At 44.1% G+C, this 62528-nt stretch overlaps 1 protein-coding gene across 1 annotated transcript; it reads left to right on the top strand.

Moving 5' to 3' along the window:
- IFNAR1 (interferon alpha and beta receptor subunit 1) lies at positions 28839 to 57888 on the top strand. Its single transcript, XM_018046572.1, has 11 exons — positions 28839 to 29091; positions 34986 to 35106; positions 41833 to 42014; positions 44282 to 44439; positions 44546 to 44687; positions 46216 to 46330; positions 49423 to 49622; positions 49729 to 49886; positions 52186 to 52336; positions 52831 to 52976; positions 54202 to 57888. The coding sequence occupies exons 1-11, from the start codon at positions 29022 to 29024 to the stop codon at positions 54439 to 54441; spliced, it is 1683 nt and encodes a 560-aa protein (XP_017902061.1). The 5' UTR covers positions 28839 to 29021; the 3' UTR covers positions 54442 to 57888.

The raw sequence follows: 62528 nt of genomic DNA, 5'->3' as shown, positions 1-62528 counted from the left end.
GACCTTGCAAAAGTGTACACTGGAGTTTCATTTAGTACATTCACAGTGTGGAGCAATCACCACCCATATCAAGTTCCAAACCACTTTCATCACCCATCCCTATTAAGTAATCACTCCCCATTCTCCCTCCCCCCAGTCGGCAACCTGTCTCTACAGAATGGCTTAGTCTGACTGGAATGTGTATAAATGGGGTTTCACAATATGTGCCCTTTTATGTCTGGCTTCTTTCGCTTAATGTGAAGAATAATAGTCATATACACACATGCACACATTTGCTCATTCACCCATTGATGAATATCTGGGTAGTTTCAGGCAATGTTTTTTGCAGGGGATCTGTAAAGATAAAGCTAAGACAGGAATTTAGTGCTTTCTAAGTAATGAAAGAATCGCGACCACAGTGACGAATTAAAATAACACAACACTGATTTAGCAGGTCAGTTAGTTTTGGCATAGAGTGGTAGGTTAAGTATGACTAGTGTGTTTATTTACCATATTTGGAGCAAATTCCATTTCCAAAAACAAACACTTCATGTCTTTGTCATCAAATACATTATATTTCTCCAGAAAGCCTCATTTCCTTTTTCATCTTAACCCTTGATAAACTTGAGAAGATTTGGTGTGGGAGAACCGATTCACGGGTATGCATGGCTGAGTCCCTTTGTTGTCCACCTGAAACTATTGCAACATCATTAATCAGCCCTAGGCAATACAGAATGAAACATTTAAAAAAATGAAATAGCCTCTAACTTTTTTTGTATCTTGCTCTTCAACAGAGCAGTTGAAGCTTACAGTGTTTCTTATTACAAAAAATCATAGCATATTTCCTGATGAGGGCCCTTCAGAGACAATTTCTGCTTAAGCCACACTGGTGGTGCGACAAGCAGCTACATCTCTGCTGCTTCCAACTCAGGGAGTTCTCTTGGCTCCCCAGCCCACCCCTGGGACCACTTTCCTGTCCAGCGTCGGTTCCTTGCTCCGCGCCTCCCTCCTCAGAGCCCCCAGCCCCGGTCTCCTTGCTCCTCCTCTCCAAGCTGCCCGCACTGCCTGGGTCCCCACGGTGCATAGGTAAGCTCTGCTGGCGGCATTCTTGCTTGCTGGCCGCACTCGCCACGGCCTCGCAGCAGAGGTCTTCCCTCTCCTCTCTCCACTCCATTCCTGGTACCAATTTTCCACCTTCCGGAAACACTGCGGTCCACAAGCTCCTTAAGGGACTTTGTTCTTTATTCTGGGAAGTACAATACAAATGCTTCAGGCTTAGGAAGATCAAAGCTTTTCCTTCAAAGCCAGTCACTTTGCGACCCCATGGACTGCAGCCTACCAGGCTCCTCCGTCCATGAGATATTCTAGGCAAGAGTACTGGAGTGGCTTGCCATTGCCTTCTCCATTATGCAGGCAAAGAGTGTCCTAAAAGACTGGAAACTTTGTACCTTTGACAGAAACTGAACTGCCTTTGCAATATATTTGGCTATATTCATTATCATATCTGAGAATAATGAGAATTCCAATGGCATTTAAAATTCAACGCAGTAGCCTAATATTTTACTGGGACTAAAGAACTGCTAAAGCTGAAACTCCAATACTTTGGCCACCTCATGCGAAGAGTTGACTCATTGGAGAAGACTCTGATGCTGGGAGGGATTGGGGGCAGGAGGAGAAGGGGACGACAGAGGATGAGATGGCTGGATGGCATCACGGACTCGATGGACATGAGTCTGAGTGAACTCTGGGAGTTGGTGATGGACAGGGAGGCCTGGGGTGCTGCGATTCATGGGGTCGCAAAGAGTCAGACACGACTGAGCGACTGAACCTAACTGAACTGAAAGAACTGCTAGTGGAAGAGGCTAGCCTGATATAGTAGAAAATTCTGAATATCCTATCATCCCTAATAAGAAACTTTGAATCCACTAGATGTTGGGTTGGCCAAAAAGTTCGTTCAGATTTCCCATCACATCTTACGGGGGGGAAAAAAACAACAAGCAAACTCTTTGCCCAACCCAATACAATACAATCACAGGAAAACTACAAAAATTGTGTTAGAAAATTCCATGAAGAGAACAGAGGCTAAAAAAATATAATCACCTTAGCTAGGCTGAGAAGAGCCTCACAGTTTCTTAAAGCAATGATTCTCCAAGTGTGCTCGTTGGACAGCAGCAATCACCTGAAAAACCTCCCAGAAATGCAAGCTCTGTGGTCCCAGCCTGACAGTACTGGATCAAAAGCTCTAGGGGTGAGACTTATAATTAACTCTGTGTCCTGACAAGCCCACGGGGGACTCTGAGGCACACAAAAGGTGGAGGGCCACTCCCTTAAATGATGCATCAATTGCTAATTTATTATGAAATTTGCAGAATTCTGTATTGTTGTGACTTCTTATTTTGCAGGACTCAAAAAGTACCCACTGTGGTGGAGATAAGTGGATTTGAAACTCCAACATCAGCAGAAAAGATTCTTTATGACAGCTGAGGTCTGTCCTCCGGCCCGTCTGGCAGGTTTGTGTTCTTTGTGGTTTAACAGTCTTAGAGACAGATCTGCTGCATTCTGAGTACAGGCAGTCTTCCTCCCATTAGCAGGGGTAAATGGAAGCACAAGAGTAGAAATCTGTCCCTCCTGACCAGACTGTCTCAATGAATCTCCAGAGAGAAAGGAGTGGGGCTTTGGGTAGAAGTAGAAATGGAGAAGGTGTCAGCTTTTGGTTCACATTACGATCTATCTCAGTTGGATTCACCCCAGAAGAAGATCCTAAGGTGATGACTGACAGCATGTCGTTTTCCTGGCAGGTGCAAAGACAAGAGAAGAGAGAACATGGCACAGGGGAATGAAGGTTTCCAACGAGCCAGCTTTCAAGGTGGATGAGCAAATCTAAATCCCGTGGAGAAGCCCAAGAAAATGGCGTAGAACACATTCCTCAGAAGCATCCTGTCTAAGGGGTGAGGGAGCTGGGGTATTTATACCCGCCATGTATCATTCCTGACAACCTCTAGGCTGGATCCAACAAAGGTGTAGATGCGCTTCCCAATAGCAGATGCTGGCTGATATACACACGCAGGTAAAGGGATCCCGAAGGGTCACGGTTTACCAACAGCATCCGTACATGCCAGGCCAGGCAATAACGTCTGGTCCCAACTCTAAGATGGAAAAACAGGACTCGGTCCCTGCTTAGGATGGAGTGCTATTTTAGTTTATTCCTGAAGCAGCAAATAAGCATTGCAAATGATCAAAATAAAAAACAGGTGGGCACACATGGCTCTCAGTGGCTTCCCTTATGAATCACTTTCATAATTCTGTGGTCTCAGCAGTTGCACTGAGAACAGCCTACTGTTGCGGATTCATAACCTTTTATTACCTCCAACCCAGACACAACATATTCTGTTAAACAAGACATCAGTTATGATGCTTAAGAACCATTTTTGGTGCATTTTGAAAGAAAAAAACAACTTTTGATCAGTTAAATATATGCCCAAAGATTACCAGACAATGAGAAAAGCTAGTGGCATAAAAGAAAAGTATAAAGATACGCAAATAGAGCAAATTGACTTGACAAAACAGACTATTGGAACAGAAAAGAATGTCACAAAAACCCAAGTTCAAAAGATTCGAGATACTTGTGGATCCATAAAACAAGAACAAGGTGCTACTTTAAAAAAAAATCAGAATAATAAAGTGCTTTTAAAGTTAAACACACAATTGCAGAAATAAAAATTCCGTTAGAAGTCAAATAAGTCCTCCAAAATCAAGCACACAAGTACAAAGAAATTTAAAACAGATAGAATGAGCAGATTGAGAGACACTGAGGGTCAATGAAGAAAGTAAAATGTCTTAATAAGAAGAAAACAGAGAAAAAGAGAGGATAAAGTAGCTGAAAAACAGTACAATGGTGGGACTTCTGGTTCTGGATATTTATCAAGACACAGTCAGGACAGCGATCCTTGAGAGAAGAGAAACAACTGAGATAAGCTCTGTGATTGCCCAGGCTGATTTTCCAGAGAGAATTGCCAGGCATCAGCAAAGAGAGGAGGAAGAGGAACCCAGAGCCCCTGTGGGTTGAGGAGATGGAACAAGGAGCCCACAAAGACTGAGGCAGCTAGATTTCACAGGGCAGGATAACAAGGAGGAGAATTCTGACAGAGAGAAAGCTCGAGATACCTGCAAAGGGGTTCCCTCAAATGTTTGCTTAAGTGCTGATCAGAGCATGTGTTATGAGAAAACTTGAGGCTATGGGAAGACCCACCCAAAGAAACAGTGAGGTCAATACCTAGGGCTCACACAGAGTAGGGATAGTTCTCCCACCACAGCGGAAAACCTGATGACTCATGGGACATCAGGCAGTCAGGCAAATTTAGGACATACTGAACACTTCTCCGCTCCCACCTAACAAAACCAAGCCTCAAAACAACCAAGCTCTTCCAAAATGCCTTAACTGCATCTCAGAAGAAAACTCAAGCATACTTACAGGAACACAGAAATTTCAAGCACAAAACAATATAAAATTTACAATATATGTCATCTGATCAAAAATTACCAGGCATGCAAAGGAGCAGGAAAATATAACCCATAATGAAGAAGAAAATCAATTTTTAAAAAAGCATGAATAGAATTCATAGGTTGGAACGTTAAAACTGTTCAAGAAAGTAGAAGGAAGCATTCTTATGTTTTTAAAAAAAAGAGATATGAAAGCTATAAAAATTCAGACTCCTGATGATGAAAAATACAATGTCTGAGATGAAAAATATACTAAATAAATATTAACAGCATATTAGACTCTGCAGGAAAAAAAGATCGGTGAACTTGATGACATAGCAACAGAAACTATCTAAAATGAGACAGAGAGAGAGAAAAGATTGGGGGAAAAGTGAAAAGAATATCAGTACACTCTGGCACAACTCCAAGCAACCTAATACATGTGTGTTTAGAAAGAGGGGGCAGTAAAGAAAAAAAAATCTTTGAAAAACATCATGCCAAATAATTTCCCAGGCTTGACGAAAATTACAAATACACAAAGATCTAGAAATTCAACAAGTCTATTTCCTTAAGCCAAAGAGAGATACAGTTTTCAAATCGCAAGGGCCCAATGAATGATGTCAAGCAATCAAAGTGTCCATGTAGTCCATTAGGGCAAGAGCCAAACTGAAAGTAACAAGCAAGCCTTTATTCATTTAATTCTACTCAGCCTGCCAGAGAGGCACCATGGAGGCTCTCATGTGTTCCCTTTCCCCACAGCACTGCTCAGGCCAGTCTGGTTCCCGACCCAGTGATTGAACCCAGGTCCGTGGCAGGCGGATTCTCTAACATCTAAGCCACGAGGGAGGTCCCAGATACAGAGCAGACAGGAGAAATGTCTCACTGCCAAGGACCCCTGAACAAAGGAGGTCAGGGAGGGAGAGAAGGTCTGGGAGAGAAAAGTTACTGAATCAAAGCAGAGGAAAGGTGACTTCCCAGGTGGTCCAGGGGCTAAGCCTCCACGCTCCCAATGCAGGGGCCCCAGATTCAATGCCTGGTCAGGGAACTAGATCCCGCATGTTGCCACTCAGAGTTCCAGTGCTGCAACTTAAGATCACACGTGTCACAACTAAAAAGACCCCACGTGCCGTAACTAAAGAACCTGCATACTGACACAAAGGTCAAAGATCCGTGTGCCAAAACTGAGACCCAGCACAGCCAAATCAATCAAACAAACAAAGTAGACAAACAGACACCCTAGGATGTAGGTATGCCTTTAAACTCAGCCAGCCTTGCTGGAGGTAGGGGGCTGGTGTATGGAACTCAGCTTCCCTTTACTGAGGACCCCCGCCAGGCAAAGCTTTATTCTTGACTGTGGTCTGGACTGAAAAGTCACACGTAGGATTTTGGCCCAGAAGCAGAATCCTCAAATGGGACGCAGAACGACTGAGAAATATTTCTGACATGCTGCTGGGTATCAAATCTGGAAATCAGGAGAGAGATCTAAGCTAATGACAATTTGGGAAGCTATCCGTGTATATGACACTAAACTCATGGAGGGGAAGAGATGAGGGGAGATCGTTTAAAATGAGTAGAAAGAGGGCCCAGGTCAAAGCAGTCGAGGACATCAATATTAAGTAAAAAGCAGTGGTGTGAGTTTGCAATGGAGATTTAGAGTGGCCAGAGGTATGGAAGAAACAGCAAAAAAGTGTGAAAGGAAATGAGGCCTGAGAAGAAGGGAAGAGGGAAAGATAGGCAATGCTATTGAGAAGTCAGATAAGATAAAGCCTGGAAAGTCTTAATAGGTTGGAAGAAACTAGCTGGTGATCTTGCTGAGAACAAGGTGAGCACAATGGTAGGAAAGGAAAGCCAGACTTGGTATGTGGAGGAATACATGGGAAGTAAGAAAACAAAGAGAGTGTGGATAAATGTATTCAGTTCAGCCACTCAGTCCAGCCTGACTCTTTGCGACCATGCACTGCAGCACACCAGGCGTTCCCTGTCCATCACCGACTCCCAGAGCCTGCTCAGACTCATGTCCATCCAGTCGGCGGTGCCATCCAACCATCTCATCCTCTGTCATCCCCTTCTCCTCTCACCTTCAATCTTTCCCAGCATCAGGGTCTTTTCCAATGAGTCAGTTCTTCACATCAGGTGGCCAAAGTATTGGAGTTTCAGCTTTAGCATCAGTCCTTCCAATGAACACCCAGGACTGATCTCCTTTAGAATGGACTGGTTGGATCTTCTTGCAGTCCAAGGGGCTCTCAAGAGTCTTCTCCAACACCACAGTTCAAAAGCATCAATTCTTCAGTGCTCAGCTTTCTTCATGGTCCAACTCTCACATCCATACATGACTCCTGGAAAAACCATAGCCTTGATTAGATGGACCTTTGTTGGTAAAGTAATGTCTCTGCTTTTGAATATGCTGTCTAGGTTGGTCATAAGTTTTCTTCCAAGGAGCAAGTGTCTTTTAGTTTTTCTGGCTGCAGTCACTATCTGCAGTGATTTTTGAGTCCAAGAAAATAAAGCCTGTCACTGTTTCCATCGTTTTCCCCATCTATTTGCCATGAAGTGATGGGATCAGATGCCACGATCTTTGGTTTTTGAACGCTGAGTTTTAAGCCAGCTTTTTTATTCTCCTCTTTCACTTACATGAAGAGGCTATTCAATTATTCTTCATTTTCTGCCATAAGGGTGGTGTCATCTGCATATCTGAGGTTATTGATATTTCTCCCAGAAATCTTGATTCTAGCTTGTGCTTCATCCAGCCCAGCGTTTCTCATGATGCACTCTGCATAGAAGTTAAATGAGCAGGGTGAAAATATACAGCTTTGACTTGCTCTTTTCCCAATTTGGAACCAGTCCATGATTCCATGTCTGGTTCTAACTGTTGCTTCCTGACCTGCATACAGATTACTCAGGAGGCAGGTAAAAGTGAAAGTGAAAATGAAGTCACTCAGTTGTGTCCAACTCTTTGCGACCCCGTGGACTGTAGCCCACCAGGCTCCTCTGTCCATGGGATTCTCCAGGCAAAAATACTGGAGTGGGTTGCCATTTCCTTCCCCAGGGGAATCCAGGGATCAAACCTAGGTCTCCCGCATTGCAGGCAGACGCTTTAACCTCTGAGCCACCAGGCAAGGCCCAGAGGCAGGAAAGGTAGTCCTGTATTCCCATCTCTTGAAGAATTTCCCACAGTTTGTTGTGATCCACACAGTCACAGGCTTTGGCATAGTCAATAAAGCAGAAATAGATGTCTTTCTGGAAATCTCTTGCTTTTTTTGATGATCCAACGGATGCTGGCAATTTGATCTCTGGTTCCTCTGCCTTTCCTAAATCCAGCTTGCACATCTGGAAGTTCTCGGTTCACATACTATTGAAGTCTAGCTTGGAGAATTTTGAACATCACTTAGTGCCGGGGTCCAGCCCCGGTGGATCCAGGGAATTCGAAGGGTGGACGGCGTTGGCGGTGGAAAGACTTGTTTGTTTATTAATATAAGATTAGATTAAGAAACTATAGTGTAGTAAGAAGACTAAGTGGAGGAAGAGGGCTGAATAGCTTGGTTTACGCGGAAGGCCAATAAAATTCCAGACAAGGAATTTGCACCATCTACGTTGGGCCACCGGCGCCCGCTTGAATATCTAAGGGTGCCTCGCCTTAAGCTCCCTTTCGTGCGGGTCTTAACAGCCAAGGCAAGTAAGTAGACCTGGCGAGCCTCCGCGTCCCAGGTGGGTATTCAGCCTGAAGTTAAAGTAAAGAGCAGAGAGAAGGAAAGGGAGAGAAGAAGAAAGAGAGAAAAAGACATGGGGGGAGCCAGAGTCCCAAGAAACCAGGCCGAGAGACTAGTTCGAGAAACTAGCCCGAGAAACTGGCCCCCGGCCCCCGGTCCCTGGCCCCCTCCTTTATTGTTCAGAAGGCCTTTTATACTTTTGATAAAACACGGAGATCAATGGGTAATACAAAATTATGTAGCATTCGCAACCCAGATTCTTTCCGTATATCATTTTGTATACAAAAGGTCTCAGGTGATTTACATTATCTTCTGGCCAAGAGGCTTGTTAACACTTTTTGGCTCTCTTCCTTAATGAATGTTAATTTTGTTTCCCCTGAAGTGTTTTTCTTTAATCTGCATCTCCTTAAAGCATTAAAGTTACATCTCTATAGAACAAAGGTGCAGTGGGATATAACAAAGAAGGTACTTAACTCAAAGATCTAATGTTGCTAATACCAGGTCTACTACTTGTTTTTTTATATACCAACTATATCTAAAAATAAAGGATATGAAAATTTGGCAGCAAGCATTGACTCAACAAATGAAACCTTTAATCAGTCCTATTCTAAAGATTTTGACTCTTCGGAAGCCCCTACATTCCTAGGATGTTTTAAGCTTCCTGTGCCTCCTGCGGTCAGGAGGCCTCAAACAATCACAGAGTCCTGCAGGCAGGCTAGAAAGCCATCGGAGGGGTTTTTTGGATTGAAACACTCTTTCAAATGCAGAAGACTAAAGCCCTGAATTGACTTTTTCCAGAAAATGTCAGAAGATCCAGAAAATGTCAGAAGAGTGGAAAAGCAGAGCACAAAAGCCGGCAGATTTTTGTTGGGGTACATGCTTAGGAATTTCCAGAGGGGTCCCTGAAGTCTGAGCACGCCTTGCGTATGTCAGCTTCCTTCCTCATGACCTTGTCACGGGCGGGATTCCTCACACTGGCTCCCAGCAACTTAGCTTGCATGTGAGATGAGTGCAATTGTGCAGTAGTCTGAACATTCTTTGGCATTGCCTTTCTTTGGGATTAGAATGAAAACTGACCTTTTCCAGTCCTGTGGCCACTGCTGACTTTCCCAAATTTGCTGGCATATTGAGTGCAACACTTTCACAGTATCATCTTTTAGGATTTGAAATAGCTCTACTGGAATTCCATCACCTCCACTAGCTTTGTTCATAGTGGTGTTTCGTAAGGCCCACTTGACTTTGAATTCCAGGATGTCTGGCTCTGACTGAGTGATCACACCATTGTGGTTATCTGGGTCATGAAGATATTTTTTTGTATAGTTCTTCTGTATATTCTTGCCACCCCTTCTTAATATCTTCTGCTTCTGTTAGGTCCATATCATTTCTGTCCTTTATTGTGCCCATCTTTGCATGAAATATACCCTTGGTATCTCTAATTTTCTTGAAGAGATCTCTAGTCTTTCCCATTCTATTGTTTTCCTCTATTTCTTTGCATTGATCACTGAGGAAGGCTTTCTTATCTCTCCTTGCTATTCTTTGGAACTCTGCATTCAGATGGGTATAGCTTTCCTTTTCTCGTTTGCCTTTAGCTTCTCTTCTTTTCTCAGCTATTTGGATGGTCTCCTCAGACAGCCATTTTGCTTTTTTGCGTTTCTTATTCTTGGGGATGCTCTTGACCCCTGCCTCCTGTACAATGTCACGAACCTCTGTCCATAGTTTTTAAGGCATTCTGTCAATCAAATGTAATCCTTTATATCTATTTGTCACTTCCACTGTAAAATTTAAGGGATTTGATTTAGGTCATACCTGATTGAAAACCCAGTAGTTTTGCCTACTTTCTTCAATGTAAGTCTGAATTTTGCAATAAGGAGTTCATGATCTGAGCCACAATCAGCTCCCAGTCTTGTTTTTGCTTTATAGAGCTTCTCCATCTTCAGCTGTAAATAATGTAATCAATCTGATTTTAGTGTTAACTATCTGGTGATGTCCATGTGTAGAGACTTCTCTTGTGTTGTTGGAAGAGGGTATTTGCTATGACCAGAGCATTCTCTTGACAAAACTCTGTTAGCCTTTGTCCTGCTTCTGTCCAATTTGCCTGTTACTCCAAGTGTCTCTTGACTTCCTACTTTTGCATTCCAGTCCCCTATGATGAAAATGACATCTTTTGGGGGTGTTAGTTCTAGAAGGTCTTGTAGATCATCATAGAACCATTCAACTTCAGCTTCTTCAGCATTAGTGGTTGGGGCATAGACTTGGATTACTGTGATATTGAATGGTTTGCCTTGAAAACAAACAGAGATTATTCTGTCATTTTTGAGATTGCATCCAAGCACTGTATTTCTGACTTTTTGTTGACTATGAAGGCTACTCCATTCCTTCTAAGTGATTCTTGCCCACAATAGTAGATACAATTAAATAGTAGATACAGTTAAATTCACCCATTCCATTCCATTTTAGCTCACTGATTCCTAAAATATTGATATTCACTCTTGCCATCTCCTGTTTGACCACTTCCAATTTACCTTGATTCATGGGCCTAATGTTCCAGGTTTCTATGCAGTATCATTTTTTACAGCATCAGACTTTACTTCTATCACCAGTCACATCCACAACTGAGTGTTGTTTTCGTTTTGGCTCAGCCTCTTCATTCTTCTCTGAGCTACTTCTCTAGTCTTCTCCAGTAGCCTATCAGGCACCTTCCCATCTGGGGAATTCATCTTTCGGTGTCATATCTTTTTGCCTTTTCATACTGTTCATGGGAAGCTAAACCTGGCTGTAAATGACAGGAAAGAAAAACAACTTCTGGAGAGATAAAGGATATATAGTTTTTGAAGATGGAAGAGACTTGGGAATGTTTTATTGTTGGTATTGCTGCTAAGTCACTTCAGTCGTGTCCGACTCTGTGCAACCCCATAGACAGCAGCCCACCAGGCTCCGCCGTCCCTGGGATTCTCCAGGCAAGAACACTGGAGTGGGTTGCCATTATTGTTGATGAGAAGGAGTCAAAGAGAGAAAATGGAAGTCATGGCTCTGTTGCTGTTCAGCCGTTACGTCGTGTCTGACTCTTTGCGACCTCATGGATGTTAGCATATTAGGCTCCTCTGTCCTCCACTCTCTCCTGGAGTTTGCTCAAATTCATGTCCACTGAGTCAGTGATGCTCTCTAACCATCTCATCCGCTCAAATAAGCCCCAAATTACTTCCTTTTTTACTAGAAACTCAGCCTGATTTAAATTTATTTGAGGAAGATAAATCTTGAAAATATATCCAAGTTAGTCTCTGGGCCATACATGCAAATAAAGTTGGATTAATACTCAGTGCAGACATGGAAAGATGCTCAACATTGCTAAATATTAGGGAAAATGCAAATTAAAGTTATAATGAGGTTTTTGACCTCACACGAGTCAGAATTGCCATCATTTAAAGCTCTTCAAATAACAAATGCTAGAGATTATGTTTTTGCTTTAGCTCCATCCCTTCATTCTTTCTGGAGTTATTTCTCCACTGATCTCCAGAAGCATATTGGGCACCTACCGACCTGGGGAGTTCCTCTTTTGGTATCCTATCATTTTGCCTTTTCATGTTGTTCATGGGGTTCTCAAGGCAAGAATACAGAAGTGGTTTGCCATTCCCTTCTCCAGTGGACCACATTCTGTCAGACCTCTCCACCATGACCCGCCTGTCTTGGGTAGCCCCACAGGGTATGGCTTAGTTTCATTGAGTTAGACAAGGCTGTGGTCCTAGTGTGATTAGATTGACTCGTTTTCTGTGAGTATGGTTTCAGTGTGTCTGCCCTCTGATGCCCTCTTGCAACACCTACCGTCTTACTTGGGTTTCTCTTACCTTGGACTTGGGATATCTCTTCATGGCTGCTCCAGCAAAGTGCAGCTGCTGCTCCTTACCTTGGGCAAGGGATATCTCCTCACTGCCACCCCTCCCGACCTTGAACGTGGAATAGCTCCTTTAGGCTCTCTGGCGCCCGCACAGCCACAGCTCCTTGGCTGTGGAGTTGCTCCTCCCGGCCGTGCTCTGCGCGCAGTTGCAGCCGTCCAGTTCTGGATGTGACTGGTCATAGAAGCAAGGTCCGATGCTGTAAAGAGCAATATTGCATAGGAACCTGGAATGTCAGGTGCATGAATCAAGGCAAATTGGAAGTGGTCAAACAGGAGATGGCAAGAGTGAACATCGGCATTCTAGGAATCAGCGAACTAAAATGGGCTGTAATGCGTGAATTTAACTCAGATGACCATTATATCTACTACTGCAGGCAGGAATCCCTTAGAAGAAATGGAGTAGCCATCATGGTCAACAAAAGTCTGAAATGCAGTGCTTGGATGCAATCTCAAAAACAACAGAATGATCTCTGTTCATTTTCAAGGCAAACAATTTAATATTACAGTGATCCAAATCTATGCCCCAACCAGTAACGCTGAAGAAGCTGAAGTTGAATGGTTCTATGAAGACCTACAAGACCTTTTATAACACATCAAAAAGATGTCCTTTTTATTAGAGGGGACTGGAATGCAAAAGTAGGAAGTCAAGAAACACCTGGAGTAACAGGCATATTTGGCCTTGGAATACAGAATGAAGCAGGGCAAAGGCTAATAGAGTTCTGCCAAGAGAGCACACTGGTCATAGCAAACACCCTCTTCCAACAACACAAGAGAAGTCTCTACACATGGACATCACCAGATGGTCAATACTGAAATCAGATTGATTATATTCTTTGCAGCCAAAGATGGAGAAGCTCTATATAGTCAACAAAAACAAGACCAGGAGCTGACTGTGGCTCAGATCATGAACTCCTTATTACCAAATTCAGACTCAAATTGAAGAAAGTAAGGGAAACCACTAGACCATTCAGGTATGACCTAAATCAAATCCCTTATGATTATACAGTGGAAGTGAGAAATAGATTTAAGGGACTAGATCTGATAGATAAAGTGCCTCCTGAACTATGGAGGGAGGTTCATGACATTGTACAAGAGACAGGGATCAAGACCATCCCCATGGAAAAGAAATGCAAAAAAGAAAAATGGTTGCTTGAGGAGGCCTTACAAATAGCTGTGAAAAGAAGAGAAGCAAAAAGCAAAGGAGAAAGGGAAGATATAAGCATCTGAATGCAGTGTTCCAAAGAATAGCAAGAAGAGATAAGAAACCCTTCTTCAGTGATCAATGCAAAGAAATAGAGGAAGAGAACAGAATGGGAAAGACTAGAGATCTCTTCAAGAAAATTAGAGATACCAAGGGAACATTTCATGCAAAGATGGGCTCGATAAAGGACAGAAATGGTATGGACCTCACAGAAGCAGAAGATATTAAGAAGAAATGGCAAGAATACACAGAAGAACTGTACAAAAAAGATCTTCATGACCAAGATAATCACGATGGTATGATCACTCACCTAGAGCCAGACATCCTGGAATGTGAAGTCAAGTGGGCCTTAGAAAGCATCACTACAAACAAAGTTAGTGGAGGTGGTGGAATTCCAGTTGAGCTGTTTTAAATCCTGAAAGATGATGCTGTGAAAGTGCTGCACTCAATATGCCAGCAAATTTGGAAAACTCAGCAGTGGGCACAGGACTGGAAAAGGTCCGTTTTCATTCCAATCCCAAAGAAAGGCAACACCAAAGAATGCTCAAACTACCGCACAATTGCACTCATCTCACATGATAGTAAAGTAATGCTCAAAATTCTCCAAGCCAGGCTTCAGCAATACATGAACCGTGAAATTCCATATGTTCAAGCTGGTTTTAGAAAAGGCAGAGGAACCAGAGATCAAATTGCCAATATCTGCTGGATCATGGAATAATCAAGAGAGTTCCAAAAAAACATCTACTTCTGCTTGATTGACTATGCCAATCATAGTCAATGACTATGACTGTGTGGATCACAATAAACTGGAAAATTCTGAGAGAGATGGGAATACCAGACCACCTAACCTGCCTCTTGAGAAATCTGTATGCAGGTCAGGAAGCAACAGTTAGAACTGGACATGGAACAACAGACTGGTTCCAAATAGGAAAAGGAGTACATCAAGGCTGCTTATTTAACTTATGTCACCCTGCTTATTTAACTTCTATGCAGAGTACATCATGAGAAATGCTGGACTGGAAGAAACATAAGCTGGAATCAAGATTGGTGGGAGAAATATCAATAACCTCAGATATGCAGATGACACCACCCTTATGGCAGAAAGTGAAGAGGAACTAAAAAGCCCCTTGATGAAAGTGAAAGAGGAGAGTGAAAAAGTGGGCTTAAAGCTCAACATTCAGAAAACTAAGATGATGGCATCCGGTCCCATCACTCCATGGGAAATAGATGGGGAAACAGTGGAAACAGTGTCAGACTTTATTTTGAGGTGCTCCAAAATCACTGCAGATGGTGATTGCAGCCATGAAATTAAAAGACACTGACTCCTTGGAAGAAAAGTTATGACCAACCTAGATAGCATATTGAAGAGCTGAGACATTGCTTTGCCGACTAAGGTCTGTCTAGTCAAGGCTATGGTTTTTGCTGTGGTCATGTATGGATGCGAGAGTTGGACTGTGAAGAAAGCTGAGCACCAAAGAATTGATGCTTTTGAACGGTGGTGTTGGAGAAGACTCTTGAGAGTCCCTTGGACTGCAAGGAGATCCAACCAGTCCATTCTGAAGGAGATCAGCCCTGGGATTTCTTTGGAAGGAATGATGCTGAAGCTGAAACTCCGGTACATTGGCCACCTCATGCGAAGAGTTGACTCATTGGAAAAGACTCTGATGCTGGGAGGGATTGGGGGCAGGAGGAGAAGGGGATGACCAAGGATGAGATGGCTTGATGGCATCACGGACTCGATGGACTGAGTCTGAGTGAACTCCAGGAGTTGGTGATGGACAGGGAGGCCTAGCATCATGTGATTCATGGAGTCGCAAAGAGTTGGACATGACTGAGTGACTGAACTGAACTGAGAGATTATGTGGAGAAAAGAGAACTCTCCTACAGTACTGGTGGAGATTAAGTTGGTACAGTCAGCATGGAAAACGGTATGGGGTTTCCAGAAAACTAAAAATAGGAATATCATATGATCCAGCAATCCCACTCCTGGGCATATATCTAGGCAAAACTATTGGGCTGGTCACAAAGTTCATTTTTCACTAAGACTAATCTTATAGAAAAACCTGAACAAACTTTTTGGCTGTTGTTGGGAAAGATTGAAGGCAGGAGGAGGAGGGGACAACTGAGGATGAGAGGGCTGGATGGCATCAGTGACTCAATGGACATGAGTTTGAGCAAGCTCAGGAGTTGGTGATGGACAGGGAAACCTGGCATGCTGTAGTCCATGTGGTCTCAAAGAGTGGGACACGACTGAGCGAGTGAACTGAACTGAATATAATCCCAAAAGATTCATGCATCTCTATGTTTATACCTGTGAGGTAGAAATTACTAGGCAGTTAGTGTAGAACCCTGAGTCTTGTTTTCAGTAAGCGTCCTGCTCCATTGTCCTGAATTCCTGGAAAGTGTCTTTAGTCTGATAAATTATCAGCACTCAGATCCAGGGAAGGGCAGTAATTAAATTCTGTTCCACATGCTTAAGGGAAAAACAACTGGTGATCATTAACCTTAAGCCCATATATGGGGTTCATGGCAAAATGGCCAGAGGTCATGAAAAAGGGTGGTGACTTAATCCAAGGATCAAGAGAAGATGTGAAGTATCTTGACCTTTGAATTGATCGGTTAGGAATAATGTGATTTAAGGAAGGATATAAAAACTGCTGTAAGTCTCACCATGGGGGACCCTTTACCCCCTCTCAGTGTCTGTGCTGGGAGCTTTGCACTTTCCTCCTCTTTAGTAAATCCTATTCACTTGCTACTGTGAGTGTTTGCACGTTCATGGATTCCACTCTTTAGCTCCTCAGACAAGAACTCGGATTCCCGTCTCAATAGCATTATTCACAATAGCTAAGACATGAAAACTGCCTAAATGTCCACCAACAGAGGAATGGGTAAAGAAGATGTGGCATGTACATACAGTGGAACATTACTCAGCCATAAAAGATAGATACATAATGCCATCTGCAGCAACATGGATGGACCTGGAGATTATCGCACTAAGGGAACCAAGGGAACACTTACTCCTTGGAAGGAAAGTTATGACCAACCTAGATAGCATATTCAAAAGCAGAGACATTACTTTACCAACAAAGATCTGTCTAGTCAAGGCTATGGTTTTTCCAGTGGTCATGTATGGATGTGAGAGTTGGACCATGAAGAAAGCTGAGCACCGAAGAACTGATGCTTTGAACTGTGGTGTTGGAGAAGACTCTTGATAGTCCCTTGGACTGCAAGGAGATCCAATCCGTCCATCCTAAAGGAGATCAGTCCTGGGTAAGATCAGGTCCCCAAGTAAGTCAGAGGAACACAAATCTTGTATATCACTCATATGTGGAATACAATTTTTTAATTATGCAAATGAACTTGTTTACAAAAATAGAAACAGACTTACAGATGTAGAAAACAAACTTATGGCTACCAAACAAACTGATGGAGACATGGTGGGAAGGGATGAATCAGGAGCTTGGGATAAATGTGCACACACCACTGTACAAAAGATAGAAAGCTAACGGGTACAGGGAATCCTACTCAATATTCTGTGGTAGCCTATATGGGGAAAGAATACGAAAAAGAACGAATATATGTTTATGTATAACTGAATCACTTTTCCATACACCTGAAACTAACACATTGTTAATCAACTGTATTCCAATAAAACTTTTTTGAAAATTGTTCATCTGAAACATATAACATTCTACATAAACTATGCCTCAATTTTTTAAAAAAAAATTTAACAAATAAGTAAAAAGAAAGAAAGACTGTGCCACGCCCTTGGTTTCTCTTTTTTCTCTGGATGGCCCTTCTGGGACGCATTTGCAGATTCTTCTTTTCTTTTCTGCTTTTACACGCCTGTTCCTCAATTTTCGATCATTCTCATTCTACGTGCCTTCCCTCTTAGGGACCTCATACACATGCATGGGTTCATTTAATAAAATATAAGGCTGATGACTATGAAATCTATTTTTCCAACTCAGACTTCTATATACAGCCATTATCTGCTCTAACAGGTCTCAACATAAACTCACGTTTTCCACCTTTTTCTTTATTCCTTTTCTGTTTTATGTCTTGGTTATCGGCTCACCATCAAGTCATTCTTCAAGGTGGAAACTTAGGAGTCATCCTATTGACAGAAATAATCAATAAACAATCTATAATTGGAATGGAAAATAGTTTTATTTGAGCCAGACTGAGAACTGGACATGGAACAACAGACTGGTTCCAAATAGGAAAAGGAGTACATCAAGGCTGTATATTGTCACCCTGCTTATTTAACTTATATGCAAAGTACATCATGAGAAACACTGGGCTGGAGGAAGTACAAGCTGGAATCAAGATTGCCAGGAGATATATCAATAACCTCAGATATGCAGATGACACCACGCTTATGGCAGAAAGTGAAGAACTAAAGAGCCTCTTGATGAAAGTGAAAGAGCAGAGTGAAAAAGTTGGGTTAAAGCTCAACATTCAGAAAACGAAGATGATGGCATCCGGTCCCATCACTTCATGGGAAATAGATGGGGAAACAGTGGCTGACTTTAGTTTTGGGGGCTCCAAAATCACTGCAGATGGTGATTGCAGCCATGAAATTAAAAGACGCTTACTCCTTGGAAGCAAAGTTATGACCAACCTAGATAGCATATTAAAAAGCAGAGACATTACTTTACCAACAAACGTCCGTCTAGTCAAGGCTATGGTTTTTCCAGTAGTCATGTATGGATGTGAGAGTTGAACCATGAAGAAAGCTGAGCACCGAAGAACTGATGCTTTGAACTGTGGTGTTGGAGAAGACTCCTGATAGTCCCTTGGACTGCAAGGAGATCCAATCAGTCCATCCTAAAGGAGATCAGCCCTGGGTGTTCTTTAGAAGGACTGATGATGATGCTGAAACTCCAATACCTTGGCCACCTGATGCAAAGAGCTGACTCATTGGAAAAGACCCTGATGCAGGGAAAGATTGAGGGCAGGAGGAGAAGGGGAAGACAGAGGATGAGATGGTTGGATGGCATCACCGATTCGATGGACATGGGTTTGGGTAGAATCCGGGAGTTGGTGATGGACAGGGACGCCTGGTGCGCTGCGGGTTCATGGGATCACAAAGAGTTGGACACAACTGAGCAACTGAACTGAACTTACTGAGGACTATAGCCTGGGAGATGCAGATTCAAGAAGCACTTGAATTGTGCTCTGCTGGACGATAAGATAAGGGAGGCTTATAGAGTCAAAACCCGCAAAATTGTATGTTTGTCAAGAATTATAATCGGAACTAACAAGAAATATGGGTGCTTGTCAAGCAAGGATTGGTTGGGTCTGAAACAGCTGCCTGGTTACAAGAGAAGAACTTGAGACCAGAAGGCTCCAGCTGGCAGCTGCTGGCAGATAATTGTTTTGAGAATGGTCTGATGGGGTCTTCAAGTTAAGAAAATTCAAGTTCCCAGTAATGCTGGAACATGTCTGAAACCACATCCTCAGGGACTACCCAGTTCCATTTTCAATGCTTGAAGTACACCTACTCCATATTGAGTTTTTAATGCATTCTTCTCTTTAATGGTTAAAGCAGATGTACAATGCATGTTTAATAGGCCACAAAACAAGCTGTTCTGGTTAGCATAAAGTTAAATCATGTGTGAGTTAGAACGACTTCCGCATTCCTCAATATGTGAACATCTTCCATCATCCTCAACTACAACCTCTTCTACAACTAATTAGCAAAAGAAAGATGCTGCTCCATGATATTCACTAGCTCTTTCCCTTATCCATGACTCCAGTTCTGCCTTTAAAGGCCAACCCTTTCATCCAAGCCTTATTGTAACTGTATTTTTTTGAACGCTTTATTTTATATTGGAACAAAGCTGACTCACAATGTTGTGATCGCTACATACTCTGGTTTCTCTTCAGATCCTATAAATCTTTCAGCTTTTTAACAATGTTGTGATAGTTTCAGGTGTACAGCAAAGTGATTCAGTTATACATATATGTATAACCGTTCTATTTCAAATTGTATTCCCGTTTAGGTTGTTACATATGGAGAACAATATGGAGGCCCCTTAAGAACCTACAAATAGAGCTACCATATGATCCTGCAATCCCACTCCTGGGCATATATCTGAAAAGGATGCATGCAATCATACTTTAAGAAACCTTTCATTCCCCCACTGTTCTCTCTAATTCACTCTCCACCCTGCTGCCAGAATGTTTCTACGTGGAAAGTTGGAGCAAGTTATTTCTCCTTTTGACGAACGCCTTTCAGATAATCTCCATAGCCTTTAGTCTAAAAATTAAACCTCAACTTAATAAAGGGCTAAAAAGAGAGAGAGAGAAGGGCTACAGTTTCAGGGGTGTGTGAGACTTTGGCGGTAAGAAACTGCAGTCTGATCTGTTGGCTGCTTGAATTTTCCAAGAAGGTAGGAGTTGGGTGGGACATCTGTCAGAAATGGGAAGCAGTCGGGCAGAGATGTGCAGTGAGGGCAGAAGGTTTAAATTTCAGCCCAGCTGAGGTTAGACAAAGAAGTTTCGATCTTTGGGGCTATGTGATCCTTCAGAATAGCAGACTTAGATGCACCCCCTGAGCCAGAAGAGAAGTAGCCAATGCAAGAAAAAAGCTGACCCTCCTCTGCCCCCTTGAAAAGCAGGAAATAAGTCTCCCGTGTGAAAAGTAGAAGTAGGACACCTTTATCAGGAGAGATGGGGAATTCAGAAGACAGGGAATCCAAGAAGCCTATACAAACCAACCTGGTCATTTCTTTAATTTACTACCCAAGCCCAAATTCTGTTTAGATTCGTCACTAACCAAGCACCTAAAACTAAGTTTCTTTGCCCTGTTATTCCTCAGAGATTTATTATTTCTTTATTGAAAAAGCACAGAAGCTGCCCGCTTTGGCCACTTCTTAGAGTACATTTCTATGAGAACTCCGTGTGCATGAATTAACGTTTGTTTCTCTTCTCCTGTTAACCTGTGTCGATGTCATTAGTAATCCACCTGCGAGAACTCAAGAGGAGGACGTTCCCTCCTCCCTGACAGTTGGTAAGCCAGCCAGGAGACTGGCCAGGCTGCCACTCTAAGACTGCTACAGCTGAGAAGTCCTGGGACACATAACACAGACCAGCTAGTGGCTCACAGGGTAAAGAACCTGCCCAAAAGGCAGGAGACCTGGGTTCAATTCCTGGGTTGGGAAGGCATCCTGGGGGAGGAAATGGCAACCCACTCCAGTATTCTTGCCTGGAGAATCCCATGGACAGAGGAGCCTGGTGGGCTACAGTCTATGAGATCACAAAGAGTCAGACACACTGAGCAACTTAACACACACACACCCAGGTCTCTGGTGCGAGTTCCTTTTCTCTCTTCGGTTTAGATTTGCAGGAGGTAAGTTTTAGAGCCAGTTCCTCATGACACAGAGCCTTCACCGTTTGGTGAATGAGTATTCTTGCTTTATATTGATTCCTGCCTCCCAGGTGGTCACTGTTTTCCCTCGTCTCTATCTGTTGTGTCATTCGTCAGACGGAAGAAGAACTACAGGCCAGAACTCAGGCGTAGGGCCCATAAGTCTGCTGTTCCAGCAATAATAGAGGTCTTTCCCCCAGAATTACTTGGTCTGAAGTGGAATTATACACTCAGAACAATGGAGAGCATCCAAAAGCGCTTGTTAAATGTTTTATACAAGCTTTTCAAAGGCACACAGCCCTGAACCTGGAAGCCTTAGAACGCAGGAATCGCCTCCTGTCTGCTTTAGTGGGGAATTTTTTCCCTATTATTAAAAGCAAATTAAAAATAGTGTGGTCAGGGACTTCCCTGGTGGTCCTTTGGCTAAGACACCACCTTCTCAATGCAGGGGGCCCAGGTTCCATTCCTGGTCAGGAAATGAGAACCCTGAAACTAAGGGTTCACATGCCACAACTAAAGATCCCACAAGCCTCCAAGGAAGATAGCAGATCGCGCATGCCACATCTAAGACCCAGCACAGCCAAACAAATAAATAAATAAAATATACTCTTTAAAAAAATGGCACTAAAAAAAATGGTGTGATTGGTTGGTTTGTCTGGGCAACCACTAAGCTAATAATGGAAGCTGCAGCCAATTCTTTGAAAAATAGTCTGCAGGAATAAATGCTGCAGGGGAAAAAGAGTTATTAATAAAAGAAAGAGTTCTTGCTTTGCAACTGGAATCTTCAGAAAAACAAAAGCACGACTCTTAAGAGCAACTCCAAGACTACTCAGAGATCTTCCTATTTGCCTCCAGACAATTGCAGATACCGTAAGAAATCCAGACATCGGAAGAGAAATTGTCCTGCACTTAACAGGAAGGAAGGTTTAAGACCCCTCTAGGCCCCAGTACTCCCAGGTTCATTTTTCTCCTCCCGAGGGACAAAAATTCCCTCAAATGTAAGTGTCAGCTGATCCTCAGTTCAACCCCAAAAGCCTACCATTAAGCTTAGAATAGAGGCTCCTAATTGGATTTCTTAATTGACACTGGTGAGACTTTCTCCCATCCACTCAAAGGCTTTCTCTCTACCTGTCACTTCTGAGTCTATTCAGCAGCTGGAGTCTGTGGGCATTGTCTCATCGCCCATGTTTCAGCCCACCCTAATATCTTCAGGGCCTCTTAACACCCACCATGCCTTTTCAGTTTCAACCTCCTCATCAGCAAGCCTTTTGCTACTTCTCTGGCAGCCTCCAGATAGACTGTGGCTACACCTCCAGCTGTTGGCTTACCTCCTTTTGACAGACCTTTTCGTCGTGCTGCCATGAAAGCGATGGAATGGCTACAGGCATTACAGGACAGCCTTTTGTCTCTTGGATGAGTCTGTAGCTTGTCTCTCATGCCAAACAGACCCTGTAGCATTAGGTAAGGCCCCACGATGACCTGCGTGGACACAGCTGCCACCTCGATTGACAAAGCTAGTACTCTAACCCTGCCAGGCCCCTCTGTCCATGGGATTCTCCAGGCACGAACAGTGGAGTGGCTTGCCATGCCCTCCTCCAGGGGATCTTCCCAACCCAGGGATGGAACCTGTGTCTCTTATATCTCTTATGTTGGCAGGCAGGTTCTTTATGACTAGCGCCCCCTGGGAAGCCCCAGTACTCTAAGAGGCTCCCAAATGCAGGTTTCTGTTGCCCACTCTGTGTCCTCTACCTTACAGTTCATAGGGCACAGCATCTTCCTACAAAGGGAACAAACCACCCATGAGCAGGCTCTTTCAACCACCTCTTCCTTTATCTTCCATCTTCGTAATACTCTAAATTCAGCTACTTCATGCCCCTCCCTGGTGACGGAGAGCCCAGTTCATTCCACATGATTGCCTTGCAGCCACAAAACAGTCTCAAAGCCATAGGAAGACCTCTCAGATATCCCTGCAGACACCCAGACTTCTGTTTTGTGATGCCTCTTACAAGTGAAATTTTCACAGAAACATAATAGCTAGTTATGCCATAGTCTCTCCACAAGAAACACTTGAAGCATAACCTTTGCCCAGTGTAAAGCCAGTCCAGGCTTCTGAACTCATAGCCTTTACTAGAGTGTGCGCGTTAGCAAAAGGGAAAACCGCCACTTGCGTCAGAGTCTGCCCTGCTGTTGGCTCAACTTGGAAATCCCCTGGATTCTTAACATGCGCAAGCACTCCTACCTCTAATGGGCATGTAATTGCTGCCCTATGACAAACCACCCACTTCCCTTCTAAAACTGCTACCAGTCACTGTTCAGCCATACTAAGAAGACAGATTCTACATCTTTAGGGAACAGTAGAGTCTGCCTGCAATGAGGGAGACCACCTGCAATACAGGAGACCTGGGTTTGATCCCTGGGTCAGGATGGTACCCTGGAGAAGAAATGGCAACCCACTCCAGTATTCTTGCCTGGGAAATTCCATGGACCGAGGAGCCTCATTGGCTACAGTCCATGGGGTCTCAAGATATGACTTAGCGACTAAACTAGCGCAGAGTTAACAGAGTAAAATGGACCTCCTTATCCTTTATCCACCCAATTTTTAAGCCTACCTTTATCCTTGACTGATATTATTATCAGTCAAATGTTCCACAGCTTGGAAAAAAAAAAGAAACAAAATGGTGCTCAACGGTTATCAGCTGGATTAGACTCTGGGCCAAACAGACTTCCTTAGTTCGTTTTCTTTTGACTTTATAATTTGCATTTCTGTAATTAAAACCAAAGTTTCAGTGCCCTGATCTTGGTTTCTAAATACTATAACCCACTAAAAGAAGCCTGGGCCCCTTGGAGAGGTGGCTAATTTCAGGGTTGGGGTAGGAAAAGTATAAGATTAGCCTAGAACACCTTATGCCTGAAAGTAAAGAAAAGTTAAAAAAAAAAAAAAAAGAGGTAGAAAAAAGTTAGGTTGTATCAAAAGGAACAGGAGTCAGCTTGAAATGGCTCCCACTGGTCAAAACTGGGACAATCTGAGCACTAATAATGAAGAGGGTGAAAGGATTTCCCTGGTGGTCCAGTGGTTAAGCATCTGTCTTCTGATGCAGGGTATGTGGGTTCGATCCCTGGTCAAGGGAATTAGATCCCACATGCTGCAACAAAAGATCCCATGTGCCACAACTAAGATCCAATGCAGCCAAACAAAAAGAAAAACAAAAAGCTTTCTTTGTGTAAAAAATAAATAAGTAAAGAGGGTGAATAGCTGGAGTACAGGGGATTTTTGGAGCAATACAACTATTCTGTATATTATTGCAGTAGTAGATAAATGACATTAACCATTTGGCAAAGCCCATAAAACTACACAACACAGAGAGAGAATCCAAATGTAAACAATGCACGTTAGTCAATAATAATGTGTCAATGGCTTCTCAGGTGGCTCAGATGGTAAAGAATCTCCCTGCAATGCTGGAGACCTGGGTTTGATCCCTGGGTCAGGAAGATGCCCTGGAGTAGGGAATGGCAATCCACTCCAGTATTCTTGCTTGGAGAATCCCATGGATAGAGAAGACTAGTGGGCTACAGTCCATGGGGTTGCAAAGAGTCAGACACGACTGAGCAACTAACACTTTACTTTATCTTGTAGAATCATTATTTGTAACATGTGTACCATACAAGATATTAGCAACAAGGGAAACTGAAGCAGGATGGAAAGGGATGGAAGGGCACTGCCAGTACTTTCTGCTCAATTTTTCCATAAATCTAAAACTGCTCCAAAAAGTGAAGTCTAATCAATTTTTAAAGTTTTTAAATAAATAAGGATAGTAATAAACTATAAACATTGACTAAAATAAGAATCTATAAATCCATGTTGTTGCTGTTGTTCTTGTTCAAGTCATGTCCAACCCTTCGCTACCCCATGGACGGCAGCACACCAAGCCTCCCTGTTCACTGTCTTCCAGAGTCAGCTCAAGTTCATGTCCATTGAGTCAATGATGCTATCTAACCATCTTGTCCTCTGCCACCCTCTTCTCCTTTTGCCTTTGATCTTCCCCAGCATCCAGGATCTTTTCCAATGAGTCAGCTCTTTGCATCAGGTGGCCAAAGTATTGGAGCTTCAGCATCAGTCCTTCCAATGAACATTCAGGATTGATTTCCTTCAGGGTTGGCTGGTATGGTCTTCCTGCAGTCCAAGGGACTCTCAGGAGTATTCTCCAGAACCACAGTTTGAAAGCATCAATTCTTTGGCACTCAGCCTTCTTTAAGGGCCAACTCTCCCATCCATACATGACTATTGGAAAAACCATAGCTTTGACTATCCAGACCTTTGTTGGGAAAGTGATATCTTTGTTTTTTATACACTATCTAGGCTTCTCATAGCTTTCCGTCCAAGAAGCAAGTGTCTTAATTTCATGGCTGCAGTCACCATCCACAGTGATTTTGGAGGCCAAGAAAAGAAAAGCTGTCACTGCTTCTACTTTTCCCCCATCTATTTGCCATGAAGTGATAGGACCAGATCCCATGATGTTAGTTTTCTGAATGTTGAGTTTTAACCAGCTTTGCCACTCTCCTCTTTCACCTTCATCAAGAGACTCTTTAGTTCCTCTTCACTTTCTTCCTATCGTTAGAAAGTGAAGTATCATCTGCTTGAATAAGATGGTTAGATGCCATCACCACCTTAATGGACATGAGTTTGAGCAAACTCTGGGAGATGGTGAAGGACAGGGAAGCCTGGCGTGCTGTAGTCCATGGGGTCGAAAAGAGTCAGACATGACTTAGCAACTGAAAAACAACAATCGGCATATCTGAGGTTGTTGATATTTCTCTGGGCAATCTTGATTCCAGTTTGTGAGTCATCCAGCCTGGCATTTCTCATGATATACTCTGCATATAAGTTAAAAAAACAGGGTGACAATATACGACCTTGCTGTACTCTTTTCCCAGTGAATCCATACTGATAATAAATGGAAAGAAGAAAAATCTCTCTCCAACAATGTGTCAACCAATACTTGCATTTGGAGAGACAGAGTTGAAAATGACCATTTCCCAGCCATCAGAGTAGACTGGTTCAGGCAGAGATCATCAAAGGATGTTCTTTCTAGATGTAAAAATTTGCTAAGAGCTGAGTATTTGCAGAATCTCAGGGCATCTCTCCACAGATTATTGTGAGGAGGCAATAGGACATTGGATAGCACCTTGACCATCTGCTCAAAATTAGCCTCACCAAATAGGCACTAAGGAACATAGTGTGGCTTCAGGTGGAATATCAGAGGACACAACACAATTTATGCAGTATTCCATACAGGAATGCGTTGTTATTACTGTTTAGTTGCTAAGTCGTGTCCGACTTGTAACCCACCAGGCTCCTCTGTCCATGGGATTTCCCAAACAAGAATACTGGAGTGGGTTGCCATATACTTCTCTAGGAGACCTTCCCAACCTAGTGACTAAGCAACAAATAAAATAATTAATTGTATTTTAAAAAGTATAGTAGGTGTTGTGAAAGACCAAGACCAGGTAACTGCTCCAGATTAAAGAAAGCCAGAGAAGTTCAAGGAAAAATAAGTTTGTATGCATACTTGTGTGTGTAGACAGAGATAACAAATATGGAAAAATATCAATTTGGTGAATCTGAGCAAAGGGTGTACATGAGTTCTTTTATTATTTTTGCAACTTTTCTCCAAGTTTGAAATTATTTCAAAAGTTAAAAAGACCATGCATGCATGCTAAGTCACTTCAGTTGTGTCCATCTCTTTGCAACTCTATGGACTGTAGCCCACCAGGCTCCTCTGTCCATGGGATTCTCCAGCCAAGAATACTGAAGTGGGTTGCCATGCCCTTCTCCAGAGGATCTTCCCAATTCAGGGACTGAACTGGTGTCTCTTAAGTCTCCTGCATTAGCAGACACATTCTTTACCATTAAAGCCACCTGGGAAGCTCCAAAATACCATGCTTTATAGAAAAACTGCAAGTGTCACTGATGCCAAATCTCAGCCTCTGTATACCCTGGCACTGGATTACATTCTGGAGACAGACTTTGCAATGAAATAGAAAGAAAGGGCTTTATTGCTTTGTGGGGCAAAGGGGGCCACAAAGACCTAAAGCCCTCAAGACTCTGTGCCCCTCCCTGGTGGAGGGAGATGGTGAGGAGTCTTATGGTGTTCTAGGAGCAGGATGTGATTCACTTGTGGACATTCTTCTGACTGGTTGGTGGTGAGGAAATCGGGGGTCAGCATCATCAACATTCAGTTCCAAAAGGTCTGTAGTCTATGTGCTTGCAGGCAGCTTACGGTTAACTTCTTCCACCCAGTGGGGCTTTCAGTATCTGCAAAACAGCTCCAAGGACATGGCTCAGAATATTATCTATAGTCTCTGAGGAAGAACTAAAGGTCTTTGACTTTAATGGCTAAAGTATTAATACTACTATTTTGTCTTCCTTGACTGTTTTCCTTTCTTTCTGCATTTTCTCACTTCTCTGGCCAATTTTATTCTTTGACGAAAGTTTTTCTACAGACAAAGGGCAGGTGGAGATCACAGAGGTGGGGGCTCTATTCTGGGAAGGCCTCATAGGGTCCTGCTCAGTTATCTAACCTCAGATGGATTGTTTTGACTTGAATAAAAGGGGTAAGAGAGGTTCTAGGTTAAGGTTACAGAGGTAGCACCACACAGGAAATTAGTTCATACTTCACCCAGAGACAAACTTTTACAGCAAGCAAGTTGAAAATGAAGTGCACGAAGTAATACAGCGTGTCATGCCTGTGGTCATGTTTTTAAATTCAATTTTATTAAAATACAATTCAAACTTTACAGTTATTGTATTAAGATGGGAAAGACCATGAAAGTCTTCTGTGCCATGCAAATACTGTCAACTTAAAGGTGAATTGTGGTTTTACAAAATATGATTGACCTTTCTTTAACAAGTGGAAAACATTAGCATGTCATGCGGCAATACTGAAAAACAAAGCATTAAATCCCCTAACATTGTTTTTATTGTATAAAAATGAAAATCAAAAGAAACTCTATAGGTAGTCACTAAATACAATTCTTGCATTTAAAATGTATTTGGAAATATTTCCATTTGAATGTGATTCTCGTTGCCAAATGTTATGTGCATCTAAGAAACCTCTATCAGTTCAGTCGCTCAGTCGTGTCCGACTCTTTGCAACCCCATGGACTGCAGCACGCCAGGCCTCCCTGTCCATCACCAACTCCCGAAGCTCGCTCAGACTCATGTCCATCGAGTCAGTGATGCCATCCAGCCATCTCATCCTCTGTTATCCCCTTCTCCTCCTGCCTTCAATCTTTCCCAGCATCAGGGTCTTTGCAAATAAGTCAGCTCTCTACGTTCCTAGGGTTAATTCTGGACACACCTACCCAGATGGCAAACGACTCCAGTAGTTCTTGCTTGGGAAATCCCATGGACAGAGGAAGGAGCCTGGTGGGCTACAGACCATGGGGTCGCTGAAGATTTGGACACGACTTAGCAACTAAACATCAACAAGCCTTGGCTCACAGAAAGAGAAAGTGAAGTCGCTCAGTCGTGTCCGACTCTTTGCGGCCCCATGGACTGTACGATCCTACCAGGCTCCTCCATCCACGGAATTTTCCAAAGCAAGAGCACGGGAGTGGGTAGCCGTTCCCTTCTCCAGAGGATCTTCCCGACCTGGGGATCGAACCCCGGTCTCCCGCATTGCAGGCAGACGCTTTCCCGTCTGCGCCACCAGGGAAGCTCTGCACAAAGGAAATGGCTTGACCCGCTCGCTCGGAGCGTCTTCATTCCTTTCCCCCTCAGCCTCCCCGACACCGTCCCCCCAGGGTCCCCAGTCCGCGACGTGGCCTCCCAGCCCCCAGCCCAGCCCCCAGGGCCGAGAGCGCCGGTGTGCCCTCCCGCTGCCACTATTACGAAGGGCGGAGAGCGGGCCCCGAGGTTTGCGCAGGCGCACTGGCGACCTCCGCGTTCCCGCCAGGGGTCAAGGCCTCCGGGGGGCGCGGTCTTCCTGGAACCCGATGTTGCACGGCTTAGTGAGCAGTCACTGCCGGCAACCAGGGGGCGGGCGGCGGAGGCGGGGCCGCCCCGCCTCCCGACCCCACTCCCCCTCCCCCGCCGACACCACACCACTCCCCCTCGACCTCTCCCCCGACCGCGCTGCCCCGCGCGCGTGCGCGGACGGGGACACGCGGGGTGAAGGCACGGCGCGTGCGCTGGTCAGAGGGCTGAGGGAAGGGCCGACGCGGAGGGGGCGGGGCCAGAGCGGCTCGAGGGGACGCGGCGGACGTGGGGCGGTGGCCTTGGCGGGGCGGCCTGGGTGCTTCAGCCTCCGTCGCGCCGCCGCGCGGTGCCTGCAGCGGTAGTGGGTGGCCGAAGGATGTGACTGGAGGGCTGCCGGCGGCCCGCGGACGATGCTCGCCCTCTTTCGCGCGACGACCCTGATGCTGGTCGCCGGGAGGTGGGTGCTGCCCGCCGCCTCAGGTGAGAGAGAGAGGGGTCCCGGCGCTGCCTCGTCAGCTGGACTGCGGTGGCGGCGCGGGAAACGTCGGCCCCGGGGACGGGGGTGGAGGGACAGACGCCCTCGGTGGGAGACCTCTGGTTGTCCGCGGTCGCAGCGCCTCATTGAAACGGACCCAAAAAGATCAAATTTAAGTTTCAGTCGTTCATTCGTGTCCGACTCTCTGCGACCCCATGGACCGCAGCAGGCCAGACCTCCCTGTCCATCACCAACTCCCGGAACTTACTCAAGCTCTTATCCATCGAGTCGGTGATGCGGTCCAACCATCTCATCCTCTGTCGTCCCCTTCTCCAGCCCTCAATCTTTCCCAGCCTCACGGTCGTTTCCAAGGAGTCAGGTGGCCAAAGGATTGGAGTTTCAGCATCGATCCTTCCAAAAATGAAACAACGGAAAGTGATGTTCGAGATTCTTCCCCAGCCGCTTGCTCGGGGGCGCCCTCGCCTGCGCCTGCTGCCTACCCCCACCTCCCACCCCCGCAGGGCTGGATGTGCGCTGCTTTGGTGACCAGTTTGTTTCCTTCTGAAAAATCAGGCAGCTCCACTGTACCGTTTCATAAGAAACAAGGCTTAGAGTTGTACTGCTGGTTTTCTCCATTCAGTAGACAGTTCTTGATCCCACGGGTAAATGCCCAGTAAGGTGTGCAAGGATTTCTGTGCCCTCAGGATTCAATCAGTCTAATAATAATAAGACCAAGTGAAGTCGCTCAGTCGTATCCGACTCTTTGTGACCCCATGGACTGTAGCCTACCACGCTCCTCCATCCATGGGATTGCCATTTCCTTCTCCAGAGGACCTTCCCGACCCAGGGGATCGAACCCGGGTCTTCTGCATTGTAGGCAGATGCTTTACCTGTCTGAGCCACAAGGGAGGTCCTAACAACAAAATCCCCCAACCAGGGATGGAACCCTCCTCCCCTGCATTGCAAGGCAGACTCAACCACCGGACCACCAGGCAGGGCCAAACAGGAAGGCTGGGAGCCACCAAGCTAATTTGCCACCTTTCTTAATTTAGGGGGGATACTTGGGGGAAATATCAGCTATTATAAGATTGACATTGTAGTGAGAAGACATACCAAAGACAAACAGGGCCTCGAAACAGAGCAGAAATCCGGGAGTTGGTGAGGCCACCTGCATGCTTGCTAAGTCACTTCAGTCCTGTTCGACTCTTTGCAACCCCATGGACTGTAGCCCACCAGGCTCCTCTGTCTCTGGGTTTCTCCAGGCAAGAATACTGGAATGGGTTGCCATGCCCTCCTCCAGGGGATCTTCCCAACTCAGTACCTTTACCTACATTGGCAGGTAGGTTCTTTACCACTAGTGACACCTGGTAAGCCTAGTGGCTTAAATACTCATTTGCTTTGAAAATCATACCCTGATTTTCTGGGGTACGTGATATCCTATCTATCTTGTCCTAAAAATATGTTGTTTTTACCAACAAAATGGGTTCCTTCCAGAATAACAGAGGAATTGCAATTTAGGGCAAGCAAGCTTATAGCAAGGGCTTCCCAGATAGCTCACTTGTAAAGAATCCACTTGCCAGTGCCGGAGACATGAGTTTGATCCCTGGGTGGAGAAGATCCCCTGGAGAAGGAAATGGCAACCCTCTCCAGTGTTCTTGCCTGGGAAATCCCATGGACAGAGGAGCCTGGTGGGCTACAGTCCATCTAATCGCCAAGAGTCAGACATGACTTAGTGACTAAAACAACAAGCTACAGCAAAAACTAAAGCCAAGTCCAACAAGGAAAGGAGAAGAACATTACTTTATATAGCAAAAGAAGGAAGTTGGGTGGGGTTTTAAAAGAAATTCCTTTGATTGAAGGTGAGAGTTCGGGGCGGTGCTGCATTTGCATTGTCTGCGCTGGTTGCTGGGAGAGGAGCATTTTTCTTTGGGGGTCTGGAATTGCTGGAGTGAACATGAGGGCTCCGGCTTCCGGCCTCCTGACTTCATTTTAAATGAGGTTTCCTTTATTATGTTTCACAACTACTTCTCAGACTGTCCCACAAATATAGTATATAATATATGGGTACTAGGGTCCTGGTGTAACCCCTGATAATTTCTTTGGAGTCTTTTGTTCATGAAAATTTTGAATTGACTCATGTTTGCATTCATATCAGAAGAATTTCCCCAGAATTTTCATGTATAATTAACATTCCAGGAAGCTGTTCATTAAGATCATAATTTTGATCTATATTAGAAGAGAGCTAAAATAAACTTCATACACAACTGGCATTTTTTGCTCTCTTAACTACATACCAGACACTACTCTAAGTGTTTTAAAGGTACAAACTCATTTAGTTTTCAGAATAAAGCTGAGCACCGGTATCCTCATTTTATAGAGGAGCAGGCTGAGGCCATATAGCTAGCCTGTGCTTTAGGGGGAGATCAGACCCTGAAAATCTGGCCCCAAAGCCCTGGAGCTTACAGCTAGCTGTTTTCTGAAGACCACACAATTTAGTTCTTGATTATCCACCTGTATGTTAAGGACTTACTCTCTTTCAATTAACTAATCTAGTTTTTTTACCAAGGAAAAGTAATGTTCAAAACTAAATGTAATGTTAACCCTGACCTGAGATCATAATATTGCTCTGTGTTTCAAAGTAATCAAAATGTTTGTACTTTCAAACCTAGTAAATTCAGCTCTGAGATCCTAGTCTAAGAAAACTGTCCAAAATATGGTAGGAAATTTGTATATGTATAGATGTTATGTGTTTGGGTTTACGTCAGACTTGAAAATACAGTAAACTGTTTCTAGTCATCAATATGAATCTGAAGGGCTGGAAACAATCAATTGTATAAAAAGTATTGGATTACGTACCAATTTAGGGGTTCCTTGGTAGCTCAGTACATAAAGAATCTGCCTGCAGTTCGGGGAAACTCAGGAGACTTGAGTTCGACCCCTGGGTCAGAAAGATCCCCTGGAGCAGGGCGTGGCAACCCACTCCAGTATTCTTGCCTGCGAAATTCCATGGACAGAAGAGCCTGGCAGGCTACATGGGGTCACAAAGGGTCAGACACAGCTGAAGCAACTGCGCGCACGCGCATGCAGCTACCCCTTAATATGTTATTTACATGCTAACGGGTGAAGTAAACCATTATTAAAGGGCTGTTGCTAGTACTTTACTGTCTGAGCCACGAGGGAAGTCCAGTAGAACAAAATCTATGAACTCTAAAATCTTATTTAATTACTATTTCCAAGTCCCTGTCCGTGCCTGGTAGCCCAGCTGGTAAAGAATCTGCCCGTAGTACAGGAGACCCCGGGTCGATTCCTGGGTTGAGAAGATCCCCTGGAGAAGGGAATGGCTACCCGCTCCAGTATTCTTCACTGGAGAATCCCATGGACATTTGTTGGTCTCGTAAAAGCCAAGATGCCTGTAACTCCAGGGTCTCCTTCCATTAGAACAGAAGGATTTCATCCCTAAGGAAATGGCTGGCCGTACCCTGGGTATCAGATTTCCTTATCCTCTCTCAAGGCCGAGAACTACTAGAATTAGAGTATTCTGGGCTGTAGACTAAAATGCCATCAAACCTTTTATTAACACCATAAACCCAGTCGCTCTCTTTTGGCTACATAGAATCTAAAATTCCAACAGCTTGACATGGGAATTAAGTTTAGAGTGGGATAAACGGAAGTAATTCTATTTGGTAATGAAGTCTCGGAGAATACAAGTGTAAAATAGGTAATTGAGGGTGGGGAGACTCAATAAATACCTCCCCAAATTGAAAAAAAAAATTCAGAAAATGTTTTCTCAGGCATCTCCCTCTTTGACTCCGTACCGTAATATCTCTAACTGGAAAGCAGAGGCAGCAATCCATTTTTTTAAAGTCCTTTTTTTTTAGTTCAGTTCAGTCGCTCAGTCGCATCCAACTCTTTGCAACCCCATGGACTACAGCACACTAGGCCTCCCTGTCTATCACCAACTCCCGGAGTTTACTCAAACTCAAGCCCATTGAGTCAGTGATGCCATCCAACCATCTCATCCTCTTATCATCCCCTTCTCCTCCTGCCCTCAGTCTTTCCCAGCATCAGGGTCTTTTCAGATGAGTCAGTTCTTTGCATCAGGTGGCCAAAGTACTGGAGTTTCAGCTTTAGCATCAGTCCTTTCAGTGAGCATTCAGGACTGATCTCCTTGAGGATGGACTGCTTGGATCTCCTTGCAGTCCAAGGGACTCTCAAGAGTCTTCTCCAACACCACAGTTCAAAAGCATCAATTCTTCGGTGCTCAGCTTTCTTTATAGTCCAACTCTCACATCCATACATAACTGGAACAATGTATTTCTTTATGTATATATTTATTTTCATGTTTTTTAACACCAGAAACATTTTATATTAGGGTATAGCCAATTAACAATGTTGTGATAGTTTCAGGTGAATCGCGAAGGCATTCAGCCGTACATATGCCCATTCTTCCCTAACACCCCCTCTCCCATCCAGGCCGCCACGTAACATTGAGCAGTGTTCCATGTGCTATACAATAGATCTTTGTTGGTTATCCACCCCTATAGTAGAAAGTCTGTAAGGAGATAGCATCCTTGTCCTGTGGCAGAACTACTGTAGGAAAAAGAATAAACTTCAAAGCTGGTCTTTTAAAAACTGCAGTTTATCATACATAGTGAAAGATCAGTCTTCTGTGATGTGGAAAAAGTTCTTCTGAACTCAACATTAGTCTGAGGACGCTGAGAAATGCTGATTAAGTTTAAAGCTATACAGACCCTGACTTAAGGAACTTGTGTTCTGGTTGGAGGTTGTGTTTAACATAGGAAGCAATTTTTTAAAAGATGTCTTCACCTTCACACATCAAGTTTTGAGAGCCTACTAGATGTCAGTACCGTGCTGAGTACATCTGCTTCATTGTAAAATTGAGTGGTGCAGAGTCGTGGTGCAGAGTGTGAAAAGAGAGCAAGGTTGGCATTTGCTCCAATATTTGAGAAAGATTTTCTCTTGGAGGGCAAGCTTGAGCTGGGTCTTGGAAGGTTTGGGTGGTCAGGAAGAGAAAAGCTATTTGGGTGGGGGGCCAAAAAAGGAAGAATCAGAAGAGAGAGAGAGAGAGCATCCAACTGGTGGAAGATTTGTACTAGAAGTATAAATATATACATATCACCAAATTACTTTGCTGTATACCTGAGCTAACATAATATGGTAAATCAACTATACTTCACATTTTTTTTAACAGTATAAGAAATGAAATAGGTCTCTAGATGGAAGTCTGTAAAATCAACAGAAGGGCTCAGGCTTCATATGTTGAGCAGTCAAGACCTTTTCAGGGTCCTGTAGGACCTGGCTAACACGATAAACTTTCATATCTCTTATCAATTTTGTATGTGAATGTTTGGCTTCTATAAATAGTTGTCAGTTCTGAAACCACATCTATTCAGTTCTGTGTCAGAGTATATCCCTGTCTGAACAGAGTATATGAGAAAAACCAAGTTGAGGCTGTTAAACAGTCGAGCCCATATCCTTTACGTCAGTATCACTTCTAAGACAAAAGAAAAATACTATTTTTATACACAGACTTTTCTTCCCAGTTAAAAGACAAGTACCTTTTACAGTTTGTTTTTTTCCACCTTTATGGAGTTATAAATGACATATAATATTTGCTTTTTATAGATTTTAAAAACCAACCATTTTCCAGTTCTCTTGAATGCAGAGATAGAGGTAATTAGCAGCCTTCCCATGCTGAGAACAAGCACTAGGTTTTTTAAGATTTTTTTATTTACTTAATTTTATTATATTTAAATGTATTCACTATCCAGTCAGTGATGTCAAGGAAAGAATGTTTTTTAAAAAATATATAGCATGTATATATGTATAACTGTATAGTATGTCTGTATAACTGTCTTCTCTCTTATTATCTTGACAGGGGAAGCAAATCTGAAGTCTGAAAATGTTGAGATCCACATCATTGATGACAATTTCTTCCTGAAGTGGAACAGCAGCAGTGAGTCTGTCAGGAATGTGACTTTTTCAGCAGATTATCAAATGTACGTTACTCTATACTCAGGGATCTGCTGAATAATTTTTATCATTTTAACACCAAAATTTTTCTAATTTGGGAAACATTTGGTGTTTCCTCTTCTTTTAAAGAAAATATATGGCAGTTTTGCATACTAAGTATAGCTTCTTTGCTACAGTTAGAGACTTGGTCTAAGAGTTCAGACTTCATCTTTGGGTTTTGAAGCGAAAGATTTGGGGGATTGGACTAGCCGTACGCTCTCTGTTCTGGACGCTCCAGCTTCTTTAAGCAGACGTTAGGGTCTGACCTAGAGCATACCCTGAGAATATGGGAGACTGTCCCAAAAGCCTAGCCACTGTCTTGGAATCAGCCACCAGGTCTTCTGCGGTCAGGTTTTCCTCTTTCCTACATCATGCACAGTCTTAGTTCCACACACCCTGGCTGAGTATCAGTGTGCTGGGCACTGCACTTCCAGTGTTTCTGGAGGTTCTGCCTCCTTCCTGGGGCTAACATTGGGCTAACCTAATGATTGCCAAGAGGGTAGGCAGAGTGGGAGTTGGCAGAGGAAAGGATTTCCGGAGGAAAGAGGAAGTATAGCATTTTGTTTTGGGTCCTAAGGCCCTGGCTGCTCACTGTGACCCCTGCCTCAAGAGTAGGCAGGGCCTCAGGCATGAAGAAACCGGGTGTGGCTCTCTGGAACCAGCTCCATGCTTCAACCAAGCTCTTCTCTGCGTTTGTGCGTGCTCAGGCGCTCAGTCCTGTCCGACTCTTGCAGCTCCATGGCCGGTAACCTGCCAGGCTCCTCTCTCCTTGGGATTCTTGTAGGCGAGAAGACTGGAGTGGGATGCCATTTCCTTCTCCAGAGGATCTCCTTGACCCAGGAATTGAGCCCGCATCTCCTGGCTCCTGCATGGGCAGACAGATTCTTTACTGCTGAGCCACCGGGGGAGCCCCAGTTGTTCTCTAGTTGATTTGTGAATAAGCTCTGTGTGTGTGTGTCTGTGTGTGTGTGTGTGTGTGTGTGTGTCTGTCTGTCTGTGTGTCTCTTTGTGTGTCTGTGTGTGTGTGTGTCTGTGTGTGTGTACAGCTGACCCTTGAACAATGCTGGGAATAGGGGGGTGCCTAACCCGCTGCTCCTACCCACTGCAGTCAGAAATCTGAGTATAACTTCACAGTAGACCTTCATATCTGCATCCATGGATTCACCCACCCCAAGATCTTATAATACTGTGAAGTGTGTATTTACTGAAAGAAATCTGTGTGTAAGTGGGCTCACATAGTTCAGACCCATGTTGTTCAAGGGTATATATGTATACACACACTATATATTTTCCTCAGAACTGATCATGTAAAAACTTTCATCTTTTTCTTTAAATTGAATTTTGAGTTTTGTTACGAATTTTGTTCTTTGCCTTAGTTCTTATTAAACAACTATTTTTTAGGCATAATAGAGATTATTTCCTATTCCTTTATTTAAAATGACCGTTGTATTAAAAGAACAGAGCCATAGACAGTGGTCTCGTGTTCTGGCTCCTTCACACATCCTGTTGCTTTTATTAACTTCTCCAATTCATGCCAGTCTCTTACTCTTTGTTCTAACTTTGGTCCAGTGCACTGCTTCAGTGTGTTCTTAGTCTGTCCTTTGTCTGTTCTGTTCTGCTAGCTTTATAAGCACTTGCCTTGTAAGAATATGCCAGGTTACAAGTTTGGAGAGCCAGTTCAGTAGTTAGTATGGGATAGTGTAGTATGGGCTTGAGCCAGGCTTGTTGTTGAGTCGCTAAGTCAAGTCCAACTTTTTGCAGCCCCATGGACTGCAGCACACCAGGCTTCCCGGTCCTTCACTATCTCCCGGAGTTTACTCAGACTCACGTCCATTGAGTCAGTGATGCCATCTAACCATCTCATCCTCTGTCCCCCAGTTCTCCTCCTGCCCTCAGGCTTTCCCAGCATCAGGGTCTTCTCCGATGAGTCGGTTCTGCTTGGGTTTTAGTCCATCGTCTGCTACTTACTCTATCAGTTTCCTTATCTGTGAAGTAAAGACAAAAAAGCTAACATGACCGCATGTAATTTATCTTTCAAGCAGAAGCACTTGATTTTAGATAAGCTGCAACAACAAATTTAAAGCAGGACAGTGCCAGGCACACTGGTCTCGGACACCCCAGTGATGAAACATCTAACACAGAAGCCTGTTGCAGGTGTTGCTAATTGTGTATAAAGTGCACAGAACAGTGGTACAGAGTGTGTGATCAACAAAAGTGACGTTAATAGCAGCAGCAGACACATTTTTCAGCACAGTATTTCTCAGAACATAAGACACGTTACTGGTGATAAATGATGCACAGACACATGAATAAGCTACTGGGATGCTAGTGCCTGTAGAATACACACCACCTAAGCTGGATCATGGACGAAGCAAGAGAGTTCCAGAAAAACATCTATTTCTGCTTTATTGACTATGCCAAAGCCTTTGACTGTGTGGATCACAATAAACTGTGGAAAATTCTGAAAGAGATGGGAATACCAGACCACCTGACCTGTCTCTTGAGAAACCTGTATGCAGGTCAGGAAGCAACAGTTAGAACTGGACATGGAACAACAGACTGGTTCCAAATAGGAAAAGGAGTACATCAAGGCTGTATATTGTCCCCCAGCTTGTTTAACTTCTATGCAGAGTACATCATGAGAAACGCTGGCCTGGAAGAAGCACAAGCTGGAATCAAGATTGCCGGGAGAAATATCAGTAACCTCAGATATGCAGATGACACCACCCTTATGGCAGAAAGTGAAGAGGAACTAAAAAGCCTCTTGATGAAAGTGAAAGAGGAGAGTGAAAAAGGTGGCTTAAAGGTCAACATTCAGAAAACTAAGATGATGGCATCCGATCCCATCACTTCATGGGAAATAGATGGGAAAACAGTGGAAACAGTGTCAGACTTTATTTTTTGGGCTCCAAAATCACTGCAGATGGTGATTGCAGCCATGAAATTAAGACACTTACTCCTTGGAAGGAAAGTTATGACCAACCTAGATAGCATATTGAGAAGCAGAAATATTACTTTGCCAACAAAGTTCCGCCTAGTCAAGGCTATGGTTTTTCCAGTGGTCACGTATGGATGTGAGAGTTGGACTGTGAAGAAAGCTGAGCACCAAAGAATTGATGCTTTTTCATTATGATGGAGAAGACTCTTGAGAGTCCCTTGGACTGCAAGGAGATCCAACCAGTCCATTCTGAAGGAGATCAGTCCTAGGTGTTCTTTGGAAGGATTGATGATGAAGCTGAAACTCCAATACTTTGGCCACCTCATACAAAGAGTTAACTCATTGGAAAAGACTTTGATGCTGGGAGGGATTGGGGGCAGGAGGAGAAGGGATGACAGAGGATGACATGGCTGGATGGCATCACCAACTCGATCGACATGAGTTTGAGTGAACTCCGGGAGTTGGTGATGGACAGGGAGGCCTGGCGTGCTGCAATTCATGGGGTTGCAAAGAGTCGGACATGACTGAGCGACTGAACTGAACTGAAGACATCAGTGTTTGCCTTGTTATTTAGTTTCTCCGTCATGTCTGACTCTGTGACCGCCTGGACTCTAGCCTGCCAGGCTCCTCTGTCCATGGGATCCTCCAGGCAAGAATACTGGAGTGGGTTGCCATGCCTCCTCCAGGGGGTCTTCCAAGCCAAGGTTCAAATCCACGTCTCCCACATTGTGGGAGGCAGATTCTTTACCGCCAAGCCACCTGGAAGCCCTCAGTGTTTGTGACTGACATCTAAAATGTATTATGACGGGGCTTCCCTGGCGGTCCAGTGGCTCAGAGTCCACCTGCAGTGCAGGGGACACTGGTTTGATCCCTGGTCTGGGGAGGTTCCACATGCTGTGAAGCAGCTGGGCCCAGACACCACAACTGCTGAGCCCACACTCTAGAGCCCGAGAGCCACAACTACGAAAGCCCACGGGCCAGAGCCTGTGTTCCGCAGCAAGAGAAGCCAGGGCAGTGAGAAGCCTGCGCGCCGCAGCTGGAGGGCAGCCCCCGCTCTGCACAATGAGAGAAAGCCCGCATACAGCAGCAAAGAGCCGGCACAGCCAAAACTTGCAAAAAGCTTTTTTAATTATAAAATGTATTATGATGTTAGGTAGCATGGTGTTTTCATTCAACAAATACCGATTGCCTTTTATGCTGAATACTTTCCTCAGTACTTGGGGTTACGTTAGTGAATAGAGAGACAGATGGCATGAAGTTTTATTATGACAGTGGTTTCAAGAAATGAATTTTCTATTGATTGCATATTTATTTTCAAATTATATTTCTACTCTGATGTAAGTACTGTATATGATAAAGTTTTTTTAAAAGAAAATGTAAAAGAAGGGGCAATAGCCCCCTTACGTCTCCTGAGCAGAAAGAACAGACGTGGAGTGAGGGTGGATTGAAACCATATCAAGGCTTAGTTACAAATTTTTTATAATGTTTTCTGCCTATAATAAGAGCTCTGCAGGTAACAGGAGAAGAGATGCGTTACTGGCTTTTTGCCTGGAGCTCACTTTATTTCAACCCTCTGTGCCCCTGATTGAAAGAAGTCTGTGTACCCTTCCCACTTCCCAGACGTCCTTATATCTCCTGATTTCTCTAGAACTGTATTTTCTAATAAATGACATGGGGGGAGGACTGAATTTTGGTTTAGATGTTTAAAATCTGAATTTTTAAAAATAGATTATAATGTGGAGGAGCTTCTCAGGAAGATTTGCATGTAAATTAAGGTGTTAATACTGCTTGCAAAAGGGAAGTCACCACTGCTTGACGCAGGTCATTCTGTTTGGGAGCACTTCTCACCGCTGTGATTTTTCTGACTAAATCCAGACTTGTCCACATGTTACGTGTACAGTCTCAGGAAACAGACGTTTCTGGGCGAAGGATGTCCTGAGTGAGGGAATATCATGTATGCCACATATGCCAACAACTGGCAATCAGGCTGCCAGTCATGATTTCCGGAAGCTTCATGGAGGATTTCTATCCAGATGAGTCATCTTTCTGAACAGAGTTGTAGAAATGCCATAGCATTCTTGTGCACTCCACTGTTGTGCTGTTGTCTCTGAATTATTTTTGATAATTTAATAAAAGGTTGTGAACATTAATAAACAAAACAAAGGTGTTATTAATGCCAAGTCTGCTCAGAGTTCAAGCAGGTAAAGTTAGAAGGGCAGACTGGCCAGGAATGAAGTGTGTCCATAGGGTTGTTTTTATTATTGGCACCTTTAAAAAAAAAATGTTTCTTTTTTTTGAAAAATAAGGTAGACTTGAGTTGGAGTCAGCACCAAAATTATTTAGATACCACTCCTACTTTCTATTGCTTTTAGTAAAGAATATACTTAGCTTTTTAAACAATTTTTACTTATTTTTGGCTGCCCTGGGTCTTTGTTGCTGCACACGGGTTTCCAGTTGGAGCTATTGTTTTTGTAGAGCGCAGGCTCTAGGTGTGAGGTCTTCAGTCGTTGTGGTGCATAGGCCCAATTGCCTTGGAAACTTCCCAGATGAGGGATCGAACCCATGTCCCCTCCACTGGCAGACAGACTCCTAATCGCTGGACTGCCAGGGGAGTCCATCCTTTAGCTCTTTATTAAAGACACTTTAGCATCTTTAATATATAAACATGAGCTTATGCTAGAACTATGCATTAGCCTTAAAAAAGCAGAGGTTAGTTTCCCTGTTTGGTATGAGGCAGACAGGGCTTTCCAGAGGCAAAAATTCTGGAATCTAGTATTTGTTTTCTGTTGCTCACCTTCACTTCAGCCTCCTCTCCTCTTTGCGGCAGCATGGCCTTTTTGTTTTAGGCACCCTGTGTCAACTTGATTTCTTCATGTGCTTTAAAAAAAAGTCTAGTAGCAGTCGCTTAAGCTTGCTTCGTGGTGAGCTGAGTCCGCATGGAGAAGTTTGTTAGCTTATGTTACCATGTTACGTTCTTTGTTTCTGGTGCTATAATAGAAGGAATTGCAGAGATCAGTATGCAGAAGGGATGGTTTGGTTCTAAGCAGAGCAGAGGAAGTTCTCAAACCATACTGATTCTGAGGTCTTGCTTAGGGCTAGTAAATCTCTTCTTAGGAGGAGATCAGAAGGGAATCAAATCCAGTTTCCAGATTTTCAGTAGGGAAGAGAGGATCCAGAATAGGAAGCAGTTGGCTGAAAGTGACACAACTATTTTTAACAAAGTCAACAACACTAAGTCCTCTTTCGTCTTAGGAGTTCTTTCTCTGCTTCTTTGAAATCCTAATGCAACCACCCACAGAATTACAGAACTTTAGTAAGTTGAGACTATGTTAGAATGATTCCACTGTATAAATAATAACTTGGCTGTATATGCAATGAAAAAGAGTAGTAGAATGCTACACACACAAATATTATCAAAACATTAACTGAAGTAGAGTTACTAGAAGAAATAACTACTTGCCTTAGCTGAGAGGCTTCCCCAGTGGCTCCGAAGGCAAAGAACCTGCCTGGCAGTGCAGGAGACACGGTAGGCGTAGCTCGCATCCCTGGGTCAGGACGATCTCCTGGAGGAGGAAATGGCAGCCCCCTCCCTCATCCCTGCCTGGAGAGTGCCGCAGACAGAGGAGCCTGGTGGGCTGCAGTGCACGGGCTTGAAAGAGCCAGGCATGGCAGACGAGCGCACACGCTGGCTCTATAATGTCAGTGTCAGTAGGAGACATGTGGTCCCTCTTGTGTTTATGATGCTCATTCATTCATTTGCTTTTTTATCTTGAAGACTAGGGACGGATAACTGGAAAAAATTGCCTGGGTGTCAACGTATTACTAGTAACAAATGCAACTTTTCTTCAGTCGAGCTTAAAGATGTTTTTGAAAAAATTGAATTGCGCATAAGAGCAGAAGAAGGAAACAACACTTCTACATGGTATGAGGTTGAGCCATTTGTACCATTTCTAGAAGGTAAGAAAAAGTTGCCAGCTGAATTATATTGAATTCTTTATTAAATATTACCAGCACAGGTCACTTCCCAAGCCCACTCATTTGCATGATATAAAATCTCCCATCTTTTAAAAAAACAAAAAGAACAAAGATTCCCTTAAACTGGTGTCTCCTTCCTGCTATGACTTCATTTTCCTGCTTTCCTTCTAGTGGTGTTTCTCAGAGGGTGGTCTCCAAGAGATCTGTCAAGTCAAAACCATTTTCCTACTGGAAACTTCCTTAATAAAACTTACTTGCCTTTTTCATCTTCATTCTGTCGTGGGTGTACCCTGGAGTTTTTTAGAGGCTGTTTGATATGAGATGGTGACTGACTGGTGATGCAGAAGTAGGTGTGAGACACAGCTGTCTTCTTTATTAGGCCAGACATTAAAGAGATTTGAACAAAATGTGAGATGAACACCACCCTTCTAAGTTTTTTGGCTTGTTTGTTTTGGAAAATACAGTCATTTATTATCATGCAATAGGTTTCATCATTACTGTTTTTTAATGAATTGATAGATATTTTACATTGTTATCACTTTTGACATCTGATAATGCTGAACATTCAAAGACACAGCCCATGTAAACAAGAGCTCTTTAGGACCCTGAATATCTCTTAAGTGTAACGGATCCCAAGACCAGGAAGTTCAAGAACCACCACCCTATTGCATAACTCACACAAGGATGATCCGTATCCCCTCTCTGTACACTTTCCCTCCCACTCCCTCTCCAGCCCTCCCGGTTGGAGCTTTGTTCCCCATCACTACACTAAAACCACTTGCCAAGGTCACCGTGACCTCGACAGTGCCAGGTGGATTCCCAGGGAGAGAGTGTCACTCCCTTCTGCGTGAAACCCTTCCCTCTCGGTTCTCGAGGACACTGCGCTTTCCAGGCTCTCCTCCTGCTCCTTGGTCTCTCCTTTGCCAATGTCTTCTTGTCCCCCAGACCTTAAAATGTTGGACGGCAGCGGGCCTCAGTCTGCAGGGCTCCACCATTGAACCTCTTCTCTCAACGCAGCCTCCACCAGGAATTGTATGACTTTCAGTACCCTCCGTGCTCTCAACTCCTCAGTTTACATCCCCAGCGCCGTCCTTCTGCTACCTTAGAGAGCTGCATCACCAGCTCTCTGGTCAGCATCTCCACTTAGAGGTCCGAGAGTCATCGCAAAACACTCTTTAAATTTTCTATATTTAGGGTTGGCCATGCTGAATCTTTGTTGCTTCTCATGGGCAGGTGCGAGCCACTCTTCAGTTCCTTGGGTGTCTCATTGCAGTGGCTTCTCTTGTCGCAGAGCACAGGCTCTAGATGCTCAGGCTTAAGTAGTTGCAGCACCCGCGCTTAGGTTCTCCAAGGCATCTAGAATTGTCCCGGACCGGGGATCAAACCCATGTCCCCTCCTTTGGAAGGTGGATTCTCAACTACCAGCCCCAGGGAAGTCCCTCATCTCAAATTTAAAATGGCCAGAGTTCTGGCTTTCCCCCCTCTAGACCTGCTCTTCTTGCAGTTTTTTCCATCTCTGTTAATGGCGTCACCTATTATTTGCTCAGGCCAGGAGCCCTGGCATCACCTTTGATACCTCTCTCTCATCCTCCATCCAGTCCATCAACAGATTTCGAGCGATCAGGTCGCTTCTCACTTCCAGCCTGGCTATTAGCCGTCCCCGGCCGCTCTCATCTGCCCAGGAGCTTTCCTGCTTCCTGACATGCTACCTGGGGTGGTCTTTCCCAAATGTAAATCAGGTCCTGGCGAACTTACAGTCCCAGACTACAAGTTCTGCCTGTTAGCCAGAGTCTGGCTGCATCTCGCATCCTATTTTCTGCCACCCAGGCACTCGAGCGCCCCCTAGTGTCTCTTGAAAATGGTGAGCACGTTCCCGAGCCCCTGGGGCACTCTCAGCCTGCCTTGCTTGACCTCACGATACTCAGACCTCACCTTGATCAGGCCTCGGCTCACCTCCATCAGGCCTCAGCTCAAACATCTCAGGGAGCCTTCTCCTCGCTGACTCACCTAAAACAGTCGTTGCCGCCCTTCTCTGTTCATTTCTTCTTACAGCATGCGTGACATTATAACATTATATATTTGTTTATTTGGGATTTTTGGCCACATTTCCCAGTAAAGTGTAAGCTCCATGAGGGATTTTCTCCTTTTTTACATGCCAGGCACATATTTAAGTGCTTAGAATTATTTATTGTATGAATGTTTTGACTTGTATTAGTGAACTTACATAGTAAATGTTTTGATTTTCACAGCTCAGATTGGTCCCCCAGACGTGCATTTAGAAGCTGAAGATAAGGCGATAATACTGAGCATCTCTCCCCCTGGAACAGAAGATAGTATCATGTGGGCTTTGGATCGTTCAAGCTTTAGGTATAGCGTCGTTATCTGGAAAAACTCTTCAAGTCTAGAAGTAAGCATTATTTTTATCTTTGTTTGATCTGAGAGAAGAATGACATGAATTAATTGTAAAATTTGACTTTTTTTAAAGAACAGACTTCTCTTTTTTTAAATTATAGGAAAGAACTGAAACTGTTTATTCCGAAGATAAAATTTATAAACTGTCACCAGAGATTACTTATTGTTTAAAAGTTAAAGCAGAACTGCGTTTACAGAGTAGAGTTGGTTGCTATAGTCCAGTGTATTGCATAAACACCACAGGTAAGAAGGAGGTTTTGCTTTCAGTTCAGTAACTATATATATAAGTTGTTTGTTGTTGTTCTGTTACTAAGTTGTGTCTGACTCTTTGCGACCACATGGACTGTAGCCCACCAAGCTCCTCTGTCCTCCACTACCTCCCTAAGTTTGCTCAAATTCATGTCCATTGAGTTGGTGACTCTATCCAACCATCTCATCCTCTGCCGCCATCTTCACTTTTGCCTTCAATCTTTCCCAGCATCAGAGTCTTTCCAGTGAGTCAGCTCTTTGCATCAGGTGGCCAAAGTGTTGGAGCTTCAGCTTCAGCAACAGTCCTTCTAATGAGTATTCAAGGCTGATTTCCTTTAGGATTGACTGGTTTGATCTCCTTGTAATCTATTAATTAATTGGCAACCTTCTAATTTTGGCATTTTTCCCATAGTTGCTGAATTTTTTGTGTTGGTTTAGTAGACATCAAAACAAAAACATTCTCATGTTGATGTAGGCAGAATCCAAGGCAATATTGTAAAGCTGTTATCCTCCAATTAAAAAGAAATAATTTTTAAAAAAATTTTTTTACAGCATTTACACAAACAACAATGTTATTTGGGATTTTTGTCTCAAGTAAACAGTAATGAAAATTCTGTGTAAAATTCCAACTATTTTCTAATGACAGAAATTGTTTTTACTTGTTCAGAATCCATGAGAAGGGGAGATAGTCACTAGAAAAGCAGTTAGTATTCCAAAAAGCATACGTTTATAGGTGAAATGTTAAATTATGAAAGCATCCTGATACATTTTATCCATGGCATCTTGCCAACAATTAAGGTTTAAGGGTAGGAACTTGAATTTATTATTTTAATTATAAATTTAGTATGCTTTGTTCTTAAAATCAAGCAGTGTAGAAGGGAGTTAAAGGAAAGATCTCCTCTCCTGCTTCCTGACCCGACTCTGTTCACCAGAGACAAGCACCCCCAGCAGTGTGTATACAGCCTTCCCTGCGTTTCCTCAAGGCTTATATTAGTATATACTCAGACTTACAGTTTCGGGGTGTTTTATCTTTTACATTAAGGAATAAAGTCCTGTGTACACTCCGCTGTATTTAACATGGATAACCAACAAGGACCTACCGTACAGCATATGGAACTCTGCTCAGTGTTACGTGGCAGCCTTGATGGGAGAAGAGTTTGGGGGAGAATAAATACATGTGCATATATCTCTGAGTCCCTTCACTGTTCACCTGAAACTATCACAGCATTAAAGTTTAAAAATAATAATAATGAAGTCCTGTTGGATATATTTTAAACTTGCTTGCTTAACCCAATATATTGAGGTTCTCTTTTTATGTCAACACATATAGATCTGTCACATTCTTTTAAATGGCTGTATAGTATTACCTTGTGTGAATACCACCGTAATTTATTTAGCTATTACCGCATAATGATAAGGTGCAAGCCTTTTCTCTTCTTGCCCATGCTGGTAAGAATTCTTGCCATCTCTTCTCCCACTAGAGTAAATGTGTGTGCTTGCTTGTGCGTTCCTTGTCTTGTAGAGAGACATAAAGTGCCTTCACCAGAAAATGTGCAAATCAGTGTTGACAACCAGGCCTATGTTCTTAAGTGGGATTACCCATATGAAAGCACAACTTTTCAAGCTCAGTGGCTCCGGTGAGTTCTTTTCCATAAATGTCCTTTTGCAGCTTGTTTTTGCCCAGTGTGTTAGGTTTCTTTTCACTCTGCTTCAGCCACCTGTTGTTCTCTGCACACCTTCGGCCTGATGGAAGGTGGTTATGATGCACTGGAGCTGGGGTGTTTAATTCTAGTCCCAGCTCTGCCAGTAACCGTCTGGAGTGTCTGAGACCCAGTTACTTCTTTCAGCCTGTTTCTTCGCTTGTGAAATGGGTGTATTATAATATCTAGCGTTCTTAGTAATGTTAGTTGTTCAGTCATGCCCGATTCTTTGTGACCCCCATGGACTGTAGCCTGCCAGCCTCCTTTGTCCATGGAATTCTCCAGGCAAGAATACTGGGTTGGGTGGCCATTCCCTCCTCCAAGGGATCTTCCCAACCCAGGAAATGAGCCCACGTCTCCTGCATTGCAGACAGCTTCTTTACTGTCTAAGCCACCAGGACTTACTGGCTCACTGTTTTTAAGGTGTGATTCTAATTACATGTGTTGTTTCCTTGGTCTAGAATACTTGACAGATGACCAAGATATTTTCTTCAAAACCCACTCCTTCCATGAGTCCTTGAAATTATCTCAGTCCAGTCACTCCGTCAAGTTCAGTTCAACTCAGTCCTCCTCCTGTCTTGATTGTTGTGGTGGCTTTGGCAGATTCCTTAGTAATTAGTGGGAAACTAAGGAAGTTGGAGAGAACTGCTTTCTGTGCTTGAGTAGAGACCAGCCAAACATGAGCAAAGCCCAGCCCGACATGAGTGAGAGAGGACTGGGTGTAGTGTATACTGATTGGAAACTGGAGAGGAAAAACGGAGAGGGAGAAGAGACGAGGATAATCAAGTGGACGGTGAAGTGAGCTCTGGGGGAAAGGGGACCACAAAGAAAGAGTTACCAAGGGCAGAGGAATTGCATGACCAAAGGCAGTTGTAGGTCAGGTAGGGAAGAAAGAGTGAGAAGAAAGAGACTAGAACGACAGAGAAAAGATGAGGGAGAAGGGAAGTGGATACTGCTGCAGCTGATTCCTCTCCACCCTTCGGTGTTAGTTTTGAAGCAACAGCAGTCTGGATAATAAGTGCATTCTTGTGAGGAGCACAAACAGCAAAGGTTGCAGAGGAGAGTGCAGGGCCGGGGAGTCCGCAGAAGCCATTTCGAAGGAGAGGTTTCGTGAAGGAGGTTTTTCAGTGACGAGAGACAGCGTTCCAGGCTGGGGCTACACACACATGGGAAAGCTCGGATATGAAGAGACAAAATCAGATCAGGGTAACGAGGAGGTATCCATTTCCCTTTGCTCTGTAGTAAACTAGCACAAACGCAGCAGCTTAAAAAACACGGCTCATTATCTGTCAGTGACTTCGGGTCAGGAATTCACGTGTGGTTTAGCAGGGTCCTGTGCTTGGGGTCTCACAAGGCTGCAGTCAGGGTGTCAGCCGGGTCTGCTGTGTCATCCAGGCTGTCTCGTGGTGTCTCCTAAGCTCACGTGGTGGTTGGTAGAATCCATTTCTGGCAGCTATAGAACGCATGGTGGCGTGCTGCCTCAGAGGCCGTCAATAGAGACAATCTCTGCCCCCTAGACCCTCCTTTAAAGCCTCATCTGATCAGGTCAGGCCCAACCAGGATAGGCTTTCATGTGATAACTCAAAGTCCACTGGCTTGGGACCTTGATTTCATTTGTAAAATCCCTTCACCTTTCAAGTAATGTAACCTGATCGAGAGTTCATGGATTCTGCCTGCTCACACTCAGGGGGAGGGGATGGTGTCAGGCTCATGCACCAGAGGGTAGGAATCTTGGGGGCCAGTTGGAATTTCGCCTACAAGAAGGGGAAGGCCTGGTTCAAGAACAGCAGAACCCTGGGCCTGGCGAGCAGTGAGAGGGAGCCTTGAGTTAACAGGAAGGGGTGAAGTCAGGCTTCGCCTTAGACTCTGCTACAGGCATTCGGGGGCCATTGGGAGTCTGGTGTTGAGCGATAGGTAACATGAGGCCTATGTCCAAGGAGCGTGACAATGGCCACATGGTGTTTGGTGCAGGGGACTGAAGACAACGGAGCCCACTCGCAGGCTGCCGTGGTTCCGGGCTTGAACTGACAGGCTTGGAGCCGTTGGTCTCAGAGCAGTCCGTTAATCTATCCAGACGCGCTCTGACTGTTCAGACTCACTCTCAGAACCCTGGTATGTGTCTTAGCCCTGACCCATGGGTATGCTGGTACACGTCTAGCAGCTGGCCTTCCAGAAGAGAAAAGCTTTACTTTAGTGTTTGCTGGGTTTTATAACACAGTTAATCCTGCTGTGGAGAAGGCAATGGCACCCCACTCCAGTATCTTGCCTGGAAAATCCCATGAATGGAGGAGCCTGGTAGGCTGCAGTCCATGGGGTCGCTAAGAGTTGGGCACGACTGAGCGACTTCACTTTCACTTTTCACTTTCATGCATTGGAGAAGGCAATGGCAACCCACTCCAGTGTTCTTGCCTGGCGAATCCCAGGGACGGGGGAGCCTGGTGGGCTCCCGTCTATGGGGTCGCACAGAATTGGACACGACTGAAGCGGCTCAGCAGCAGCAGCAGCAACCCTACTGTGGCCACTTTCAGGCTCCCAGCAGCGTGTCTGTCCACTGGACCTGGAGTTGGGAAGAGGCACAGTAAGCCCTCCATCATATTCCACTGTTCAGACACTATAGATGTAAATAGCATTGAGCATAGATAAAATGTAGGGAAAACAGTTAGGAGAAGATGAGTTTTGCATTTTTTATCACTTTAGTTTTTAATACAACACATTTATTTGTAAGTTTATGTAACTTTTAACAGTGAGTGCATTTACCAGCTAGCTGGTAGCATTCCTGAAAATTTAGCAGTTGTTTTTGTGCACCAGCTTGAGCCAACCCTTCACACTACTTCTTTATCACACGCTTGAGCAAGGTCTTTGGTTTTCTTTTGTGAACACATCTTTTCCACTGTCCTGTGAGTTTCTCAAGAGTGAGGACCGTTTACCTCTGTAACTTTGGCCCCTAACAGAATGTCTGGCCTATTGCAGGTGCTCAGTACATGTTTACTGAACGTGTTTGGAATGAAAAATATCTTTTTGTCTTAAAGTGCCTTTTTAAAAAAGATTCCTGGGAATCATTCAAACAAATGGAAACAAATACCAAACTGTGAAAATGTCACAGCTACCCACTGTGTCTTTCCTCGAGATATTTTCTCAAGGGGAATTTACTATGTCCGTGTACGAGCATCTAATGGAAATGGTACCTCTTTTTGGTCTGAAGAGAAGGAATTTAATACGGAAGTGAAACGTAAGCCAATAGTTTTTGTTTTACTTTGTGATTCTCCAATTATGAATTCTTAGGATTGTTTTGTAGTCTAATTTGAATTTTGTGTCTTTACACATTTTTTTCCTAGCTATCATATTTCCTCCAGTCATCAGCATGAAATCCATTACTGATGATTCACTGCATGTCAGTGTCAGTGCTTCAGAAGAGTCTGAAAACATGTCTGTCAATCAGCTCTACCCACTAGTTTATGAAGTAATTTTTTGGGAAAACACTTCAAATGCTGAGGTAAAAAGACTGTGTAGTATAGGTTTATAACTTAGAGTTGTGACTATGATTTGGGTAAGCAAAGCTTGAAGTTAAAATTGCTGGGAAATTGTTATATGATTAACTCAGATATTTTCTATAGGAAGAAATGGGCGTTTCATGTTTTACTTGGTGAGAGTTACGGTCAGCTGCGTCTGGGCCTCCAGTTAGTTGCTGTTGGTTTGGGGGAATTTCTTGGCCTCGCCAAGTGGCATGCAGAAACTTAGTTCCCTGACCAGGGAAGGGAGCTCACCTGCCCTGCAGTGGAAGCACGAGGTCCTAGCCACTGGACCACCAGGAAAGTGGCCCCAGCTAGTTTCTAAGCTTCAGATCCTGAGTTCATTTGTACTCAGTTAGAACCTCTGAGGGTAGAGCTCAGGAGTTTTTATCATGATCCTCAGGGATTCATGAACCAGGGTTTCTCAACACTGCTGACATTTGGGTTGGACGGTTAGTTGCAGGAGCTGCCTTGTGCATTATAGGATGGCCAGTAAGGCCCCTCCCCACTGCTCACTAGGTGCTGGTAGCCCTCCCTCCCAGGTGTGACAACCCAGACTACCTCCCTGTAGTGCCAGACATTGGGGCACCTCCACGAGGACAAAGACTGGCTTTTAGGGGACAAAAGACTCTTAGCTGTGATCATGGTTTGTGGCCCTAAAATTCAGAAACCGCTGACAGGCTAATGCACATCAGATAGTCCACATTATTCCTGGGTCACTTTTCCCTGTGGAATTACTGTCAGGGAATCAGCCTTTAAAAACCTGCTACAGTTAAGTTGGTGAATTTTCAAACTTCATTTTCTGTTGAAAATCCAAGAAAAGTCCAGTGATTTGGATACTTTGATTTTAACTATCTGAAGACTCTGCACAGTTTAGCCCTGTTGAGTATTGTGGTTAGTTCTAAGTCCTCCCTAGATCTGGAAAACCTAAATTTGTGTCTCAGAGTACCAAATGGTGTAAGCTTAGGCAAGGTGCTTGACCACTGAAACTCATTTCCTCTTTTCTAAAGTGGCGGGAGTCATAGCAACTTAATTTTTTTTTGAACAGATGTTTTTAAGGTTTAAAAGGAGGTAGTGTTTATGGAAATACCTACTGCATTGCCTGACAAATAGAGATTCAATAACCTTTGTTTGCCATCCTATCTTATGCTGGGTAAGACATCAATAATTACAGTCATAATAACAGCTCATATTTATTGGATACTTATTGTGTATTGGGTGCCGGCGCTAAGTATTTTACATGAATTGTCTCAATTGGTCTTCCAAACAACCCTGCCAGACAGTTGGATCGATTAAATTACTCTTCAGAAAATACTTGGGATGGAGTATCCATTACTGCTTCGCTGATGCTGGGCCGTAGGCAGTGAAACGTGAGTGGATGTGGTATGACTGAGGCCTTAAGTGCACCTGTGGGGTTTGGCTTGGCTCTTGCGCTTCTCCCATTTGCCAAGAGGAAAGCAAGCTCCACGCGGTCTGTGGGCCAAGGCGGATGAGAGGCTGTAGAGCACACCTGAACGTGACCCACAGCCTCAGAGAGCTCCCCCAGCCAATCCGCTCACGATCTGCTCACGATCCGCTCAGAGCAACAAAAACAAACGTTCTGTATACATGTATATGCGTGGCTGAGTCCCTTTGCTGTCCACCTGAAACTCTCACAGCACTGTTAATTGGCTGTACCCCAATACAAAATAAAAAGTTTAATTCTTTTAAAAAAAAAGAAAAATGTGTTTTGAGCCACAGGCTGTTTCGTTACACAGCAGTGCAGTGTTACTTTGCTGTACTTGCTCTGTTTTGTTACACCACAGTAACAAAACAATAGCAATAGCTAGCTGACTAAGACAAATAGGAGTAGTAATTGTCCTCACTTTACAGATCTGGGAATAGGGCCCGGGGAAATTAAATAACTTGCCTAAGACTACATAGCTATAAGTAACATCTTGATACAGGCAGTTTGAGACCAGACCCCGCCCCCTGCACTTAATTGTTCTGCCACTAACCAGAGGTAACACGATGGTAATTCAGCCAAATCTGCATGTACTGATAAAATAACTTCGAGTTGTCTTAGGACTATATGGTATTCTTTTGGCAGGAGCATGTTTCACTTTTGAGTTTGGTAATGGTGTGTTGTCCAAAATAAATTAATATTTCTTAAAATATACCAACCGAGTGTTTGGGAGAGGCTAATCTTAGAATGAATATTTAAGGAATTCAGGAAACAGATATTCCCTCTATGATTTCTTGGGGTTCTAAATTTTATCAATGATTTACTTATTTTTTTTATAGAGAAAAGTTCTAGAGAAAAGAACCGATTTTACCTTTCCTAACTTGAAACCGCTGACTGTGTATTGTGTCAAAGCCAGAGCACTCATTGAAAATGACAGGCGGAATAAAGGGAGCAGTTTCAGTGATACTGTGTGTAAGAAAACAAAACCAGGTCAGGATCTTTTATTTTACTTTTTCTTTTTTAATGTCGCCAGATTTAACAAAAAATAACCAATTCATTGAAAACTGTAAAATATTTGTGTTTTACCACAAAAATATAGAGAATATTTTCTTAATGGACCATTTAAGTCAAAATCAGACCTTTACACTGACCTTCACAAAACTTCACACTGAGTTTTAGAAAATATTTTCAATACTCAACTTAGTTCAATGGTTTTTGCATGCTTTATATTTCATGCATACCCACATAATTAATTTCTTTTGTTACTCTTAGAATTTAATGAGACTTTTATTTTTTATATAACCTTTGATATAATTATCATGTGGAAATCCCTTAGTTGTGAATTTTTTATGTTATTGATATTATTTAACAATGTAAATTTCCTTTCACATGGCTGTATTTCTTTCACACAAACTGTCAGCAGTCTTAATATATTTGTGTGTCAAAACCTATATTGATGCTAAACACCATTTATTTCTTTTTAGGAAACACTTCCAAAACCTGGCTTATAGCTGGAATTTGCACTGCATTGTTTTCTATTCCTGTGGTCATTTATGTTGTGAGAGTCTTCTTGAGATGTGTCAAATATGTGTTCTTTCCATCAAGTAAACCTCCTTCCTCTGTTGACGAGGTAGGTTACTTTTCTTGGTCAACAGCTAGCTGGATTTTTCTGAAAATAAAAGGGAAATATATTTGATTGCAACAGAATAGAAATGTGTTCCTGATAGTCAAAAAATAATACAGACTGACCTGGGTTTTTTTCCTTCAGAGTTTTAGAAAACTGACTTCAGAAGCAGTCATGTAATAGAATGTAGCATGGAATAGAAGAATGTGTCCTTAATCCCATGTTTTTCTGGCAGTTTGGCTGCTGTGGCACTTGTTTTACCACCTATATTCCCAAAAAGGTTAAAACATTGTCGCCAGTGCAAAAACTTTTTTCTGTAGATGAAATCACAGAAAACGAGGTAGAGAAACACGCTTTTCCTCTCGCAGCACCTCGGTGTTTTGGCTGGCACGTCCGTGTGGCTGGCATAGTTAGTGGAAGCACGGCGCGATGACCGTCAGCGTGGGCGCTGTCCGGGGGTGGCGTCTGCACCTGGAGTGGCTCCCGCGCTGCCTGCCTTGCTTCAGGTTCTCAGGCTGTGGAGCCAGAGGCCAGAAGGTGGCTCACTGACGGGCTGTAGTGTATTTCACTGACTGGCTGTGAACATGCGCGGCTCAGTTGTGAGCACTTGCACAAGTGCCCGTAGCTGTAAAGCAGCGCCAGCAGCGCCATCCCGTAGAACTGTGAGGGGCGAGGGCGGGAGACCAGAAAGACCCGCCGCTGTGCCAGCACTCTGTCCAGGTGAGCTGTTTCACCCTCTTATCCCTGAGTTTTCTAGTGTTGTTTCTATGTGCTCTTCTATTCAGAGCTGTTATTTAAAGAACTTTAAGACTAGCAAGTTACTCTTAGCGGAACTGGGAAAAAGTTAACTTCTCCCTTGTGCTCCTTCTGGATGTTTTCGGATTGGGTACCAACATTTTTATTATTTCACAATAAAATGTCCCCAGTCCCAGTGCCCTCCCATTCCTTCCTTACCCACCACGCCCTTCCACCCCCTACCCCTCACAGCACAGTGGACTTTCTTAGAGACTGTTTGGATAATTTCCCCAAAGCAGTACTGAGATGTTCGTGACCTCACTGGTGGTGGTTTTTTTCTAGACACGATAGTGCAGTGGATGCGCTCTTTTTAATACGCATGTCAAAAGATAGGATTTCTAGATAAAGGATTTAAGAAACTGAAGCTTATTGGAACTCGGAAACCACTTTTTGTTCTTTTAAATAATCTATTTCTGTTCTTTCCCTTTTGAATTAGCATTTCTCTGATCAGCCACTAAGGAATCTACTCCTCTCCACTTCTGAGGAACAGACGGAAAGGTGTTTTGTAATTGAAAATGCAAGCATTATTACTGAGATAGAAGAGACTAATGAAGCTGATGAAGTTCACGAAGAGTACAATTCCCAAGCTAGTCAAGATTCAGGAAACTATTCGAATGAAGATGAAAACAGTGGAAGCAAAATAAGTGAAGAGTTTCTGCAGCAGGACAGTGTGTGACCAGGAATGACCCCTGAAACATTAGGGAGTCTTACAAGAGTCAGAATGGGAGCCTGGGCTTTTTGCTCTTCTCAGTAACTCTCAAAAGAAGATTGCCCATGTCAGGGAAGAAAAAGCATCTTCAGATCGCAGGTCCTAAAAATACAGGCAAGCATTCACTATTTAAAATGAATTTCAGGAAGTTTTCTGCGTCCTTTGCTGTGTGTCAAGTCTTGAAAGGCCTGTCATTGGACCTGCCTCGGATGAGAGGCGTTAAGTCCAGAAGATCCCCTCTGACTCCTTCATGCTACCTAAGCGCCCCTGTGCTGTCATGTGGTTTGGGGGTGCTTGTGTTCCCGTCAGCTGGTGCTGTCGCTGTGTATCGTTCGTTCCGTCTCCCTTGCAGCATTACAGTTCACTATTTTCCAGGAGATACTTAGAACATTTGGTCTCGTTCAGAGAAGAACCTGAATACCACCATCAGTTGATTTTCTGAAAAAGTAGCTTACTCTGGAAAACAGCTGCACATGCCAGAAACGTGGTCCTTATAGATCTTCAGGGGGATTCTCTCTGTTTATACCAGTCACATTTATACCAGTTGCAAGAGATGTGGATTCAGTCCTTGGGATGGGAAGATCCTCTAGAGGAGGGCATGGCAACCCACTCCAGTATTAATGCCTGGAAAATCCCATAGACGGAGGAGCCTGGCGGGCTACAGTCCATGAGGTTACAGAGTCGGACACTGAAGCGACTGAGCATGCACACACGCGTACCAATTACATCGGCCTCTACATGACAGTTACCCAGCCCTTCCACAGTTTAGGATTAAAACCATGTCATCTTTTACTATATGTACATTAAGCCTTCCTGTTTCAGAACATTAGGACAGTAGCTTCTGATTAGAAGGCATAATCCCGAAAATTACAGAGAAATGGGAAACAGTCTGAGTAGAGAAGTTACTGTTATCCCTTAAGATATGGGAGCGTGTCACATTAGTGACAGTGTATGTGAAGTCTTGGGATCAGAAAATGCTACTGAGAAACAGTAAGTAGAGTGAGTCAGTGGGAAAGAAGCAGGTGGCTTTAGTGAAAAATAAGAATAATGTGCGTCGTCAACTTCTGATAACTAACATCCTGAGGGGTGGCATTTGTTTCCATGGCTCATCTGTGTCACTTCGTAACAGCAGGCCGGCTTCTGTCCACTGTGGGGCAACACTCAGGTGTCGCTTCCGCTCAGCCTGCATGCACTCAAGGACATGCAAGTTATTTATCATCAGAGTGTGGGAGGAAATGAACTAGGAAGGAAACCCAAGTTTTTAAAATTATGCAATACCTCTCAAAGGCATCTGTAGCTTATGTTTAAATGACTTTGCTATTTTGGCTTATTCATGGAGCTCCTGCAGAGAAAGGAAGTGTAGGAATTCTGGCTACCTCTGAGGCCAAGTTCTCAGCTTCAGTCGTTGCAGCGGGACTCAGAGGGAAGAGAGATGGCACCACCCAGCTCATCAAGTCCGGCTGGGCTTGTTTAGAGTGGTCCGCGGGGTCTTCTGAGTGAAAGAAGAGGTTGAAAGCAGCCGCACTGGGAAGGGCCGTGGTGCCCTGCCTGTCCTCTCCAGAGCACCTCGTGCTCCTCTGGGCCACCATCGGGGAGCACACGGTCAGGGGCGCCCCACCAGGGTAGTTCTCTGCTGCAGAATCCTTCCAGGACCCAAACATCTCTGATCCACTGACCAGAGGCATTTGGTTTAAAGCAGATCAGGACTGGCCCTTCGCTGGGAAAGGCCCCATCCGTCCGTGGGAACTTGTCACTATCGAGAGGACCCTGCCCTCGCCGGCTTCCGCGCTGGGTCAGGGCCCCTGGCCTGCCCTGCACTCGGGCCTGGGATTTTCCACAGGAAAAATGCTGCTTCAGACTGGGAACAGTGCCTTTGTGGGGTGTGGCAGAGGGAAAACTAGGGCATTATAAGGCAGAGACGCTGCTGAAGTCACTGGGTCCCTGGGTGTGGGAGTATGTGTGTCGGGTTTAAGGTCCCCTGTGGCTTTCAGTGGCCAAGCATCTGCGCGGCCTCAAACAAAACCCCTGTTTCGCTGCATCTTGTAGACCTGAAAACGCAGGTCCATCCCATTCCTCATTGTGGCCCACATGTAGCTTAATCAAGATGCGCTTGCTTGTAAGATGGTAAGTATTTTTTTCCAAAAAAATAGTTTGCTTGCAAATACTATATACTTGAGAGCAGCAATAAACTCCCTCAGATCTGTGATCCTGAAAGCTCTTGGAGAGGGTGGATATAATCTAAGCATTTATGTAGAAGATTTGTGTCATTACAGCTGGAAATCATGTATTCATATGTAATATAGATTAATATATACGTAGTGACATGGGTCTGTAAACACACATGTACAGACATGATGCTGGCTACTGTGCCACTGCTGCTGCTGCTAAGGCACTGAAGTCGCGTCCGACTCTGTGCGACCCCACAGACAGCAGCCCACCAGGCTCCCCCGTCCCTGGGATTCTCCAGGCAGGAACACTGGAGTGGGCTGCCATTTCCTTCTCCAATGCGTGAAAGTGAAGTGTCTCAGTCGTGTCCGACCCTTGGCAACCCCATGGACTGCAGCCCACCAGGCTCCTCCGTCCATGGGATTTTCCAGGCAAGAGTACTGGAGTGGGGTGCCATCGCCTTCTCCGACTGCCACTAGTACATCCATAAACACTTAGCGTAGGTTCTAATTAGAAAAGGGTAAATGCTGCTCTAGAACTACGAGCTTCAAAATCTTGACCAGAAATTTGCAACATATAAAGTTATTTCAAAAATATATGTTTAGGGACTTCTTGGTGGTCCAGTGGCTAAGACTGAGCTCCCAATGCAGGGGCCCCGGGTTTGATACCTGGTCAGGGAAACTAGATTGTACATGCCACAACTAAGACTCGACACTGTCAAATAAATTTTTAAGTATATATATATATATATAGTTTGTGTAACATCTTTTCCCCAAACCTACCTTCAAAGCAGCCTCAGATTGCTCCTAAGAATTTGGAAGTGTTCAGAAGCTTTTCCTACCTCCTCCCCATCCCTGTAACCCTTGTATTACCTGACATGTTTGTGTTCGTTTCAGCTGGTGTCTGTCTGCCCCTCCCAGGGGACCAGAAGCTCTGTGAGCTCAGGAATAAACACTTAGCACTGTATCCCCAGTACCTACCAGAGTGTGGTGCCTCGCGTGGAAAAAGTGCGTAGGAAATAATTGTCAAGTGAGGGAAACCTAGAATTTGAACCAAGTGGGTGTTTCTGTTTGTATGTCTTACTGAGGTATAGAAGGACACAGCCATATTTCCAGTGTTTCTGTGAAAACAGCCAGTGTTGCCAGTGTTTGTATCTTACTTCCTGTGTACTTTGTCTTAATGCCCACTGCCATTCATTTTTAAACAGTTTTAACCGTTTCTGTAATAAACACTGAGTCTTGGATTCCATGGTGGTTTTGCTTGAACTGATTGAACGTAAGCATCACAGGTGCTGTGGCTGCTGCCTTCGTGAGGTGTTCGCAGCAGAGCGGGCTGGTCCCGAAGGGTCCACCCCGGGCTGGGAGCTCTCACACAGTCCTTGCTTTTTTTTCACAACCTTGTGTTTAGACTTGGCCGGACACAGCCTTGAGCCAGTGAGTCTGCAGTCGTAATGCAGACCCTGCCCCCTCAAAGCATGCTGTTCCCTTTGGTCAACGTTTCTTCTCTGGATATGCTCTTGAAGGAGACTCCCCAGTCCCACACGTAAATTGATCTGAAGTTAAACACCATTGGCATTCAAAGTGAGAATCCTCATCATGTGTTTTTAGTAACTGTCCTCAAATATTTTCCCAAAATGTACAGGGAAGTGAATGTTAATAATTTCATCTCTGATGCACAAGAGACGCCCCTGTTACTTAACACTAGTGACAAATACCGGTAACATCCAGTTTTTTTTCTTCTTCGTGGTAGCTCATGTCAGCAGCTCATGGTAGTTGACCAACCGTGAAAAAGTGGGCAGAGTCGATATTCTGGGAAGAGGGAAAAAATGGAAAAATTACGTCTCTCAGTAGCACTTTTAAATTAGACGTCTAATTTCTCTCTTCCCTGGTGGTCCAGTGGGTAGACTCCAAGCTCCCAGTGCAGGGGGCAGGGGTTCAGTCCCTGGTTGGGAAAGATCCTGTGTGGCATAGCCAGAAAAAAGTTACTCAAGAAACATTTCTCCTTACAGTGACTTGCCAATCCCTCCACGGTCCTACTTCCCCAGATTTCCTGGATCCATCAGAAGGAGTAGAGGGGAAAGTGAATAACTGAATAAGAAGAAAACATTTTCCTATCTCTCCATTAGAAAGATGGACCGTTTTTCCAAAAGACTGGATTTAGGCCTTGAATGTATCATAAGATAGCAACGTGCCTTTTTGTGTACCACTGTCTGATCCAGATTTTATCATGCTTTAATCCTCTGGAATTTAACTTTTAAAAAGACATGGAGAATTTCCTGGTGGTCCAGTGGTTAGGACTCTGAACTTTTCACAGCTGTGGGCCCAGGTTCAGTCCCTGGTCAGGGAACTAAGATCCCTCATGCTGTGTGAAGCAGCAAAAAAAAAAAGATGATTCTGAGTGTTTCAGAATAAAGGGGCACCATCCAGTCTGAAATCTTCCTGGAAGACCTCCACCATGTGCATACGTGGAAGTCACCTTTGTGCCCACCTGTCCCTTCATGTCTGTCAGAGACACTGCCTTAGGAGAGATTTTATAGCATCCCCCAAAATACATCCGCTTCTCTAGGTGGCAAGCTCCATAAACACAAGGACCTTTTTTTTTTTTTACACTTTGCAGCTGACAGTAAGTGTTCAGTTCAAGTGATTAAGTGCGACCTTGAATTACCACTTGACTCGATTCGCCACTAGGGGAAGACAAGTCACCCTCTTTAGGTTCACAACTAGCTGGTATTTTCAAAACAGGTTCCTAGATGGTTGTATCATGAGGAAACATTAAGAAAGTGGTATGTATCTGAAGACTGTATACCGTTTAGGGTTGCTACATTTAACAAAAACATAGGACACCCAGTGAAACAGTTTTCATTTCAGTGAGTAATGAATAATTCATAAACAGTGAATAATTGTTTAGTATAAGTGTGTTTCAAATAGTGCGTGGGACATTACTAAAACTTTTGTTGCTATACAATGCTTTGAATACTCTGGCATTTTACTTATGGAAAGAGATGATTAAGAGTTTTTATAAAAAAGACTTGAGGGACTTCCCTGGCAGTCCAGCAGTTAAGACCGCTTCCAGTGCCGGGGGTATGCGTTTGATCCATGGTTGGGGAACTACGGTCCCAAATGCCACATAACATGGCCAAAAAAAGAAAAGAAAACCTAGGTCGCTATGTCACTCACAATGGCTCTGCTTCTCTGATTGAATCCTGATACATGCCGCAAAACCAAGGGCTCCATCTTATGTCAAAATGGGTACAACAATGGGCACGTGATCATGGGATCCAGTGATCCTGCTGTATAGAACATCACCTAGAAGTTACCAGTTTGATTAAACATTGAGATGGCCTGAAATAGCACAGCGAAGGCACCAGTTGATAGGTGAATACTGAGGGAGGGGGGTGCTGGATTCCAATTGGTAGAACCCCCAAAGTTCTGGGAACCAAGGGATGGATGTCTAGTGGCATCTCTCATCACCACTCCTAGGGTCCCCCTGAGGAATCTGCACTTCAGGTTTGGCTGGACTAGAAGTCTCAGTCTCCTGATGGGGGATATAGGACTCCACTGTGTAGCTAAAACCTGGTTATTCTGAGCTCCTCATGCCAACAGGGGCTTCCCTGGTGGCTCAGCAATAAAGAATCCCCCTGTGATGCAGGAGACGTGGGTTTAGTCCCTGAGTTGGGAAGATCCCCTGGAGAAGGAAATGGCAACACACTCCAGTATTCTTATCTGGGGAATCCCATGGACAGAGGAGCCTGGCGGGCTACAGTCCATGGGGTCTCAAAAGAGTCAGACAACTTGGCAACTAAGCAACGTGCCAATAAGCCAGAAGACGGAAAAGGGAAGTGCTATAGGCCAGAGTAATTCATCTCCAATTATTATGAGGAGATACAGTTACGTCTACATAATGAGGTAAGAAGGAGTGTTTGCAAAACACAGGGAATTCCCTGGGGCATGTCTTCATGCTTCCACGTCAAGTCATGACTGGGAGTGGATAATTCCCATGACAGCCCTGTAAGGCCCCAGTTATGGGGGCACAGTCTGGGTCACCCCCGCCCCTGGTGAGCAGCCCAGACCAGAAGTGCTAGATGAAGGCTTCCCTGGTAGTCCAGTCAAAATAACTCTGGAGGCTACAATTCCTGCCCTTCCATTGCAGGGGGAACAGATTCCATCCCCAGTCATGGAAGTTCTGCAGGTGGCATGGTGTGGCCAAAAAAAGAGGAAAAAAATTGCTCACCAAGAGTGAAGTGAAGTGAAGTCGCTCAGTCGTGTCCGACTCTTTGCGACCCCATGGACACCAGGCTCCTCCTCCGCCCATGGGATTTTCCAGGCAAGAGTACTGGAGTGGGTAGCCATTTCCTTCTCCAGGGAATCTTCCCAACCCAGGGATCAATCCCAGGTCTCCTGCATTGTAGACAGACGCTTTACTGTCTGAGCCACCAGGGAAGAGTGAGGAGAATCTCAAATGGGTGGAAGAGCAGGGAGAAGATGAGTGTCTAATATGGCCTTAAGACCATCTTAAGAAATAGGAAATATAGCTGTCCCCCTAATCTCTCTATCATGATTTTTTAAATTCTTTTTCAATTGTGACCAGCCGTCACCTGGAAGAACCAGTATCGCATGAAGTGAGTTAATGTAGGACAACAATGGTTCTGAGTGCTATGTGTGTGCTCAGTCATGTCCGACTCTTTGCAACCCATGGACTGTACCCTGCCAGGCTCCTCTGTCCATGGAGTTTTTCAGGCAAGAATACTGGAGTGGGTTGCCATTTCCTTCTCCAGGGGACCTTCCCGGTCCAGGGATCGAGCCCTTGCTTTCCGTGTCTCCTGCCCGGCCAAGCAGATCCTTTTACCGCTAGTGCTACCTGGGAAGCCCACCCGAGTGCTGCAGGGGTTAACTGTAGCAGATGCTGCTGGTGCCTCCCCACACCCCCTTGACCTATAATGCTTCCAGGCCTGAGGGAGATTCCAAATCTCTAGTTTCCAAAGCCCATTTTACCCAAGAGTTGATGAGAACTGGCATCAAGCAAGTAGAAACCAGTTGCTGTTCAGTCATGCCTGATGCTCTGTGACCCCATGGACTGCAGCACACCAGGCCTCCCTGTCCATTACTACTTCCCTGAGCCTACTCAAACTCATGCCCACTGAGTCGGTGATGCCATCCAACCATCCCATCCTCTGTCACCCCTCTTCCTCTCCTGCCTTCAATCGTTCCCAACATCAGGGTCTTTTCCAATAAGTCAGCTCTTTGCATCAGTTTAGCCAAAGGATCAGAGCTTCAGCTTCCGCTTCAGTCCTTCCAATGAGTGTTCAGGATTGACTTCCTTTAGGGTGGACTGCTTTGATCTCCTAGCGGTCAGACGGACTCTCAAGAGTAAGGTCAAAGGACTCTCAAGGTAGAGCCTAGAGATGCTGCTAAATATCCTACAAAGCACAGGACATCAAAGAATAAATTTTAGGATCAGCATTTCAATTTCTACAAAAGAACCAGCTAGATTTGACAGAAACTGAACTGAATCTCTAGACCAAGTGAGGGGAATAGTGCCATATTGGCAGTATTAAGTCTTCCAATCCATGAATATGGGTAGCTTTCTGTTTATTTCATTTTCTTTCAATTTCTTTCCATCTCTTTTAGTTTTCACTGTGATAGGCTTGTACTTCTTTGGTTACATTTATTCCTAATTGTTTTATTCTTTTTGATGCTTTGAAGTAAATGGAATTATTTTCTTAATTTAAATATTAAATTATTCATTGCTAGTATACAGAAACAAAATAAGTTTTATATTTATCTTGTATCCTCTGCGTGTGTATGTGTGCGTGCTCAGTCACGTCTGACTCTGAGACCCCACGGCCGCTCCTCTGTCCATGAAGTTTTCCAAGGAAGAATATTGGAAAG

Source organism: Capra hircus, chromosome 1 (genome assembly GCF_001704415.2).
Source record: "Capra hircus breed San Clemente chromosome 1, ASM170441v1, whole genome shotgun sequence".
NCBI classification, from domain to species: domain Eukaryota; kingdom Metazoa; phylum Chordata; class Mammalia; order Artiodactyla; family Bovidae; genus Capra; species Capra hircus.
The sequence above is the reverse complement of the archived record's forward strand: the minus strand, read 5'-3'. Positions and strand labels throughout refer to the sequence as shown.

Excerpts from the sequence above, each read along its gene's own strand:
- IFNAR1 (XM_018046572.1), top strand. The coding sequence starts at position 29,022 with ATGCTCGCCCTCTTTCGCGCGACGACCCTGATGCTGGTCGCCGGGAGG. Across the intron at positions 35,107-41,832 it reads TTTTCAGCAGATTATCAAAT|ACTAGGGACGGATAACTGGA; the intron begins GTACGTTACTCT and ends TTTATCTTGAAG. Across the intron at positions 46,331-49,422 it reads TTTCAAGCTCAGTGGCTCCG|TGCCTTTTTAAAAAAGATTC; the intron begins GTGAGTTCTTTT and ends TTTGTCTTAAAG.